This window comes from Panthera uncia, chromosome D1 (assembly GCF_023721935.1).
Source record: "Panthera uncia isolate 11264 chromosome D1, Puncia_PCG_1.0, whole genome shotgun sequence".
Lineage (NCBI taxonomy): Eukaryota > Metazoa > Chordata > Mammalia > Carnivora > Felidae > Panthera > Panthera uncia.
In genome coordinates this window covers 47,163,095-47,228,328 of record NC_064808.1, presented here as the reverse complement: position 1 = coordinate 47,228,328, position 65,234 = coordinate 47,163,095, and the positions used below count along the sequence as shown (strand labels likewise).

The following is a 65,234-nucleotide window of genomic DNA, read 5'->3' as shown; positions in this document are numbered from 1 at the left end:
GCACGCAAGCAGGGCAGAGGGAGAGGGAGAGAGCATGTGCGCACGCAAGCAGGGCAGAGGGAGAGGGAGAGAGAATCTTAAGTAGTCTCCACCACAGTGCAGAGTCCAACATGGGGCTCAGTCTCTTAATTGTAAGATCATGACCTGAGTCAAAATCAAGAATCAGACAATCAAGTGAGCCACTATCCAGGTGCTCTTTAAGAGTTTTTTGGGGCACCTGGGTGGCTCAATTGGTTAAGTATCCAACTTCTGCTCAGGTCATAATCTCATGTTTCATGGTTGTTCAAGCCCTGCATTGGGCTCTGAGTTTGAGTTGACAGTTCAGAGCCTGGAGCCTGCTTCAGATTCTGTGCCTCTCTCTCTGTCCTTCCCCTACTTATGCTTGCTCTCTCAAAAATAAATAAACATTAAAAAATAAAAGATTAAAAAAATCGTTTAATGAACTAAAGCTAGAAATACAAGGGAATTCCTCAACCTGAAAAAAGGGCATTACCAAAACTCTTTTTTTTCTTTATTTTATTTTTCTTTCTTTCTTTTTTTTTTTTTTAGAGAGAGGGTGCAAGCAGGGGAGGAGCAGAGAGAGGGAGACACAGAATCCAAAGCAGGCTTCAGTCTCTGAGCGGTCAGCACAGAGCCCAATGTGGGGCTTGAATTCATGAACCATGAGATGACTGAGCCGAAGTCAGATGCTTAAGCTACTGAGCCACCTAGGTGCCCCTCAAAAACCTTTTTTAAAAAGCTAATTAAAGGACCTAATGATGAAAGGATAAAAACTACAATCGAGAACCAGACAAGCAAGTAACCTGTTGCCAATTCTGTTCAACGTTTTACCTGAGATTGTGTAGCCAGGGCAATTCGGCAAGAAGAAGAAATAAAAGCCTTTCAGATTGGAATGGAAGAAGTGAAACTTTGCAGATGACATGATCTTATAGAAAGCTTATAGGAATCCACATACAGAAAAGAGCTAAGGGCTTAATCACAGTTGCAAGACACAAGATTAATATTCAAAAAAACCCCTTATATTCCTATACAATAGCAATGAAAATAAAATTGCATTTATAATAGCATCAAAAATTTAGCAAAGCTGAACATAAAGTCTATAAACGCTGTTGGAAAAAGACCTAAGTGGAAAGACATCCCATATTCATGAGTTGAAAGTATCATGATGGCAACACTCCCAAGATCTACAAATTCTGTGTAATCCCTAAAAAATCCCAGCTACTTTTTTTTTTTTTTTACAGGAATTGACAAAATAATTGTAAAATCGTATGGAAATGCAAGGGACTCAACCATGACAGTGGTACTGGTGTAAGAATAGACATTTTATGCTGACTGATGGAATAAAGTTGAGAATACAGAAATAAAACTAAGTTTATGGTCAACTGATTTTTGACAAGGGTGCCAAGACCATTCAATATGAAAATAATCTTTTCAAGTGATTCTGAGACAGCTGGGTATGTACCCTCACACCGTACATAAATGTGGTTAAAAGATTTACATATAAGACCTCACTCAAACTTTGAAACTCTTAGGAAAAAATGCATTAATCTTTGTGACTTTGAATTAGGCAACGGTTTCTTGGATCTAACACCAAAGCACAAGCAACAAAAGGTTAAAATAGGTGACTTGAACTTCATCAAAATTTTAAACTGCTTCAAAGTGAAAAGACAACCCAGAAGATCTTTACAACTCAACAACAAAAAAACCCCAATTGAAAAAATGGGAATCCTGGGTTGCCTGGCTGACTCAGTTGGTAGAAGATGCGATTCTTGATCTTGGGCTCAGGAGTTCAAGCCCCATGTTAGGCACAGAGCTTATTTAAAAAAAAAAAAAAAAAAAAAAAAAAAAATTCTTCAAAGAAATGACCTGTATCAGGAAAAGATGCTGAATGTCACTGGCCACTAGGGAAATCACAAGGAGATATTTCACACCGATTAGCATGTCTATCATCGAGAAGGTGAACAATTACAAGTTTGAAGAGGATGTAGAGAAACTGGCACACTCAAATTGCTGAGAATGCTTACCTGTTGTAGAAAAGTTTGGCAGTTCCTCAGAAGACTGAAAATAGTGGAACACAGAAATGCTCCTAGATGTACATACCCACAAGAAATGAAACACGTTTGCACAAAAACATGGACATGATTGTTCATAGCATTATAGCCAAAAGGTGAAAACCCAAATAACCATTAATTGATGGATAAACAAAATGTATAGTCACACCAGTCGGATATTAACAGTAAAAAGTAAGTACTGTTAACATGCTACAATGTGGATGAGCCTTGAAACAGTGAAAGAAGTCAAGTCAAAATGTTCCATTTATATGAAATGTCTAGAATTGTCAAATCCAGAGACAAATTAGTGGTTGTGGGAGTGGGAAAGGTAATGAAGACTGCTAATGGATGATGAAGGTTTTCTTCTGGTGAAGATGACAATGTTTTATTTTTTCTTTAGGTTTTATTTATTTAAGTAACTCTATACCCATGTGGGGCTCACACTCACGACCCTGAGATCAAGAGTCCAACCGAGCCAGCCAGGTACCCTGATGAAAATATTTTAGGTTGCATGTCTTGTGAATATGCTAAAAACTACTCAAGTATAGTTCAAAATGGTGAGTTTTATATGAATACCCCTATTTCCATTTTTTTTTCCCCAAAATATATTATTTTTTAAGTTTATTTACTTTTAGAGTGATCAGGGCAGAGGTGGGGGGGTGGCGGGAGCAGGGAGAGAGAATCCCAAGCTGGCTCCATGTTGTCAGTGCGGGACTGGATTCACCAACTGTGCGATCCTGACCTGAACTGAAATCGAATCTGATGCTTAACTGACTTAGCCACCCAGGCGCCCCTCAATTTTCAGTTTTCTTAAGTCAAATTTGGGTAAAGTTCTCTAAAAAGCATGAAATGTTCCTAAAGTAAAAACAGTTTTACTCACGGTTATTCAGTTGTAAATAGTCTAGAGATTGGAGTCAATCTTAGGGATTGTACTCTCATACTTTGTTACTAGTTCATTCTTTATTTTTTAATTTTTATTAAGTAACTGTAGGCCTAAGATAGAGCTCAAATCCAGGATTCCAAGATCAAGAGTCACACATTCCACCAACTGAGCCAGCCAAGTGCCCCGTTCATATTTTAAATCTCATCACCCTAACAGCAGCCCTACTACCTGTAGTTTTCCATAAATGGTGTAGCTCTGTTTTATCTTCTGATGTAATATATAGTATTAAGAATTTAAGACTGAGCCAAACTTTTTTTCTCAAAAAAGTTACAGCACTTAGTGTTTTTCTGTAAAATGGTGTATCAATCATACTGCTTATTTGGAGACATGAACTTCACTTAAAAAAAATCCCACCTTGTCTCAAGAGAATGTTTTCCCAGAAAAATAAAATCATGTTAAAACCACTGGTTGCATTCTTCGACTGCTCACTATCTACTATGTATATTAATTGGTTTTCTTTTTTTCTGTAATGTTGTACTTCAGATTTAGGTAAATATAATTAGAAGCCAAAATGATAGAATGTCATGGAGATAGTTTCAGAAGGACACTTGGAATCTTAAGGGGCTTCAGAAGATTTATATTTTGTAAACTGAGGGTGTTATTTTCCCTTTAGTTTGTCACTAAAGTAAACAACACACATTAACAATTGGTAAACCCTGAAGCTCATTAATTGGGTGATCTTTTCAAAAAAGGTTGACAAATTGATCCAACAATAGAGTTGGTAAAAAGAAAAAAAAAATGCATTCATATTGGCATTAGAGATGAGCTTAAAATAAGGGAAATTGTGCAATTAGCCACTAACAAAACATTACCAGTTGTATCATATCTATACTTCTACATATATCCTCCTAATTACACTGTGAAATAAGTGGTTTTACCTTACCAATGAGTTAACAAATTCTGAGACTAGGACACATCTACAGCCACAACTCCCAGAGGAGAGCAAGAAACTAGTTTGGTTTTAAATTTGTTAGTGTTGAAAATAAAATCTATAAATTCATGATAAAAAAATTCAAATTTATTACAGAATTTAGTAAAGTGAGCTATAACAATTTCTCCCAGAAATCATTTCTTTGTTCTTTTTAATTTTTAAAAAAAAATGTTTATTTTTGAGACAGACACAGAGCCAGAGGAGGGGAGGGGCATAGAGAGAGGGAGACAAAGAACCCGAAGCAGGCTCTAGGCTCCCAGCTGTCTGCATAGGGTCTGACCTGGGGCTCGATCCCAGGAACCGCAAGGCCATGACCTGGGCCGAAGTCGACTCTTGACTGACTTGAGCCCCCAGGCGCCCGTTTTCTTTCTTTTTTTAAGCATGCTTCACACCCAGGGTGCAGTCCAACATGGGGCTTGATATGAGAAAATCAACCAGTTCTCCAGAAAGTTTTGAGTACTGAAAGGAATGTTTTAAAAAACATGATGGGAAGTTTTTAAAGGAGGCTGGAAACGTCAAGCCTATTTAGGAAATTGGGGAAATGGTCCAGCTTTATCTAAGAGCTTGAAATAGCACTGAGTGGAAGTGAAATATTTTTAAGCCATTAATTTGAGATGTAGTAAGATGGAAGACAGGTGATTGGGGAAAATCTGAACATTATGAATGGCGTTGAATACCACGTGTACTTCAACTCCGTTCTACAGTCACTGGTAAATACTATTAACACAAAGTATCATTACCTGTGACAAAATCAGAATTAAGGTTTTTTCTCTCAATCAGGTTAGAATTATAGCACCCTATCCACCACCACCAATTTTTCAACCACTCAGAAGGTTCTGGGGATATAAAGATATCCTATAATTGCAATCTACAACTAACTACAGGGTGATTTTTAAATTATTTTTGAGATTCTGTATTATACTGTGTTTTAATGAGTAGACTGAAGGCAAGGGACTCAGTAGTATAACTGGCTAAACTGCATAAAAGTACAGATTCTTTTAATGACACTTCTGTTTATACAAGTATAACATCCGGAAGGTACTGAAAGATTAATTAAAACATCTTGTTTTTCATCCAAACTCTCCATCTCTGTGACAAAGGGAATGTATCCATTGGGCACAAATTTGTTTTGTAAGCCTATTCCTCCAGCTTCAAGTAACCTAATCTAGTTTTGTGTCACATTTTTCATCTTTACAAGGGCGTAAAAAATAGTAACTACTTTAAATTCCTAAGCAATACGTATTCAAAATAAATTCAAAGTCCTATTTACCTTCTAATGGAGTTTGGGCACCGATTATGCAACTGTGCCTTGGTTAGGTAACCCGGCGGGCCGGTGAGTCGGCCTCCACACCCCGCCAAAAAAAAATGTAACGTTAATGTCTCAAACTAGACTCCACAGGCTAGCTACCTCTAACACTCTAACATCCTTTTGCTTTAATCCTTTAGCCATAATCACCATTTGAAATCCAAGACACTAAATGAAACACCATACAGCTCTCTCCAGTTTTTCTAAGCAGGTCACAAAAGTGTTAAATCCATCAGCCACCTTATTCTCTTAGTAACCCCCTCATTCTACACCTATAATGCTCGGTTTAACACATCTTGAGTCTTCACACCATCTCATCTTTACACAGCTTTGTCAAAGCAAATAAACACTGAATACTCCTGAAAACACTAGTATTTCCAATAGTTTAGAAAAAGTCTGGGTTGAGAGCTACAAAAAACTATGACCTAAACTTCACAACTAATTTGTATTCATTCTTAACGGTTTGGGGGAGCCCAAGTCAATGTTTTTCCCACCCTTTCAACTTTCCTTTAATTAGCAACACATACAAAAGGGAAAGTAAAAAACGAGGGTAGCGACACCAATACAGACTTAAGATTTTTAACGTAAACAACATGAAAGCGCAAAAGCATCCGAAGGGTCTCCCAGCAGAGTCTAGGACTACCGCCCCGTTCGTTGCCGAGCTCCCTCGCAGTTTCGGCAAGGGCAGGAGGCCCACTCTCCCACCGAATGATGATGCCCCGGAGACTTGAGAAGCGCAGGCAGGCCTAGCAGCCAGGGACCGGCACACAGCAGCTCTTGGAAAACAAAGCCGTCGCCCGAAACCAAAGGCCTCAACTGGCACCGAGAGCCCCCAGGGAGCGGTCAGGCGTCTTATTCTGTACTAGCCCTCCCCACAACCTCCCTCCTAACGGGGCGACACTCGGCAGTCGCTAGGCAAAGCCCAACCAGTCTCCAGAACGCACTCCAGCAAGCCCACCGGGAGAGCCAAGGCCACCTCCTAGCCCCTGTGGGGAAAATGGCGCCTGTCACCCCTTCTCCCTCCCGGCTAGTCACAAGGACCATCCTCCCTCCCTCGCTACAAAATGGCGCCTCCCGCTGAGGCCCCAGAATCGGCATAAATCACTTGTCAACGAGGCGGTGTCGGTCTAGGATGAGCGGTTCTGCCAACCAGTCAGACACAGGAACTTTGATTCCGCACTTTGCACAAGCCACTCAGGCGCTAGCTGCAAGGCCAGACGAAACTGACGTCAAGAAAAGGAGGCGTGAATAAGGCGGTCTCCTTTCGCGTCGCCTTAATTTGAGCCAATGGCAAGCAGGAAGCGTCTTGTGAGCGACGTAATGCCAGCCCAATGGAGGCTGGGGGCGGGCCTCAGACTGGCTATGCGGGTTACGGGGCCTGGGGGCCGGGCGGCTGTTTCCTGTCCTGGTGCATGGTGGTCGGACGAAGGAATTGTTGGAAAATTTTCTCGGAGGTTCGTATATAAATGTGTTTTTACCCAGTGTGCATTATTCTCCGCCCGGCCGCCGCCCTCAGCGCGGCGGCGCGGGCCCGCTCGGGCCCGGGCTCTGACTCCGGCTGCTCAGCCTTCGCCGCAGGCCCTGCCGATCCTACGGCCGGCCTCGGTAGCGGCGCCTGGGCAGAAGCGGAGTTTATTAATAACCCGCGGCCGCCACTCTAGGGCGGCGGAGCTTTTCTCGCTGAGAACGCAACCTCCCCCCCCCCACCCCAACCTAGTGTCTGCGCGGTGCGCCCCGCCTGTTCCCCTCAGGGGACCGCCGAGGGGGAGGGAGTGAAGGAGGGGAGGGTGGAGCCCTCGGGAGCCTGGAGGCGCTTCTCGGCTTGACCTCCGCGCGGGGCGAGTCCCCAGACGCCGCCTAGGCGAAGCTCCTCCGGCTGGGACGCCGAGGCACGGTCAGCTCCAGGCCCCAGCCCAGCCTGGCGCCGGCGGCAGGACTGGCCAAGGGCCCTCTCGGGATCCTGCCTGCGGATCGCACCCAGAATTTCGTCCCGCCCAGATCGTGCACAGATTTCTTGTTTTCTCACTTTTTTTTTTCTTCCACTTTTAGATTACTGAGGCCTAACATGGAATATTGGAAATTGTCAGTTTTCCTTGCCCTTTTTTCTCGGTTTTGGCCAGAGTTAACGAATCTTTCAGTTGCTTTGTACTATGTTACCGTGGAACGGGAACCAATTTTTATTCCCTCCGCTTTTGCTATTTTGAACATTTTAAGTGTTTTAACCGCATTAACGAAGTTAAGCAAAAAATAGGAAAGAATACCATTGCTAACCCCATTATATTTGTTTAAAATCAACTTCAGCCGTTGCTTTTAGAAGTGTCTAATCAGCTGGTATAATAATGAAGTGGGGATGTGGTGAAAAATTGTAGGTTCAAAGTTGTCCTTTGGGTGATACGTGTTTGCTGAACTAAGAAAAATCTGCAGTTAACAGAAATCTGCAGTATTTAATACTTGCTCTTAGTGCCTAGTTTAAGTTCATTGTTAAAGTGTCTAGTAAGAATAGATGATCAGATCACTAAATACGATGCATAACTAATTTCTCCAGGCGTATTTTGACTACTTAGGAAATTAATTATTTGGCCATCTACAAATACTTGGCTGTTTTTTCTATAGCCCCCTTTTATTTTTTTAAAATAATATCTTTATTGATATAACTTACATATCTTACACTTCACCCATTTGAAGTATGTAATTAGGTAGGTTTAATAAATTCACAGTTGTGCTACCATCACCACAATCCATTTTAAAACACGTTCATCACTTCAAAATGAAACTGTACCGGTTAAGTTACTCCTCATTTACCCATAAACCTTCCCCAACCACTAATCTACAGATTTGCTTACTCTGAACATTTTATATAAATGGAATCACATAGTATGTGGGCTGTTGTGACTTTTTTTCACAGCATAATGTTTGCAAAGTTCATTAATGTTTTAACTTGTGTCAGTACTTCATTTCTCTTTATTGCCAAGTATTATTTCATTGCATGGACATAAGTTTTATTCATCCATTCATCTGTTGGTGGACATTTGGGTTTTCACTTTTTGTGATGCATAATGCTGCTGTGAACATTTGTGTACAAGTGTTTGCGTGAACATGTGTTTTCTATTCTCTGGTATAAGTACCAAGGAGTAGAATTTCTTGGTTGTATGGTAACTCTGCTCAACCTTTTGAGGAACTGTCAAACTCTTCCAAATTGTCTGCACCATTTTATATTCCTCTCAGCAGTGTTTGAGTGTTCCCATTATTCCATATCTTGCCAACCCTTGCTATTCTCAGTCTTTCTGATGGTAGCCTGGGTATGAAGTGGTATCTCTTATTGACTTGCATTTCCCAGTGGCTAATGGTGTTAAGCATTTTTTCATGTGTTGATTGGCCATTGTGTATTTTCTTTGGAAAAATGTCTATTTGGATCTTTTGTCCATTTTTAAATTGGATTGTTTATTATTGAGTTGTAAGACTTCTTTACATAAAAGTCTTTATCAAATAGATGGTTTGCAAATTGTCCATAGCCCTTTGCTATAAGTTGGGATATTGTTGTGAAGTGAACATTCATCACATTCTTCATGGAAAGATGACCTAGCTGGATTGCAGAATTATGCCTCCAGTATTACTTTAGCTTATATTTATAAAACGTATGCAGTTTATGATCATGTAAGGAGAACTTTCTGAGGCCTGAGGTCTTCATTACTTAATTTTGAAATTTTTATATAGGTTTTTTTATGTTTATTTTTGTTTTTTAAAGTTTTTATTTGTTTTGAGAGAGCAAACAAGAGTGGAGGAAGGGCAGAGAGAGAGGTTGAGAGAGAGAATTCCTAGCAGGCTCTGCACTGTCAGCATAGAGCCTGATGTGGTGCTCAAACTCACCATGAGATCACGACCTGAGCCGAAATCAAGAGTCAGATGCTTGACTGACTGAGCCACCCAGGTGCCCCAAGTTTTTGTTTTTGTTTTTTTTAAATCTGAGGTTTTACTTAGTTCTGAGTCTTTTTGCTCCTGCTTGGTTTCAGGACATAATGATTTCTTAAAGACTTGGGTTGTGTTCTGTCCTTGCTCCTTCCTATGCTTAATTTGCATTTATTTTATTTTATTATTTTTAAAAATTTATTTACTTTGAGAGAGAGAGAGTGCAAGCAGGGTAGGGGCAGAGAGACAGTGAGAGAGAGAATCCGAAGCAGGCTCTGCACTGCAAGCACAGAGCCCAACACGGAATTGGATCTCAGAAATGTGAGATCATGACCTGAGCTGAAATCAAGAGTCAGACGCTGAACCAACTGAGCCACCCAGGTGCCCCTAGGATAGTGTTTTAAACTTTATTGTACTACCAAAATGATTTTGCTTTTAAGATGGATTTAGACTGAGAAAGCTCCCTCTCCCTCATAAAAAAAAAAACAAACCAGAAAACAATAAAACACTTTTATCCACAGTTTTCCATAAATCTAATCCCAATTTAAAACTATGCTGCAGTGGGAACTCTGCAGTCTGTGGGAATAACTTGTCCATTAATGTGTAGACACAGGCATTTAACTCCAAACTACTTTTGTGTGGGTGTGTACCTAAAATTCCACTTTACTTAGCACTTAATTTCAGCTAGGCACTGAGTTAAATGGTTTGTTGAGTGGCTTACATATATACATAAAACTATTCATTATGAACCTAAGGCAAATACTAGAGTTCTCCCTGTTTTGCAGGTGAGTCAACTGAAGTTTGGAGTAACTCGTCCAATTATTACACAACAAAGTTAGGACTTGAATCAATGATTGGCTCAAGCCTAGTCTCTCAGCTGAGTTATTCAGTAACATACCAAGTACCTACCTCTTTAACTTCTTTACATTTTAAAATATAAGATGTCTGGGGGGAAAAATAAGGTGTCTGTAGCTCTAGAATGATAAAATATTTTGAGTGCTGTACATAACCTGGCATAGCAGGGATATTATTGTGTTATTTATGCACATCTTTATTTTTTAAAAATGGTTTAATGTTTATTTTATTTATTTATTTTTTTAAATTTTTTTTTTTTTCAACGTTTATTTATTTTTGGGACAGAGAGAGACAGAGCATGAACGGGGGAGGGGCAGAGAGAGAGGGAGACACAGAATCTGAAGCAGACTCTAGGCTCTGAGCTGTCAGCACAGAGCCTGATGGAGGACTCCCAACTCATGAACTGTGAGATCATGACCTGAGCCGAAGTCAGACACTCAACCGACTGAGCCACCCAGGTGTCCCGATTTTTGCACAACTTTAACGATGGATGCCTTTGGCCATGTATTGAAAAATAGAGATCTTATATATAGTGTGGATGTAATGGTCACAAGAAGTTGGAATTATTAAAATTAATTGCAGTTTACATATGCTATATACACACCCAATACAGTAGCATATGATAAAAAGTGTGGCACCATGAAAAGAGCATTGGAATAAAAGACGATGTAGTCTTTAGTCCTGTCTCAGTTAACTAGCCATGTCCTTATACAAATTGTATTCATTTGGTCAACAAATATTTAGTAAGTGTATACTATGCGCCAGGCATTCTTATAGGCACTGAGAGTTCAGAGGTGAACAACATAGATGGAGGCCCAGCCATGATGGAACTTAGAGTTCACTTAGAAATTCTGTTAAGTACTATTGAAGGAGCTAGAGTTCTGTGGTAAAGAATAAGGGGATGGTGGTAGAATGGATATTTTAGATAGGTGACACAGTATGTGCTAAAGCAGGAAGGTCAGCATGGCTGGATGTATACAATGGAGGACGTTTGTAAAGCACTGTGCAACATGAATTATGTTAAACTCATTAGATATGTATTGAATACATAACTTTTTTTTTAAGTAGGCTTCATGCTCAGCCCAGAACCCAGTGCAGATCCTGAACTCACCACCCTGAGATCAAGACCTGACCTAAGATTGAGTTCAATTCTTAACAGACTGAGCCACCCAGGTGCCCTGAACATATAATCTTAGGTGTCAAGATTTTAAAGACCCATAGGACACAGTACCTACCTTAGAAGGCTTGTAGTCTAATTGGGCAGACTGGATGTGGAGATTAAAGTTTTGGACTTTAAAAACTTTAAAGTTTTTAAACTTTAAAGGAGGGGTGACTCTGCGGCTCAGTCAGTTTAAGCATCCAATTCTTGGTTTCGGCTCTGGTCATGATCTCAGGGTTTGTGAGTTTGAGCCCCTCTGAGCTGACAGTGCAGAGCCTGCTTCGGATTCTCTTTCTCACTCTCTTTCTGCCCCTCCCTTGCTCACTGTCTCTGTCTCTCTCAAAAAAAAAAAAAGAAGAAGGAAAATAAAGACTGTAAGAGGAGAGAGGAGCAGTAGATAACGAAACAAGCCTTACAGTCACAAACAAGGTTCATAGACCTCACTTTCCTCACCTGTAGAAAGAAAACTGGCATGTTTTGGGGTGCCTGGGTGGCTCAGTTGGTTAAGCATCCAGCTTCAGCTCAGGTCATGACCTTGTGGCTTGTGAGTTGAAGTCCTGCATCAGGCTCTGTGTCGACAGTCAGAACCTGGAGCCTGCTTCGGATTCTGTGTCTCCTCTGCCCCGCCCCTGCTTGTGCTCTGTCTCTCTCAAAAATAAAATGTTAAAGGGGCGCCTGGGTGGCTCAGTCGGTTAAGCGGCCGACTTCGGCTCAGGTCATGATCTCGCGGTCCGTGAGTTCCAGCCCCGCGTCGGGCTCTTGCTGACAGCTCAGAGCCTGGAGCCTGTTTCAGATTCTGTGTCTCCCTCTCTCTGACCCTCCCCAGTTCATGCTCTGTCTCTCCCTGTCTCAAAAATAAATAAACGTTAAAAAAATAATAATAAAAAATAAATAAAAAATAAAACGTTAAACCCCCCCCCCACACACACACACACAAACTGGCATATTTTGAGTACATCTGAAGTGCTAAGGGCTTTATATACATTGTTTCACTTTTTTTTTTAACATTATTTTACTTCTGACAACAGTCCTATCAGACGGGTATTCTCCCATTTTTTCAAAAGAGAAAATGGGAATTCAGCAGCAGGTTAATTGCCTAGGAGCTGAGCAAGGAGTCAGATGTTAGAATACCAGCAAATTATTAAGCCATATACAGTTGGAATCTATGATAATAAAAATGTGACTAGTATCCATAGTGACCTGGGCTCCAAGCCAAATAACAGCAAATACTATAGGATTCAAATGATGACTGAGATCTGGCTAGTTGGGTACAGAGGCACCATGGAAGAGCTGGTGACAATTAAAAGCTCTTCCCTGTGCCTAGACTGCTCTTTCTACTCTTCCTATTCCTAGGAAATGTTTACTTATCTTTTTATGCCCAAATTTCCATGTCATCATCTTTGCATCCCTGAGGAAAAGTTAGGTGCTCCTTACTCTGTTAATGCCTCTGTTTATAATAACTTTTTTAAAAGTAGTTTTATTTTTTAAAGCCATGAGAGTCATACATGGTAAATATTTTTTTTTAACTTATAGACTGTGTACAGTAAAAATTAAAAGTCCCTTACCCACTCCACCATATCTCCTAATCCCATTTCTGGGAGGTAACCACTTGAATTTTCAAATGTATATACAAGCATATGCAGATGTTTATATACATTTAAAAAAATTTTTTTTAACATTTATTCATTTTTGAGAGAGAAGGAGAGCGTGAGCAGAGGAGGGGCAGAGAGAGAGGGAGACACAGAATCCGAAGCAGGCTCCAGGCTCCGAGCTGTCAGCACAGAGCCCGACACAGGGCTCGAACTCACAATCTGTGAGATCATGACCTGAGCTGAAGCCGGACGCTCAACTGACTGAGCCAGCCAGGCGCCCCTACATACATTCTTAAAAACCTGAACGCAGTCATACCATACATAAATACCTTCTGCAATTTGCTTCCCCCCCCACCCACTTACAATATATCTTGGACATATTTCTTATCATTTCATATCCCATTCTTTTTCATGTCTGCATGTTTCATTTGTGAATGTCCTATAGTTTATTTAATTTGTCCTTTGGGTGCACTTTTAGATTGTTGACTAATTTTTGCTATTATAAATAATACTACAATGAACTTTGCACACTTAAGAGAGTGTCTATCTAATAAGTCCCAAGAAGAATTACTTTGTTGAAAATTGCATTTAAAATATTGATAAGTAGGGATGCCTGGCTGGCTCAGTCAGGAGCTCGTGACTTTTGATCTCGAGGTCATGAGTTGAACACCACATTGGGTATAGAGATTACTTAAATAAACTTAAAAAATAAAAAATAAAATATTGGTAAGTGGTACCAAGTTGTTCTAATTATTGTGGTCCCTCCCCTAACATTGTGTTTAATTACCTGTTTTCACTTGTCTCCCACCATGGAATGAGTTTCTTAAAGACAAGAACTTCTTTTTTACTTCTCTGTGTCTCTAAAGGGTTGTGTGCACACACACACGTATACACATATACATGTGCATACACACACACACATGTACATGTATACATATACTACTCAAAATATCAGTCCTGGGTATTTATCCAACAAATGTATATATATTTTTAGTAGTTGATCATGGTAAAGGTAAAGACCTATAGGAGAATAATAGGAGATGAAATTTGAAAAATGGATAGAACCCAGACTGGAGAGTAGCCTGAATGTCAGACTAAGGAACTGGAGTTTAGTTCTATAAGTAGTACAACTATAAAAGATCATGGGGGAGGGGCGCCAGGGTGGTTTAGCCTCCACCTGGTGATTTCACAGTTCATGGGATGGAGCCCCACATCGGGCTCTGTGCTGACAGCATGGAGCCTGCTTGAGATTCTCTCTCTCCCTCTCTGCCCCTACCCCACTTGCACTTGCTCTTTCTCTCAAAATAAGAAATAAACATTAAAAAAAATGTATTTAATTAAAAAAATAAAGTAACCCAAATTGGAATTCATCATGCTAGTGATTTTTGTAAAAAAGTTGATGCTGAATAGAGAAATCCATACACGCAATTTTCAGAGAAAAAGGCCTTGCTTGGCCTTCTATCAAGACTTGGTGAATAAATATATGTTTATATATTTAAAAAGTACATATAAAGCCTTGGGCTTTTCTGAGAGTGTCAAATAATCCAGTAGCTCATGTAAGAGTTGCTGGGCCAAATGGTTAGAAGATTGACTTTGCTACTTATGTTGTGAAGTTAAGGATACTGTTTATTTTTATTTTTTTAAGTTTATTTATTTTTGAGAGAGAGTGAGCAGCGGAGGGGCAGAGAGAGCAGAGGAGAGAAGAGAGAATTGGAGCCGGATGCAGGGCTTGGATTCATGAACTATGAGATCATGACCTGAGCTTTGGCTCAGGGGTCAGATGCTTAACCAACTGAGCCACCCAGGCACCTCTAAGGATACCATTTAACTTTTCTTGAGTTTCATTTTCTTCATCTGCAAAACTGGGATAAAATGGTTCTTTATTCATAGGATTGCTAGAAGAATTAAATGAATTAGTAATGTCTGGCATATAGTAAGTTTTATGGAAGGGTTATTATCTTTATCATTTGATATTTAATATATTAGTATTATTAATACTTATTAATCTATTATTAAATAATATTAGTATCATTAAATACTAGAATTTTCGTCAATATTGGTGGGACATAAGGGTGCCTGGATCCCTCAGTCTGGTTAAGTGGCCAACTTCAGCTCAGATAATGATCTCAAGGTTTGTGGGTTCGAGCCCTGCATTGGGCTCTGTGCTGAAAACTCAGAGCCTGGAGCCTGCTTTGGATTCTGTCTCTCTCTCGTGCTCTGTCTTTCAAAAATAAGTAAACATTAAAAAATTAAAAAAAATATATTGGTGGGATGTAGAATGTGAGGAGGTTATGGCTAGAACAAGACCAGAGGATAGAAAGACCAACTTGTCTTGATTTGCTCAAGACTATTCCAGTTTTAAAACCAAGTCCCCCACTTAAAGCGGAAAGTCCCATATTCGGGGAAACTCCTCAGTCTTGGGCCAGTTGGAATGGCTGTCCAACCTGCTGGAGAAGTTACTAGAGTCTAGATTGTGATGTTTGCACTCTGTGGCAATGGGAGAGTACTAAAGGTTTTGAGACAGAGAACTGCTATGATTGGATTTAAAAGCACTTGGACTGCTATGGAGATTACACTGAAGGAAGGTAGGAGTGGACTTTAGGAGGCTGATGTAATAATCCAAGTGGGTAATGGTAGCCTCAATTAAGACAGCCTAATAGAAGTGAATGAATTTGACAGGTATTTAGGAAACAGAGTGATAGTTCTTAGTGATTGGCTGGAGAATAAGGGAGATTTCAGCTACTGGGTTGGTGACTGCATTTGTTAGAGGTAGAAATGCAACAGGAAAATTTCATGGGAAAACCTGTTGGAATGGAGGTGACTATGGACCACGGAGGTCATTGAGGCCAGTAAGCAATGAGACATATAGATAGATCAACAGCTCTTTAAGAGAAAGGACTAGATAGATTTTAGAGAGCTTGCAAGTTTCAGAGATCTTTGAAGCCATGCGAATGGATGCGATTGTTCAAGAGGAAAAGTGCATAAAATGAAAAAACAAACTAGGACAGAAACTTGAGGATCCTACATATTTAGGACCCCATAGGAGAATCTGGAAAGGGTTAGCTTAGGAAGTTGGAGAAAACCAGAAGCATGTGGATGCCACAGAAGCCAAAGCAAGAGAATGTTCCAAGGAGATAAAGGTCAGTGGTATTGAATCAAGTATGATACAACTGAAAAATAGCCATTACATTTTTTAAATGTTTAACTGTTGTCATATTAGGTCCTTTTTTAAACTTCTTAAAAATCTGAGGTATAATCTTCAGTATGCATTTGATGAGTTTTAGCAGTTGTATTTGCCCAGATGGTCATCACTCAAAAGAAAATCCCCCAATCTTCCAACCACAGTTTGGTTTCTATCACTGTAGATTAATTTTGTCTGTTCTTGGATATTATATTAATAGAATAATACAATATGTATTGTATCTGGCTTTTTTCCCTCAACACAATACTTTTGAGATTTATCACTGTTATTGTATGTATAGTAATTTGTTCCTCTTTATTGCTAAGTAATATTCCACTGTATAAATTTATCACAACTTCTTTATCCATTCTTTAGTTGATGGACACTTAGGTTCTTTTCAGTTTGGAACTGTTATGAATAAAACTGCCACAGACAATTCTTGTACAAGTTTTTCTGCAAGATACACATACATTTTCATTGGGTGAAAGCCTAGGAAATGGCCAGTGAACTTTATGTTAAATTGGAGATTCATGACAGCCAGGGCAATTTCCTTAGAGTTAGGGACAGAAACCAGATAGATGATAATGAGAAATCAGGAGGTATTCTTAGTAACGACTGTTAAGGAAATCTAGCTAAAGTAATCTAGTCTAGATAAAAAGGAAAGAGACTGGTAGCTAAGTCAGATGTGAGATTGTTTATTTGATTTTATTTTTGTGCTTTTTAAGTTCTTGATGGGAAGGAATTAGAAGAGAGAGGGATTGTTTTCAGAAGAGGTCCCTGTGATCCCTAAGGAGGAAAGACAAATGAAATGTAGGTTGGAGGGATTAGTTTTACCTTGTAGGAAGGTAATCTGGCAGGAGAGAAGGAGGAAGCATGTGGAAATGCAGTCAAGTGATAGATTTGTTGGCAAAGAATTCCTCTATGATGATGTCTATATTTTCTGTGAAGTTGGGGACTGATTAATTTGTTGAAAATGAGGTGTCAGGGATAAGGAATGGGGGATAACAGGAAAGGGAGTGAGGGATAGAGAGGTTTGAGGCAAATGGAAAATATTTTAGAGGGACCTGGTTGGCTCAGTCAGTAGAACATGTGACTCTTGATCTCAGGGTTGTGAGTTCGAGCCCCATCTTGAGTATAGAGATGACTTAAAAAATCTTTGGGGCACATGGGTGGCCTAGTCTGCTAAGTATTCGACTTCAGCTCAGGTCATGATCTTGTGGTTTGTGAGTGTGAGCCCCATGTCGGGGATGACAGCTCAGAGCCTGGAGCCTGCTTCGGATTCTGTGTCTCCCTCACTCTCTGCACCTCTGCCCTCCCTCTCTTTCTCTCTCAAAAATATATAAAAACTTAAAACATTTTTTTAAACCTTAAAACGTATTTTAAATAGTTACCATGAAGAAACAAACAGTTTGCTGGACAACTTTGGAAGTTCAGAGAAGGTTGGAAGAGCTCAAGAACTCTTATGGCGCTGAAGGACTGTTTCATTTATTTTTATTTTTATTTTTTTTAAGATTTTATTAATCTCTACACCCAGTGTGGAGCTCAAACCTACAACCCTGAGATCAAGAGTCGTATGCTCCCCCGACTGAACCAGCCAGGCGCCCCAGGACTGTTCCATTTAACTATCAATAAGTTATTAGATCTGAAAAGTGCTTTGTAAATGTGATGCCTACAGAAATAGTTATTTCTAGTTATTTCTGTCTAGAGGTGTGTGTTTAAACTATCCACATTTAGTGTCCTATTCAACGCCTTTTTGGACAGAGGATCTATTTTGTTTAGGAGTTGTGTGTCAGGAATGCCCTTTGTAATTTTCATAATTGTCTAACAGTTATGCTTTGCTTCCCTTACCCATGTAAAAATAGCAATTTGAATAATAAAATATTAACATATACAATGTTTATCTTAGAGAAGTAAAGTGCAATTTAGCATAGTAGTTTTCAAATGACTTTCTTATGCCTTTTTTTAATGGAGCAGTGCCAGAAGTGGCTTCTGAATACGCCAGAATCTTTCTCCTGCTGCTTCTATTCCTCAAACTCCCTAGTCTCAGTAAAAGCAAACCGGGGCATGCTTAGCAACCTGCTGCCTGCAGGTGTGCCCTTACCAACCCATGTTGTTGGTGCTACTCTATTGAGGTTTAAGAGACATATTTTTTAAAGCTCTTTTTTATATCAATGGTTCAGTTAAGATCAAACCATCACCAAAATTGGCATTCCTGATGATTAGACCTAGCTGTTCATTTCTAAATTCTTATCTCTGCTCTCACCTCTTTTTCTCATAAGTATTTTTAGCTTTAGGCCTGGTAGACCTTATCTCAGCTACCTGCCAGTCAGTATCAAACACTCAGTTTCTGAATGGTCCTGGACTTTGGCAAAGCCTTCAAGTTTCAGCATTTCACCCATCCACTAGAATATTCTTCCCAGTTAAAATTGGTAGTATAAGGAGGGAGGGGAGGGTGGGTGATGGGTATTGAGGAGGGCACCTTTTGGGATGAGCATTGGGTGTTGTATGGAAACCAGTTTGACAATAAACTTCATATATTGAAAAAAATTAAAAAAATAAAATTGGTAGTATAAATTCTATCACTATATTTTACCCTCCTATGGAGCCTGTGAAAACTCGACCTCATTTGCCAGCACATTCTAACTGCCCTGTATTTAACTGAATTACATTTCATCAGTGGAACGTACTTAGTCCCTGTGTATATTTAAATAAAACTGAAGAGACTTGAAAGACAGTTTTCTACAAATGCTAACCAAAGCAGTATAACTAATTCTGTAAACATCAAATGTACAGGATAGCCCACTATTTTCATGTTGCTGTATACTAAGGAACTTCCTCATTCCAGGTTAGGAGATGTCCTACAATGTAGCACAAATGACCAGCGTTAAATGAAATAGCACTTCCTTTTTTTAAAGTTTATTTATTTTGAGAGAAAGAGAGATAGTGTGAATAGAGGAGGGACAGAGAGAGAGAGAGAGAGAGAGAGGGAATCCCAAGCAGGCTCCTAGCTGTCAGCTCAGAGCCCCATGAGAGGCTCTGTCCCATGAACCATGAGATCACCATCTGAGGTGAAATTAAGAGTCAGATGTTTAACCAACTGGGCCACCCAAGTGGCCCGCAGAGCACTTTTTATAGTAGGAAATTTTGGAATTGAGAGCAGGTAATAGAAAGACCTAGCTTCTCTGTTATGGTTAGGTGAAATTGACCTGAAGTTAGGGCCTGAGTTTGACAATTTCTGAAGGCCTGGTTTGTGTGGCTCCATGCAAAGAAACATCTAAGATTTGTTAATCTAGATTTCTTTTTGTATCATTTTTTATTGTGATAAGATTACTTTCAGTTAGAGTTCTTGCTTTTATACCTGGACCATTAGATTTATGTCTTCATAATAATTTGTGGTAATAATGGTCTCTAACAAATTAAGCTAACCTTGAAATATATAAGGGCTTCACATTTTATTTTATTTTTTAAGATTTTATTTTATTTTAACTTTATTTTGAGAGAGAGAGAGCAGGGGAGGGGCAGAGAGAGAGAATCCCAAGCAGGTTCTGCGGTGTCAGCACAGAACCTGATGTGGGGCTCAAACCCACGAACCTTGGGATCATGACCTGAGCTGAAGTCAGACCGTTAACTGCTTGAGCCACCCAGCTGCCCCTAAAATTTCTTTATATATTCTGTATATAACATTTGCTACATTTCTATAGTATGTTTGTTTTTCTTAGGCTGACATGCATCATCATCATCTTCCAGAAAGGCAGAAAGTTTATATATTACACACTGTCTTCATGGAGATTCCTGTAGTGCTTCAGGACAGCCTCCTCTGTGTCTGATTTTGGCCCATGATTCATGACTAAAGCACATGAAATTGACTACCTTTCATAAGGTGGCCCTTTCTAAAGGTATCGTGTCTGTCTTACATGTTCATTTCCACACAACCTGAAAATGTCAATGACAGAAATGATCAAGACATGATGATGGATATGTGAGCAACTATGGGGTGTTTGATCTCTGGCTTGTTTACTTCTTTTCTTCACTATCATTTTTCCCCCATGTGATCTTTTTCTAACAAAGGGCTTTGTATCCCAGAGTCTTTCTGAGAACTTTAAAAATAAGAGGGACCTGCCATCACTTATTATCTCTGGTAATTGTAGTGCCATTTGAACTCCCCTGAATGTTTTTTCCCATCACTACTTCATGTATTTGCCAGCAGTTCATGTCCAGGGAATAGTTGTCTATTCATCTTTCTATTAATGTCGTTTTTTTCTTTTTTTTCCATTAGGAATGAAACTGTAGGTGTTGAAATCTTCCTAAAGAAATTTAACAGTTGAGGCGCCTGGGTGGCTCAGTCGGTTAAGCGTCCGACTTCGGCTCCGGTCATGATCTCACAGTTCTTGAGTTCGAGCCCCGCATCGGGCTCTGTGCTGACAGCTCAGAGCCTGGAGCCTGCTTCACATTCTGTGTCTCCCTCTCTCTCTGCCCCTTCCCTGCTCATGCTCTGTCTCTCTCTGTCTCAAAAATAAGTAAACATTAAAAAAAAAAAAGAAATTTAACAGTTGACCAGCTTTCAGACAAGAAATAACTTTTTTTTATTACAGATATTGTCAGTTACCTTTTGATGTTATATATGGTAGTTATTTGGAGATTATATATAATTGAGTGAAAATGACAACTTTAGACATTTCTTAACATCACGACCCAAAGTACCTTGTAATCTGCCCTTTAAAAATTCATTTCCTAGGTGAATACTATAAAAATCACAATGCTTACTACATCTTTATAGGTGTTTTTCTTTCCATTTCCTTATCTAAATTTGTTTCTGTTATATAGTGACAGAAGTTTTTTTAAAAATTTATCTGTCCCAGTCCTATTCTCATCAGGGGTCTTTTTTTTTTTTTTTTTTTAATGTCTATTTATTTTTGAGACAGAAAGCACGCACAAGCAGAGGAGGGGCAGAGAACAAGGGAGAGAAAGAATTCCAAGCAGGCTTCTCGCTGTCAGCACATAACCTGACACGGGGCTCAATCCCACGACCCTGGGGTTGTGACCTGAGCCGAAATCAGGAGTTGGAAGCTTAACCGACTCATCACCCAGGTGCCCCCTCATCAGGGGTCTTAACAGCAGTATACCAACATACACTTTGAGGCTTCTCTGATAGTTCTTAGAGGTAGCAAGGAAGTGTTGAAGTTTCAGCCTGCTCTATGAACAGTTTTAGATAGGACTCTTTCAGGACTCCCTAAAAAGTCAGCCTTTGATTGACTTTCACCATAGCTGTGATGCTTTTCTATGAGCCTAAACCACAGTTCCCGGCTCTAATTCAAAGAAGATACAGTTGGGGCATCTGGGTGGCTCAGTCAGTTTAGCGTCTGACTTTGGCTCAGGTCACAATCTCGTGGTTTGTGAGTTCGAGCTCCATATCAGGCTGTGTGCTGACAACTCAGAGCCTGGAGCCTGCTTCAGATTCTGTGTCTCCCTCTCTCTCTGTCCCTCCCCCACTCATGCTCTGTCTCTCTCTCAAAAATAAATAAACATTAAAAAAAATTATTTTTAATAAAAGGATACAGTTTATAGGGTTTTTTTTTTTGTTTTGGTTTATTTTGAGAGAGAGAGATTTAGAGTGCAAGCTGGGGGAGGGGCAAAGAGAGAAGGAGAGAGAATTTTAAGCAGGTTCTGTACTGTCAGCACAGAGCCAAATGCAGGGCTCAACCTCATGAACTGTGAGATCATGACCTGAGCCAAAAGAATTGGACACTTAACTGACTGAGCCACCCAGCTGCCCCAGTTCATAGTGTTTCTAAAACAAAAATGCTTTAAGTAGTCATAAACATAAATATAATTGCAAATTATTACAATCTGCACATTTTTCTTTTAAATATTGACACTGAAATAAAATCTTTAGACTTGGAAAGTCCTCGAGAGATCCTCTGGTCCAGTTCCTTGGCTCAATGCAGCTAAGTTATCCCAGCTCCTATTTGAGACAACCCAAGGCACACAGAGATGATGGGACCAGGAAGTGAGAGAAGGGAGGAAGGGGGTTGTGGTGGTAATTGGTAAAAGAGCTATCATTCATCCATTTATTCAGCACCAATTGTGTGTCTGCTGTGTGTCAAGTACTTTTTAGACCTGTGAGTCAGCAGTGAGCAAGCAGATAAAAATCCTGGTGTATTGTAGGTGGGTGGGTGGGGTGGGGAGGATAGATAAGAAACAAACAAAATAAGTAAATACATGTAATATGTTATAGTGCTATGCAGAAATATGAAAGAGGGAAGAGGGTTAGGGTGTATCATGGTTTGGAGGTGGGAGGTGCAGTTTGAGATGAGGTGAACAAGGAAGCTCCCATTGGGGTGACTTAAGCAAAGACTTGAAGAAGATCAGGGAATACCAATGAAGATACGGAGAAGTATGTTTCAGGCAGAAGGACCATCAAATGTAAAGGCCCTGAGGCAACACAACACCCACTATGGGGCAAAGCAAGGACACCAATGTGGCTGAAATGCAATGAATGAGGTAGAGAGTAGTAGGAAATGAGGGACAAGATTATTGGCCTCATAGGGCAGCGTAAGGACTTTTGGTTTTACTCTAAGTTACCGGAAGGTTTTGACCAGAAAAGGGCACTCTGACTGTTGTGTTGAGAGGAGACTGGAGAGGTCACAATGGAGGCAGGAAGACCAGTTAGGATGCTGTTGCAGTAACATGGGCAAGAGGCGGTAGTGGCTGGAATCAGGGAAGTAATGGCAAACTGAGAAGTGGCCAGATTCAGGATAGATTTCTGAAGACTGACTCAACAGGACTGTGGGAATAAGTGGGGATCTTCAACTATGTTAAACCCAAAGAACTCTGATTATGGAAACTTTAGATATGTTACAAAACTGATAGGCAAGACTTGTCAGTGTGGTCAGTAGTTTACTGATGAATATGAAAGACGTGCTCTGGACTTTGGGTTAATACTCTTAACCCTGCATATTAAGTGAAATTTCAGCCAATTTTGAATTCTGTTTACTTCTGTAGCAAATTTTTGTGGTTGATAAATATTCTTTGTAGCTTTTATTTCATATGCATTGTTCTTTGTTCTCAAGTGCCTATATTTTTCTTCAAGGTAGAAAATGTTGTTAGCCCAAATAAATCGAGATTCTCAGGGAATGACAGAGTTTCCTGGAGGAGGAATGGAGGCTCAACATGTTACCCTGTGCTTGACAGAGGCAGTAACGGTGGCAGGTGAGCAGTTTTGTGTGAAGGGATCACGTGGGTTTGGAAATATCATTTATCTTAAGGGAGAATGAAAACTCACAACACTGTGTTTACTTCCCTCTTCCTTGTTTAGCAAACGTAAGCCTTTCTTTTCTTGCTGTGGATACTGGGTGCAATAGGGCAGGGAAATCTTTTTTATAAATGCTAGAATAAATCCCATTTGAGTCTTAAGCAATCTGCCTTATGCCTAATTTTCATTAAAAATTTTTTAACTTAAACAGCACATACATGTGATAGTTATCTAAAGAAAATAACTATTTTTTTATAATAGATGGTGACAATTTAGAAAATATGGAAGGTGTAAGCTTGCAAGCAGTAACACTTGCAGATGGTTCTACCGCTTATATACAACACAATTCTAAAGGTATGTGCCTCATATACAGCCCATGGGTTAATACCAGCAATTCATAACCTCAGAGTTCGAACACCTGGCAGCTTACCCCCCTTCCCAGTCCATCCTAAAGATGCCTCGTTGCATATTACCATTGCATATGGTAATTTTTAAATAGTTTCAGGTTAACTTAAATTTGTTTTGATAATTTGGGGACTCCCTTTGAGATTTTTGGAATACACTCTGGGGTGTGAAAATTAAAGGGAGAGTGGGGGAGTGTCCCCAACCTATTTCTAGTAAGACCTTTCTTGCTTTTTTACTTGAGGTTATTATTTATTTAATGTTTTTACAAAACATGCATAGAAGTATAGACGTTTGGTTTTGTTTATTTAACATCAACTGTAAATCAGTGTCTCCTTCGCTCCAAGAAATAGCCCAATTCTCAAACTCCTTGTTTTTATGGACACCTACTGAGCACATGCATACATAGTCAAGGGACTTACAGCACCCAGGAATGAGAATGACAACTGGCCTCACATACACTGACATATCTGCCAGTATTCCCAGGTTCAGCTTCTCTGTAGTCAGGGTCACTGTTCCTAAGTGGCTCCAAAAGGTAAATAGAGATTCAGCTCACGTAGCTTGCTGTGATGAGCCACTCTTCCTCTTGAACTTATTTAACTGAAAGTTGGAGGGGAGGAAGAATGGCTGAGGGAGGATTTTCTGCTTTCTATAGGATCACTGGATGTGTTTTTGAATTGCTTCAGAACATTGAGGGAAGAATCAAGATGAACATGATCTTAAGTAGTGTATGTTTTTATAGTTGATATCATTTTGAAATTGTATAAAGTTTAAAGTTTTTGCTTGTGCTAATTTATTGGCTTAAATCTTTTGTTCCAGATGGAAAACTCATAGATGGCCAGGTCATTCAGTTGGAGGATGGTTCTGCTGCCTATGTTCAACATGTACCCATACCTAAAAGTAGTAAGTATTTGATACTTACTTACCGTCTTGATTCTCATGCTTCACGATTTGTTACCTCTAGCTGCCTCTTACTGCCTAAACTTGGTTCAGGTCTCTAGTCTTCCTTTTGAAAGGGGAGATCCGCATGTGTCAAAGAGAGGATCTAAAGACCATTTTGACTTCATTGAGACATTCTCTCAAAAATGATACGAAAGACTGGGACCCCTGGGTGGCTCAGTCGGTTGAGCGGCCAACTTCAGCTCAGGTCATGATCTCACAGCTTGTGGGTTCAAGCCCCGCGTCGGGCTCTGTGCTGACAGCTCAGAGCCTGGAGCCTGGTTTGGATTCTGTGTCTCCTTCTCTGTCTGCCCCTAACCCACTCATATTCTGTCTCTGTCTCTCTCAGAAATAAATAAACGTTAAAAAAAAAAAAATGATACGAAAGAAGTTACTGGACTACGCTCCAGAGATAAATGGACAACAGTCCTAAGTGAATCTTTCTGTCACTTGAACTAATTCCTACATGTCTCTCATTTTCTTCTTTTTTTCCCTTCTTTCAACTCTCCTAATTCTCTAGTATATTTTCCAAAACAAGTGTTCTAATATCTTTTTACTAAGCACTTACTTAGAGCAGCTTTACTGAAAATACTAAACGTTCAAGGACTCATAAAGCACGTATAGGTCTTTATAATGTGTTTAATGGTTTATTGACTCTTGCTGCTGAGTTATCAGAATGTACTTAGAAGACATGAGATCTAAATGTAAGCATTGTTCTTGAGCAGGGGACAGTTTGCGTTTAGAGGATGGTCAAGCAGTGCAGCTAGAAGATGGAACTACAGCATTTATTCACCACACCTCCAAAGGTAAAATAACTTTGGAAATAGGAGAGAGAAATGGGAGTGTGGGAAAAATAAGACCTGCCTTTACATGCTGAAGTGCTTTCATGTAAAAGAAGATTTGTGTTTGTTCTCCGAAATATGGCAGATTTTGGCACAGTCCAAGGAAAAACTTTCTAGCAATTTGAACTGTCAAGTAACAGGTTGGAATAGAAAACTTTAAATAGAGGCTGCTTTTCGAATATGAAATTAAGCATTTGAAAGTTATTGATTTTTTTCCTCTTAAATGTTTTTTTTTTTTTTTTAAAGCAAAGTCCTTTGCCTGTCGTGTTGGTCTTTAAAACTAAAGAGCACCATTTGTGTGCACCTGGGTGGCTCAGTCGGTTGAGCATTCCAACTCTTGATTTTGGTGCAGGAGGTCATGATCCCAGCGTCATGGGATTGAGCCCTCGTTGGGCTCTGTGCTGAGCATGGAGCCTCCTTAAGGTTCTCTTTCTCCCTCTCTGCCCCTCTCCCATGCTTGCATGCTCTTTCTCTAAAAATAAATAAATAAATAAATAAATAAATAAATAAATAAATAAATAAATCTAAATAAAATCTTAAACTTTATTTGAAGCAAATAGGACAGAAGTGTTCATGCTTTATATTAATTTCGTGTAGGGAGGACCAGGGTTTTGAGGTGGAATGCATAGGAGTAATGAACACCGCTCTGCAACCAGACTATCCGGGTTCAAATCTGGGTCAGCCGTCTTTTAGCTATGTGACCTTGTTCAGATTATTTAACCTCCCTGTGCTTTAATTTCATCATCTGTAGAATGAGTATTATTATAAGTATCCACATCATAGGGTAGTTGTGAGGACAAAATGTGTGCAAGCATTTGTAAAGCACATAGAACAATATTTGTCACATAGTAAATGCTCAATAAATGTTAGCTGTTATTACCTTATAAAATATTTTATAGAATGATATAACATGTTTTAGAAAGACTGTAGTTGTGAAACCAAAGGGAGAAATTTTTTAAAATTTAGGATACTTAAACTTATAAGTAAATTTGTTTAATTAAAGTTGAGAACAAGTAAACCCTGAATTTTTTTCTTTAGCAGTGGGACTTAATCACAGGTTCATTGTAATTGTCTAGATTCATTATTTCACAATACTGTATATATCTTGGTGTGACTATTTAGAAGGAAAAAAAGCTCATGGATCTTGGAGTCATACTGACATGAGTTTAAATCCTGGTTCCTCTACATACTGATTTTGACTGTTAATTGTTAGTTTTTGAAATTTTCTGGTTCCTAAGAAAAGTGGCTTTACTTCCCCAAACCTCCAGTTTCCCTTTTATGGAATGAGAGTGGTGAATATACCCACCTCTCACAGAACTGTTGTGAGGATTAAACAAAGTCACACATGTTAGGCACGTGGACCGGTGCTCATAGAACTACTCAGTGAAAGTTCATTCCCTTCTTCCTTTAAACATATAACTCTGTCAGACTTCCTTTAATTTAATGCCATTCTCTTCCACTCCCCCAGATAGTTATGACCAGAGCGCATTACAGGCAGTTCAGCTGGAAGACGGCACCACAGCATACATCCACCACGCAGTGCAAGTCCCGCAGTCTGATACCATCTTGGCAATTCAGGCTGACGGCACAGTAGCAGGTCTGCACACCGGGGATGCCACCATTGACCCCGACACCATCAGTGCTTTGGAACAGTATGCAGCAAAGGTACAGCATTTTACAATGTCAAGAACATCCCAGATATGGCTTCTTTATTTTTCATTAAAATAAAATTAAAAAGCATACTTGATCAAATAAGAAACTAGCAATTCAAAGTCAAAATCAGATAAGCCTCTAGGAGAAGATCAGCATTTATCTTAAAAGAAGTGAAGTGTAGAAAAAACTATTTGAATAAAGATAAAAGGAATGAAATAAGAATTTCTACAAAAGAAATGGTGAGAGATAACTCACAAAAAGATGTATATTCAAGGATGAGTGCCGCGAAAGAAAAAATAAGGTATAGATGGAACAGCTTATGAATTAAGAAACAGAAATTAGAGATTGGAAAACATGAAGGAAAGTCTCAATTACATTTTACATCAGAAGGGCTGGGTTTTTTTCCCTATATTGAACATATATCTTTCATATGACTAAAAGGGTTTCCCCCCCACTTTTTATAGTAGAAAATTTCAAGCATACACAAAAATAAATGATAATGAATCCCTGTGTACTTGTCACCCAACCTAAAGAAATACCAAAATGTAAAACTTTGTTAAGCTTTATTTTATTCCTACAGGTGTCCATTGATGGAAGTGAAAGTGTAGCAGGTACTGGAATAATTGGAGAGAATGAGCAAGAGAAGAAAATGCAGGTGTGGAAAGCTACTTTTTTATATAAGAATCTCTTTCCCTTAGCATTTCCAGGCCCTTCTGTGGATGAAAGCAATAGCTAAATCATTGCCTCTCTAGGAAAATCTTTCCGGAGAAAGAGTGTATGTATTAGGCAGTAGCTTTCTTGAACTACCCCAGGTTTCAGGATTCATTATGTGTGGTTGCAGAGTGGCACTAAAGCAATAGAAATATCACAGAAATCCAAATGAAGTTTATGCTCTGGAATCCAAGGCAGTTTTGGAGACCAGATGGTCTTCTGACTGCCCCCACCCATGGTTGTTTGTGGATTCTTTTTCTAGGGCTCCACCTTTTTGGGGACTCACTCACCCTCACTACTTTCTTCTTTGTGTCTTTTTGTTTCTTCCACTCCCATCTGATTCCCTGCATACCCTATTTTTCAACTTCTGAAGAGAAGGTCCAGCCTAGCTAGTCATCATTGTTCCTACTGAGTAAAACTGTTTATGGTTTTTGTACCAGACTGCTTCCTGGGCCACGGGTTGGCTGACTTTGCTTTAGATGCTCACCCTGGGTCCAGTCATTGGTCATCTCTTATCCAGACAACAGCCCAGAGCAGCAGTGTCTCTAAAAGTTTTGTGGAAAGCTTTTTGTAGGAAGTGCAAAGCAGTCACAGATGCTTCCTGGGACATCTACAAGTCAAAAATCCAAAACTTAGATTAATTAAAGCTTCTGTTTTGAATTTTGTGTTTGTGGGGGACATGTTTGGGTGGGTGTCTTGGAGCTTGTATATAATTAGTGTAGCACATTCTTGCTTTAATTCTGCTCCTTGAGAAAATATCAGCAGTTATCTCTAATATTTTGCTGATTCCTCCCCTATGGTAGTTGTTTGCATTCTTTGAGAGTTTTATCATACTTAACTCCTATTCTAAAATTATTGCTTCAGGGCCACGATTTTAACTTGAGCATTAGCATCACACTTAATAACATGGAGTGATACTTTTAGGGGTTATCAAGAAGATTTTACATTTATAATAATAATAAATGGTAAAATAACTGAAATCACTGGTAGAAATTTCATGCTTCTAAACATTGCTGAATAGCTAGTATTTCTGTTTATTCTCTGAGATGGTATCATGAAGCGGCAGTAGTATAAATACAGTTTGCAATTCACCAAGCCCATCAGCTTTGCAACTGTGTGATTCTTGGCAAATTTTTCAAGTGTTTGAATTCATAAAATGAGAACTATTTTTTGAACTGCAGGATGTCAAATCCACCTAAGACATACTCTACTAAAATGCAAGCGTAGTGTAAATACATTCAAGAGATGTAGGTCAGTGCCTTAGAGTCTATCTCCTATTAGTGACTAACAATTAAGTTTTTAAATAATGGAACATTTTTTTTTTCAACGTTTTTTATTTATTTTTGGGACAGAGAGAGACAGAGCATGAACGGGGGAGGGGCAGAGAGAGAGGGAGACACAGAATCGGAAACAGGCTCCAGGCTCCGAGCCATCAGCCCAGAGCCTGACGCGGGGCTCGAACTCACGGACCGCGAGATCGTGACCTGGCTGAAGTCGGACACTTAACCGACTGCGCCACCCAGGCGCCCCAAATAATGGAACATTTTTAAGGAGAGACAGAGTTACACTTGTAGTAAACTAATACAGAATGGGTCTTGTAAAAAATGAGTGAATTTACCACTGGGTTGTGTAACATTATAATATACTATTATCATTAAAGTCTATCTGTTGCCAGCAGTAATTAATTTCTGGATCCAAAAACATAACTAGGAATTCAGTATTGCTAAAGCAAAATGTCATAAAAAGCCCTGTTACCGCAGACATATAACCGTTTGGTGTTGGTGGTAATAGACAAAGAAACAGAAGGAAGTTGACTAGGATTTTTTGCAACTGTAGCCTTTTCTCCTTTGCTCTTTGTACCCCTCCTTTACAGACTAGATGTAGGCTGTCCAATATGGTAACCACATGTGGCTGTTGAGCACTTGAAATATGGCCACTCAGAATTAAGATGTGCTGTGAGTGTAAAATACATATACAGCACTTGAAAACTTATTATGAAAAAAAGAATATAAAATATCTCAATAATTTGTCATATTGATTACACGTTGAAATGATAATATTTTAGACATACTGGGTTAAATAAAAGAATTGCTAAAATTAATTTCCCCTGTTTCTTGTTACTTTTTAAAAAATGTTTGTTTATTTATTTTGAGAGAGCAAGAGAGAGTGAGTAAGGGAGGTGCAGAGAGGGAGAGAAAGAAAGTATCCCATGCAGGCTCTGCACTGCCAGCACAGAGCCTGATGCGGGGCTCAAACTCATGTATTGTGAGGTCGTGACCTGAGCCAAAATCAGGGATCAGACACTTAGCCGGCTGAGCCACCCAGGTGCCCCTCTTTTTGTTTTTTAAATGTGGCTGCTAGAAAAAAAAATTAAAAAAAAAAAAGTGTTTAATTTTGAGAAAGAGAGACAGAGCGTAGTGGGGAAGGGGCAGAGAGAGTGGGAGACACAGAATCCAAAGCAGGCTCTAGGTCCCGAGCTGGCAGTACAGAGCCTGACGTGGGGCTTGAACCCACAAACTATGAGATCATGACCCGAGCCAAAGCCAGAAGCTCAACTGGCTGGGCCACCCAGATGCCCCAAGAACATTTTTAATTATATATGTGGTTTGCACTTGTGATTCATAATTTCTTTTCATCATTTTAGTGCTGGACCAGAAATTCACGAATCCTTCATCCTTTATTTTTTTTAACGTTTATTTATTTTTGAGAGAGTGTGCACAAGCAAGAGGAGAGGCAGAGAAAGGGGGGTAGAGGATCTGAAGTGGGCTCCATGCTGACAGCAGTGAGTCCAGTGTGGGGCTTGAACTCATGAACCTTGAGATCATGACTTGAGCTGAAGTCAGACACTCAACGGACTGAGCCACCCAAGTGCCCCAAACCTCCCTCCTTTGATATAGTTTAGTATCATATTTGAGGTTGAGAGCCCAGTACATAGTATTAAAGGGTCAAAATATCCCAAAAGAACCCCTGCAAATAAACAGCACCTGTAACTTCTTGGCTTATCTCTTGGTACTCCTACTTGTGCTAGAATGCTTAAGAACTGTAACTCTGTGCCTGGCTGAACTTTAAAATAAATAATGAACAATAAAAAGTCTGTAGCTAAAGCAGATTTTTTGTAAATAGTCTTGTTTCAAAGCTCTAGACTTTTTTCATTTTGATGCTTATAGTTGAGAACTTTTTCTTCCATCTGTAATATAAACATACTAGTTGTGCTGCTGAGCTGATCTCTTACATGAAACCAAATTTCTTGTCATAAGACAAGAAAGACCTAGAGTTTGAGGTGCTGGGTGGCTCAGTCAGTTATACTTCTGACTCTTGATTTCAGCTCAGGTCATGATCTCATGGTTCACGGGATTGAGCCCCAGGTTGGGGCTGTCAGCAGAGAGCTCACTCGAGATTCTCTGTCTCTGCCCCTTTCCTGATCAGGCTCTCTCTCTCAACATAAATAAACTTTAAAAAAAAAAAAAAAAAAAAAGACCTAGAGTATGTAAAGCAGCTGTGCTCATATGGAGGTAGTTTTGCCGCCCCCACCAGGAGACATTTGGCAATGTCTGGAGACAATTTGGGTTGTCACAATTGGGGGAGTATTTTTTTTTTTTTTTTTTTAACGTTTATTTATTTTTGAGACAGAGAGAGACAGAGCATGAACAGGGGAGGAGCAGAGAGAGAGGGAGACACAGAATCTGAAACAGGCTCCAGGCTCTGAGCTGTCAGCACAGAGCCCGATGCGGGGCTCGAACTCATGGACCATGAGATCATGACCTGAGCCGAAGTTGGACGCTTAACCAACCAAGCCACCCAGGCGCCCCCACAATTGGGGGAGTATTACTGGCATCTAGTGGGTATATGTCCTGCAAGACATAAAGACAGCCCCCCCAGAAAGAATTACCCTGTTCAAAATATCAGTGGTGCCCAATTTGAAAACGTTGATCCAAAGTACTCTACTTAAGAATGCCAATGTGTTCATTTGTGAGAACTGTAAGGCTGATGGGGTTCAAGTAGCACACATGTATAATAAAAAATCCAAGTAGAGTTTCTATTTTGCCATGTAGTAGGTGTGTGACTGAGCAAATTACATGACTTCTCTAGATCTGAGGTTTTTGGGGTTTTTTTGGATCTGAGATTTCTTATCCACTAAATGAAAATAACAATAATCTTGCCTTACCCATCTTATGAGATTATGAAAACCAAATAAGATTTTCATTTGATTAAGATTCTAGCTAATATATGAGAACATAATTTGTCAGCGTTATATAGCATTGTTGATGCTTTATGTATTAGAATACTAAGACTTTTTTCATGAGTGCCATTAGTTTTGACTTCATTTGAAACTAATTTTATTTATATTGGAGATCAAAGTTCTTTGGCTTGGTACTTTTAATCAGAGCTCTAATAGTTGGAAAACACAGAAAGCCAGTCAAGCCAGTTTAGGAAAAAAGAGATATATTATGAGGATACAGCAGAGCTTGTAAGAAGCAGAGAACAGGAACTGCTGAACAACTGTGGGGCTTCACAGGAACCAGAATTGCAAAGAAGTCAGGACCGGAGGTTAATCCCACTCCTTTCTCTTCCTCCTTGCCTCCTCCGTGGTATCTCTGCTCCCTTCTTTTCTCTGCAGACAGGCTTCCTTTTTGTGTCATTGAGTTTACATGTAGCTCATCACAGCCTTGTTGTCTCAGGCTTCCCACCCAAAGCCAACTCAAGATTTTCCTTTATTTCCTAGGTCATGTTCCAGGGAGGGAAAATTTGTGGGTTTGACTTATCAAAATTAGCTTGACTTTATAAGCTAGGCCACATAGGGCATAGACCACTGGCCAGCCTTACATACACCATCTTTTCTGGTTATCAGGGTCTATGGGTGGGGTGGCAGATTCTCCCAGAAAGTAGGCTGGAGAATTACCCCCAAACCTGCCTGTGGATATAGGCAGTTTGAATGTGGATCATATTTCATATGTATTTTCTATGCTTTTATCTAACTATGTGATCTTGAGGAAATGAACCTTGCTTTTCTGAGCCTCTTCATCTCTAAAAGAAAGGTATTTAATCAGTAGTTATTAATCAGGGACAAAAATGAGATTGAGCTACAGAACTTTTAAAAAATAACTCATTACTGGGGCGCCTGGGTGGCTCAGTCCGTTGAGCATCCAGCTTCAGCTCAGGTCATGGTCTCGTGGTCCGTGGGTTCAAGCCCCACATTAGGCTCTGTGCTAATGGCTCAGAGCCTGGAGCCTGCTTCGGATTCTGTGTCTCCCTCTCTCTCTGCCCCTCCTGAACTCACGCTCTGTCTCTGTCTCTCTCTCAAAAATAAATAAACATTAAAAAAAAATTTTTTTTCTTAATTTTTTTTTACGTTTATTTATTTTTGAGACAGAGAGAGACAGAGCATGAATGGGGGTAGGATCAGAGAGAGGGAGACACAGAATCTGACACAGGCTCCAGGCTCTGAGCTGTCAGCACAGAGCCCGACGTGGGGCTCGAACTCACAGACCGCGAGATCATGACCTGAGCCGAAGTCGGCCGCTTAACCGACTGAGCCACCCAGGTGCCCCCCAAAAAATTTTTTTAATAATAAAATAATAACTCATGGCTGAGATCAGTTTCCAGAGATTTGATCAGTAGGTCTGAGATAGAACCTAGGAATTTTTTTTTTTAATAATATTTTTAGAGGTTGTTTTTTTTTTTTTTAATTCAGAAAAATACAAAGAAAAACCCCAAAATGACCAATGAACTTACTATATAGATAGCTGCTGTATACTTGGTTTTTTAAAAAAAGGTAATCATGTTTGCTTTTAGAAAATCCATTTGTGTATTGTCTTCAGTTTATTTCATCAGCGTTCTATAGTTTTCAGAGTATCGGTCTTTTACCTCCTTGGTTAGGTTTATTCCAGTATTTTATTCTTTTTGGTGCAATTCTAAATGTACCTGTTTTCTTAATTTCTCTTTGTGCTTCTTTGTTATTAATGTATATAGAAACACAACCAATCTGCATATTCATTTTGTATCCTGCTACTTTACTGAATTCACTTATTCTAATAGTTTATTGTGGAATCTTTAGGGTTTTCTGTGTATGGTATCATGTCATCTGCAAAAAGTGAAAGTTTAACTTCTTTCTAATATGGATGCCTTTTATTTCTTTGCTTGTCTGTTACCATACACAAAAGTAAACTCAAAGTGGATTAAAGACTTAAATGTGAGGCCTAAAACCATAAAATTCCTAGAAGAGAACATAGGCAGTGATTTCCTTGACTTTGGCCACAGCAACATTTTTTGTAGACGTGTCTCCTAAGGCCAGGGAAACAAAATAAAAAATAAACTGTTGGGACTACATTAAAATGAAAAGCTTGTGCACAGCAAAGGAAGCCATCAATAAAACAAAAAAGCAACTTACTGAATGGGAGAAGAATATGCAAATGATATATCCAATCAAGGGTTAATATCCAAAATATATAAAAAACTTACACAACTCAACACCAGAAAAACAAATAATCTGATTAAAAATGGTCAGAGGGAGGCGCCTGGGTGGCTCAGTCGGTTAAGCGTCCGGCTTCGGCTCAGGTCATGATCTCGCGGTCTGTGGGTTCGAGCCCCGCGTCAGGCTCTGTGCTGACAGCTCAGAGCCTGGAGCCTGTTTCAGATTCTATGTGTCCCTCTTCCTCTGACCCTCCCCTGTTCATGCTCTCTCTCTCTCTTCTCAAAAATAAATAAATGTTAAAAAAAAAATTAAAAAAAAAATGGTCAGAGGACTTGAAAACACTAATTTGAAAACATATATGCACCCCTGCATTTATTACAGCATTATTTACAGTAGCCAAGATATGGAAGCAGCCCAAGTGTCCATTGATAGATGAATAAGGAAATTGTGAGATACATAAAATGGAATATTTTGCAGCCATAAAATAATGATTTCTTGCCACTTGTGACCACATGGATGGACCTAGAGGGGATTATGCCAAGTGGAATAAGTCAGAGAAAGACAAATACCATATGGTTTCACTTATATGTGGAATCTAAAAAACAAAACAAATAAATTAACAAACCAAAAGGAGAATCAGACTTATAAATGCAGAGAACAAACAGATGGTTGCCAGAGGAGAAAGGTGTGTGGAGGGATGGGCAAAATGGGTGGAAGAGAGGGGAGATACAGGCTTCTAGTTATGGAAATGAATACATTGAGGGAATAAAAGGCATAGCACGGGGAATATAGTCAGTGGTATTATCATAGTGTTACATGGTGACAGATGGTAGCTACGCTGTGGTAAGCATGGCATAACATATAGAGATGTTCAGTCACTGTGATGTACACCTAAAACTAATGTAACATTGTGTGTCAACTATACTCAAGTAAAAAAAATATTACATTAAAAAAACGAGTCAAATTGTATGTATACTTGAAAAAGAAATCCAAATGGTGTAGAGGTAAAAATAAAAAGTGAAGGGACCACTACCCAATAGTAATCATTGGTAGAAATCTCTGGAGGTTTTTTGTTTGTGTTTTAAATCTTCCTGGCAATTCTGAGGTGTCTCATGGTTCCCTAAAGATCCCTCTGTTGCCATACTTTTTTGATTAATTCCTTTCTTGAAAGAGAACATACTTTAAAAAATTCTTCAAGTTGCTTTCATTTTATCCTTCCTCAAGAGTATAAATTATTTACATCCTAAGAGAGAAATTTACCCACATCAAATAACAAAAGTTCTGTCTGCTGTGTGCATCAGGACTTTATAATAAATGGAATTTTAAGTCCTGAACTAGGCAGTAAAATGACCAGTTATTCTCAAACCTGCCAGGTCTCTCCCTCTCTGACTACAGAGCTCTGCCAGTTCGTTACTGCTGGGTTACTGCATCCTGAACACTGGGGGATTAGTAGAGTGAACTCTAGAGCTAATCTGCTTCAAGTCCTATTTCCCAGCCTTGGACCTTGGGCAAGTTACATTACTTAACTACCCTGAGCCTCATTTTTCTTATTTGTAAATCACAGGAAATATTTAATTCATTGGATAGTCTTGGAGGACCAGTAAGACAGCTCATGCAAAACACCCACCACAGCGCATCACATAAAGCACCTCCTCAATAAATGGTAGTTAACCTCTTGTATTATCGAAGTCACTTTGGAATTCAGTCTCAGATCCAGCCCTTTATTTACCAGTGGGATTTGCACCTTCTCAGAACTCTAAGATGCTAAAGCTAGAAGGGACTTAGCACTTTCTTCTTGTACAGCAGTTTTCAAGCTCTGATTTTTGCGGGGGTGGGATCCTAGGGTTTCTTTGAGGTCCCTCAGGGACTAGCAGAGCTACCCATGCCTGCCTGGGCCAGCAGAAGCAGGAATGTCTTTATCTTTTTGCACAGTAGACTGCTGTGTAAGATTTCATCTGGTAAAGGAATTTTTAAAATGTTTAAAAAAAAAAAAATCACTGATTTAGTACAATGTGTTCTCTATACAGACAGGCAAACAAGCCATACATGACTTGCTCCAGGTCACGCAGTGAATTTATGGCAGAGCTAAGGTTATCTCTTAATTCTCAGAACGTACATTAAGCAAGATAGTAATAAAGTCATTTTCTGTAGATGGTTTTAGAAGATGGTTAGTATTTCACTGGTGTTAGCTTCTCTGTTGCCTTTGAGACATTTCCCTCATGGTAATATATCAGGTTTTTTTTTTTTTCACAAAGACTATATACATCCTTTACTGAAATAACCAATAGAGCCCTGAAATACCTGTTATAGCATTAGCCTATTAATTTAGCTTTTGAAATTTGGATTCTGTCCATCTTCACCGTTAAAATAGCTGCAGAATCATCTATTGCTTTGAATTCCATGGTCATTGTCCTAGGCTGGTTTTCATCACTTTTTCCTTCCATATTCATGATCATACAAGCTTCTTTTACTCTCCTTGCCTCTTTTGTCTTTCACTGTTTCACACCATTACCAGAGTTCTCTTTCTAAAACACAGAGCTGATCTTGGTCAATCCTTTACTTTAAAAATGTTAATGCCTGGGGCAACTGGCTGGCTCAGTCAGAGAAATGCGTTGCTCCTGATCTCTGGGTCATGGGTTTTGGGTTCAGGCCCTGCACTGGGTGTGAGAGTACTTAAATAAGTAAACTTAAAGAAAACTTTTTGTTTTTCTTTTTTTTTTAACTTGTTTTATTTTTTATTTTTTTAAATTTATATCCAAATTAGTTAGCATATAGTGCAACAATGATTTCAGGAGTAGATTCCTTAATGCTCCTTACCCATTTAACCCATCCCCCCTCCCACAACCCCTCCTGTAACCCTCAGTTTGTTCTCCATATTTATGAGTCTCTTCTGTTTTTCCCCTCCCTGTTTTTATATTATTTTTGTTTCCCTTCCCTTATGTTCATCTGTTTTGTCTCTTAAAGTCCTCATATGAGTGAAGTCATATGATTTTGTCTTTCTCTGACTGCCTAATTTCACTTAGCATAATACCCTCCAGTTCCATGCACGTAGTTGCAAATGGCAAGGTTTCATTCTTTTTGATTGCCAAGGAGTACTCCATTGTATATATATACCACATCTTCTTTATCCATTCATCCATCGATGGACATTTGGGCTCTTTCCATACTTTGGCTATTGTTGATAGTTCTGCTATAAACATGGGGGTGCATGTGTCCCTTCGAAACAGCACACCTGTATCCCTTGGATAAATGCCTAGTAGTGCAATTGCTGGGTTGTATGGTAGTTCTATTTTTAGTTTTTTGAGGAACCTCCATACTGTTTTCCAGAATGGCTGCACCAGCTTGCATTCCCATTAAAGAAAACTCTTAATGCCTGCCTTTGCTTTCATTATCGAGGTTTACTCTTCAGAATGGCATCTAAAGCTCTTCCCAAATGTGGTCCTAATCTTCCCTTTTTCCTGTTATTCATTCTGTCATATAGACATGACAGTCTCATAGTAAGTTTCCGCTTCCTCCAGGCACCCTTCCATACTTTTGGTCATACTCTCCCTTCTGTCTGGACTGCTCACCTCCACCCCTTGTTTTCACTTCGAGACAGCTCGCCCTAACCTACAGCTCTGTCACCCCAGGGCCTGCAGAGTAGAAAGTCAGTCTTCCATTTTTATGGTATCTTAATTTCTAAAATAGGTGGCTGTCTTTAAAAAGCTTCTAAAATCAGTACAATTGTTTGAAGTCTCGTGGTGTTGAGTCCCAGAAAAATGATCTTCTACTGAATAAAGGTTATGGAGTAGGATCATATGGATTGTAATGTCTCCCGCAGGGGACCCCAATGTCATAAGCCTCTCTTTTCCATTGCTTTGAAATGCTTTTGAAATTGAAAGTGCTCTTTACATTGTTTTTAGGGCACATGTCCTAAATAATATATAATATATCTATCTAGATAGATAGATAGATCCCTTGAGCACATCATGGAATACCTGCATACAATGGAGATGCTACTTGGGTTGATTTTTCTAGAATGGGAATAGATCTGTGAGCTCTAGCTATGCCCCCTTGTGGATCTCCTTTTGATTTCTTCCACAGCCGCTGACTTCAGTCACAGAACAGAATTAACCTAGCTGGCTCAACATGATAGAATCTTTGTAAAATGATGATCTGAATCTGGAAACGCACATTGCAGTTTTATCTTTTTTATTCTGAAAATAATAATTTCATCTATTTTATTTCCGTGTAAATAATTTCAGTCGTACTTTTTGTTTCATCTAGATTGTCTTACAAGGACATGCAACAAGAGTAACTGCTAAGTCTCAGCAGAGTGGAGAGAAGGCATTTCGATGTGAATATGATGGATGTGGGAAATTGTATACAACGGCTCATCATCTTAAGGTATATATAAAGGAAATGCTGTATTTAGTTATGACAGTACCTAGGACATTAAATGCCAACATGATATAGTTGTAGTATTCAAATGCCATTGTTTTCCCTCACTTACCAAGATATAGACACACGCTCATGCTCTTACACAGATCACGTGAAGCCATACGCAGATTTCAGAAACTCTCAACTCTGAGCGCTTGGATTATGTGTTCTTCATCTCTGTCTCCCTAATGTCCAAAATACCACCAGGCACATGGTAGATACTCTATATATTTGAATATATTTTTGTCAAATGGGAAATTTATATAATTTTATGAGAGATGTATGTGTAATCATTCTGTTAACAGTGATTTGCTGAAATCTAGCAGAAGTTGGTGTTAATGTGTTTCATGTTTCAAATATATAGGCCAGGTATTTTGCTTGCAGCTAAACACAACATACCACAACTCCATAGCTAACATTTATTGAATAACTTAGTGTGTCAGGAAGCAGAAGTCTTGCTTTTAGCAAGGCTAAAAACATTTAGCATATTTGGAGTCGCAGCCCTAGAGCCCATCTCCATTACTTATTGCTGTGTCACCATGACATGTTACTTAGCATCTGAGTACCTTTTTCCTTATGGTAAAAGTACCTTCCTCACACAGTGCTTGTGAGAAATAAATAAGTAGATACTGTATACGTACCAGTACTGAAAAGAATGACCTGGTGCATGGTAAAGATTCAGTAGATGTTGGCCATTGTCATGATCATTCGTCACAGCAGCCCTCTACACTAGATATAGTTATGTCTTGGCTTTACAGAAAGGACTTTGAGGCTTAGAGAAGGCAAACACCTCATGGTGAAGCCTTGCCTCCTGGCAAGGCCCCTGTAGCAGCAGCCGCCACACTCTTAACCTTACATTGCGTGGCCTCTGTCTATGCTCTGATCCTAGCTCTCGCTATGTATATGTTCCATACAGACACCTTTGACCACTGTAGGAAAACTCAGACCTCTAATGCTCCTGTTCCTTATTTAAAATGAGTACTTCTTGGGGTGCCTGAGTGGCTCAGTCGGTTACGTGTCCGACTTCAGCTCAGGTCATGATCTCATGGTTCGTGGGTTCGGGTCCCACGTTGGACTTTGTGCTGACAGCTCAGAGCCTGGAGCCTGCTTTGGATTCTGTGTCTCCCTCTGTCTCTGCTCCTCCCCGGCTCATGCTCGCTTGCTCGCTCTCTCTCTCTCTCTCTCTCTCTCAAAAATAAACATTAAAAAAAAATTACAATGCATCCTTCATAACATATAGCATTTAGCATATTGAGAACTGTTGGGCTACAGTTTTTGAGAAAGGTTGTCTTTTGTTTTTCCAAAAAAACCCATACAAACAACAAAATACAGTTCACCCTTGAACAACACAGTTTTGAACTGTGCATATCCACTTATATGTGAATTTTTTTAATAAATACAGTACAGCACTGTAAATGTATTTTCTTTTATTATCTTAACGTTTTCTGTAGTTTACTATATTGTAAGAATATAACATACGAAATAATGTGTTAATCGACTTTCTGTTATCAGCTTCTGCTCAGTAGTAGGCTGTTGGTAGTTAAGTTTTTTTGGGGGGGGTCAGGAGTTCTATGCTGGTTTTTCACTGCACAGGAGGTCAGCGGTGGGGGGTGGTCAGCATCCCTAACCCCTGCATGTTCAAAGGTCAGCTGTAATTCAACAGAGGGAAAAAAAAACCAGGTCTATGTTGAGACCATCTACCTGAGGAATTGCCTAAAGGAAGTAGAATCATGCCTGTATTTTCATGACAGGTCCATGAGAGGTCACACACAGGAGACCGGCCTTATCAGTGTGAGCACCTAGGCTGTGGGAAAGCATTTGCAACAGGTAAAAACATGAATTTTCTTTGTTTCCTGGTCTTTCTTAGGGGGCAAACAGAGACAGGCCAGCTGTAGGAACTGATCCCTTGCCTTTGTCTGAATCTGTGGATGCACAGTGACCAGTTTTTCAGTCTCTCCCTTAACTTCCTCTTCTCCTGCTTGTTCTATTCTCTCTCTCTGTTCTCACTTTTCTCCTCAGGCCTATTTCTGCCTACTGCATCTGGTGTTTCACTCCACACTCAGCTTTCTTTTAGCAAAAAAGTAAAAGCTGAGCATTAGAAGCTGACACAGACTTTAACGTTAGGATAGACCTGAGGGAACCATGGGCAACTAGGACTTAGCAGGGGTTGGGGCCTGGCCTCCTGACTTCTACCTTAGTCCTCATTTAATGTCTTGATTCCATTTCAAGCTTTTGGGGTATGAGTTGTGAACGTCTAATAAGATTGGAGCCGTTTAAAAAAAGAAACATATAGAACCTCTTCTAGACAGAGATGAAAGTACTGCATTTCCAGCAGGACAGTCCTTAGCTGTTACACTCTTACACATTGTTAATGGTTGTTCTGTTGTGTTTGCCTAGTATTATATCCTTGGTGTTTACTATATTTTTCAATAGTTTAATCTCAGTGGGCATGCTTAGAGGGGTCTCATATAATTAAATTTCTTTACGTTTTTCTTAAAGGTTATGGATTAAAAAGTCATGTCAGAACTCATACAGGAGAAAAGCCATATCGGTGTTCAGAAGATAATTGTACTAAGTCTTTCAAAACTTCAGGAGATCTGCAGAAACATATAAGAACTCATACAGGTACTGGTATAAACAAATAACTGTATGTAGGCCAGGACTTTTTTTTTTTTTTTCAGGTCAGGAATTAATCTGCAGGGAGGGGACTTGGGGAAGGAGTCTCTGGACATTTCAGAGTTAGCTTCAAGGACTTCTCTTAAACTCCAGAAATTCTTTCCAGGAAGAGGGCTCATATTTTTTTTTAGAATCTCAAAGGGGTCCATATCCCTAAAAAAGGTGAACAATGGTCATAGACAACCAGCCCATTCAGTTTGCAGGTATTATCTGAGCAGCAGGCTTATTTACCTAGGATTGCATGTCTGTGTACTAGCCCAACTGAGACCAGAACCTAAGGCACCCAGTTCCTTCTCAATTCAGTGTTGTTTCTCCTATATTAAGCTATTGCTTAAGAAAATGAACTCCTAACAGCCCCACAGAAAGAAAGGCTTGTTACTTCCTTGTGATCATATCTCGTTCCCTTTAAACTTCCTTCTCTCCTTTTCCTAAAGGGTACTTTGTTTATATTTCCCCTTCCCTCCCTTTCTTGTACTTGATTATTTGTAGAATTGGAAAACCAATTATAAAGGTAATTATTTGCTTTGGATGAGAGCTGGAAAGATTCCAGAAACTGTTGATAAGAGGTACTGTTACAAGCTATTGATTAAGCATATTATATATAGCTTAATAATTTAGTTTGAAATTTTACTACAGATGGTTTAAACATAGTGTGATAACTTTGTCCCCAGGTGCTACTAAGTATTCTGAAATAGTTTAGCAAATTTCCATGGAGGATTTGTCCATTCATTAAAGTTTAACTTTTAGCTCAGATTTGATCCCAGATACGCTTTGCTTTTTAATGTTCAGGGGGCACCCGGATGGCTCAGTCACTTAAGCATCCAACTCTTGATTTCAGCTCAAGTCATGATCTCACAGTTTGTGAGTTCGAACCCCACATCAGGCTCTGTGCTGACAGTGTGGAGCCTGCTTGGGATTCATATTCTCTCTCTCTCTCTCTCTCTCTGCTCTTTCCCTGCTCACAGGCTTGCTTGTGCTCTCTCTCTCTCAAAATAAATAAATAAACTTAAAAAAAAATACATGACTATACAGTGTTTACAAACAAAGCTGTAGGTCTCTGCTTCTATTTCATTCATGTACTTATTTTTATCCATTGTATCAGAAGCATGTTTTTCCAAATTCCTGCAAATTCTATTTGGATTTACCATATAATGCCAACTTGTTATGTAATAGTTATATAAAACCATAATCTAGTTCTATTAATATTTGGTCAAAACATTGAAATTGTGATTCCTTTGATAGTATGCATTTAGCAAACTACATATTTGTGTATCAGTTTTTATTTTTTTTTTATTTTTTTTTTATTTATTTATTTTTTTTAATTTTTTTAATGTTTATTTATTTTGAGAGAGAGACAGAGCATGAGCGGGGGAGGAGCAGAGAGAGAGGGAGACACAGAATCCAAAGCAGCCTCCAGGCTCTGAGCTGTCAGCACGGAGCCTGATGCGGGGCTTGAACTCACAAACCGTGAGATCATGACCTGAGCCAAAGCCGGATGCTTAACCGACTGAGCCACTCAGGTGCCCCTGTGTATCAGTTTTTAAATCGTAAGTATTTTCATTGGTAAAAAGTTGGGTTGTGTAAGGGGGCTTTAGGGATGACTTTTACAAACAAGTGATTTCAGTGCAAAAATAAAGCAAGGTCCTATAGAGTCAGAGGAGTAGTGTAGTAGTGTATATATCACCATGGGAATTGTTAGAACTCTTGATTCCTTATCATCCCAACACGGCAGAGCCGGGAAAAGGTTAAGGTTGTCTAGATCCAGACAGGAGAAGGGACTTACCCAAGACAAAGTACTTACTTTAAGTTAACATATTGAAAGAAAACTTTCTCTAAAGAAAGGATCAGAGATTCCTGCTCCTTTTTAAATGATTTCATATTTGAGGGCAGAAATCTTTTGGAGTGTTTTTTTTACCAGCAGGAAAATCTTAATTTTACTTGACCAAAAGAAAAATAACACACTTTTATATGTGCGGGTAAATATCTATATCTATTTATCTATCTATACACAGAGATTTTTATATATCACAAGAGTTGTTGCTTAATTCGAACTCATTCTAAAAAAGCATCAAAAGCAAAGGCTATTATTTCATGCTTGACAGTTTAGAGGCCCTTTGGGTTCTGAGGTTGTATAAAGCAGGTATGAAGAAAAGAAATATAATTGGCAGGATAGACTTTTTCATAAGCTTAGTTTATGAGAATAGTAATAGTAATATATTCAGCAAGTATATGTGATGCATATTATGTGCTAGACACTGCATTTTTAAAAAACATACATTTTTCTTTGAAGTATTACATAATAAATAAAATAGGAGATAAGCTTTTGGGGATTCTGGTGTTTTTCTAACATAATTCTTATTCCTAACTTTTTTTTTTCTTTAAATTTTTTTTATGTTTATTTGTTTTTGACACGGAGAGAAACAGAGCATGAATGGGGGGAGGGGAAAAGAGAGAGGGAGACACAGAATCTGAAGGAGGATCCAGGCTCTGAGCTGTCAGCACAGAGCCCGAGACAGGGCTCGAACCCACAAACCGTGAGATCATGACCTGAGCCGAGTCGGACACTTAACCAACTGAGCCACCCAGGCACCCCTAACTCTGTTTTTCTTTTGTATTTCTTTATGATATTTCTTTCTCTGCTTTTCTCAGCTCATTTTTAATATGCCCATCTGGATGATTCCTTCTTGGAAAGTTGTGCAATGATAAGTTTTGAATAATATTCAGATTCTCCTATATAAATTTAAGCTGGGAGTAGAAGACGCTATTCATAGGGGAAAAAAACCTGAAAGGGAAGTGCAGAAGGACTCTATGAGTATGATCCTAGGCAGAATTGAAGGATAAGACATTTCAATTTTCTATGTATTTTTGCACTATTTAATTTATTCCTTTTTGTATTTTCAGGAGAAAGGCCCTTTAAATGTCCCTTTGAAGGCTGCGGTCGGTCTTTTACAACATCAAATATCAGAAAAGTGCATATTAGGACACACACAGGAGAAAGACCTTATTATTGCACAGAACCAGGATGTGGGAGGGCATTTGCCAGTGCAACCAATTATAAAAATCATGTGAGGATACACACAGGTAACAGGTTTTGATTTCTTTGCCTTCCATCTTTCTTCCATAAACCCATTTCCAAGTAATTCCTTCCTTCTCTCCTTCCTACCACTTGGCATGGTGGGGAGGGATTAAGCAACTTAAAAAAACTTCACATTAGCATGTATACTTTCATTTAGTCAGCAGACTGAGCATCTGTTGTGTGTTCCCCTGCCAGGCATCAGAGGTACAGAGACAGATAAGACATAGTCCAGAGTAGTAGAACTGGGGAGAGATGGCAGATAGTTAATTGCTACAGAGTGCAGTTTCTCCCATTGCGTGGACAAGATGTTACGGGAGTAGAGAGGGGGAGCAGCCGTCTCTGTGGGAATGGAGAAGTATTCAAGGAAGGCTTTCCCAGGGGAAATGGACTTTTAGACTGAGTCCATCACCATGTTTCCTACATTATTAAAGTGTTCTCTAAGAAAACGGAAAAGACTGTGAAAACCCAGAGGCCTGGAAAAGAAAACCATAGATTAGAAGAAAAATGATATTTTGCTACTATAATTTGTATTCCTTTTATGTCTTTAAGAGATTTGATTTTTACATGTTTGTGGTGTAGAAGGAAAACAGAATTCCTGTCTGATACTTACTGTATCATTGTGTGTTACACACAGACATATACCCACTACTGAGTTCATTGACTGTTAAATAATTAGATAATTGGGGTTTTTTTAAGTTTATTTTTTTATTTGAGAGAGAGAGAGAGAGAGAGAGAAAGCACGAGTGAGGGAGAGCCAGAGAGAGACAGAGAGAATCCCAAACAAGCTACGCACTGTCAGCAAAGAGCCTGACAAAGGGCCCAAACCCACAAACCGTGAGATCATGACCTGAGCCAAAATCAAATCACTTAACCAACTGAGCCACCCAGGCACCCCTAGATAATTGGTATTTTATCTATATTATCTTAATATTATGTAAACATTCCTAGTGGATTATAACACAGGTGCTTAAGGGCCTTTTTATGATATTTGGGGAAATTGGCTGGGATTTTTAGATGGGCTGAGAAAACATTATTTTACCCATTTAAAGCAAATGGAATATAGACTCATTACCTGAAAGTTTGCTGTTCACCTGTTTAATGGGCAAATTAGATTCCAATAAGAGGGATGCTCACATTAAGTTTAGCTATACTGATCTTTGGGACATTTAAGAAGAGCAGTGCTTTTATTTTTAATTAATTTTTTTTTAATGTTTATTTTTGAGAGAGAGAGAGAGAGAGCATGCATACAAGAGCAGAGGAAGGGCAGAGCGTGAGGGGGACAGAGAATCTGAAACAGGCTCCATACTGACAGCAGAGAGCCCAGTGTGGGGCTTGAACTCATGAACTGTGCCAAAGTCTAATGCTTAACTGACTGGCTCCCCGAGCAGTGTTCTTAAATGTGGCTGCCTGTTGAATTCGCTTTCTAAAAATAGAATTCTCCATATTCTATCTGCACAGTTCTGACATAATTTTACTGGGATGAGGCCCAGGCATCAGTTTATATTTTTAAAAACCCAGGTCTTTCATATGTGTACATGATTGAGAATTGTTGAAGTAGAGAGGTGCAGTAGGCAGTTAGAAATGTTGGTCTGACCCAAGAGGTAGAAAAGATTGACTAGTGATCATCAGGTAGATGATAATAGTAAATGCCCGCATTATGCAGTAAGTGGAGTACAAAGATTCAGCCATGTAAAATTCAATCCACTCTTGCAAGGTTGGTTAGATGACCCAGTTGAGGCTATGCAGATAACCAGTAGGGAGCTCCAAAGTGCAATTCAAATCATTTACATCTTGACTGTGGTTTGGTGCCACCTAGTGGCGGTTTCTGCTCCAGCCTAAATATCAATGGGACTGGTTTTCTGTTGGAATTGCCTGCCCTTTCCGTGCCTGGGCTTGCCCTCAACACATGTCTCCCATGATCATCTACCAAGATAAGAACTTAACCTTGCCCTAGTTTGAGACTATAGACTGGGCAGAGGACAGGAAGCAATTTCCCATTACTTTATATTCAAGATTTATGTTACAGATTATATTAGTGTGAGATTTTTTTACTATTTATGGGTGGTTTTACTGTGTTTAGAACCATACAAGAAAATGCAGTTATCCAAGGAAGGTATAAAATGAGAATAAAGTAAGACATGCACTTGTATGCACACATGTGTATGCACATTTTAGAAATTATATGAATATGTCCTTTTAGATTTACTGAAGTGTTCAGACTATGTCTAGTAGACTTTCTAGACCTTTTTTATTATCCTTATAAAACCCTTAGGGAAAGCTGCATTTGTTATAGTAATCATTGCATTTATTATTGTCATTTTTAATACAGCATTAATGTTACTGACTTGTCTAGTTATAGGTAACAATAAATTAGTTTTATCAAAGCTTAGAGTTACCCTGGGCAACATCTCTATCCTTACTTTTCTCATCCCTTGAAATGAAGGGAAGAGTGGTATTCGGGCATGAGATAAGACTTAGAATGTAGACAGCCTTTTGAACAAAGACAAAATCATAGGGAGTCTTTTTTTGTGTTCTGCCTCGTAGCAGTATAGAAAGAGATTGGACAGTTCATTGGGGCACCTGGGTGCTCATTTGGTTAAGTGTCTGACTCTTGGTTTAGACTCCAGTCATGATCTCACAGTTCGTGGATTCGATCCCCAGGTATGGCTCCATGCTGCTGGTGCAGAGCCTGCTTGGGTTCCCTCTCTCTCTCTCTCTCTCTCTCTCTCTCTCCTCCACTTGGACTCTCCCAAAATAAATAGATAATAAAACTTAAAAGGGGGGGCGCCTGGGTGGCTCAGTCAGTTGAGCGTCCGACTTTGGCTCAGGTTCATGATCTCGTGGTTTGTGAGTTTGAGCCCCGCGTCAGGCTCTGTGCTGGCAGCTCAGAGCCTGGAGCCTGCTTCGGATTCTGTGTCTCCCTCTCTCTCTGCCCCTACCCCACTTGTGCTCTGTCTCTCTCTATCAAAAATAAATTGTAAAAAAAAAAAAAAGAGAGATTTGATAGACATCTATTTTTGCCATTAGAGGCTTTTTTTCCCCATGGGAGGAATGGATTGATTATGCCTTCATATATGTAAAAGTTGATTTTTGTGTGTATGTGTGTATGTTCTTAGGTGAAAAGCCATATGTTTGTACAGTCCCTGGATGTGACAAAAGGTTTACAGAATATTCCAGTTTGTACAAACATCATGTTGTTCACACTCATTCCAAACCATACAACTGTAATCACTGTGGGAAGACCTACAAGCAGATCTCCACACTGGCCATGCACAAACGGACGGCCCACAATGACACTGAACCCATCGAGGAGGAGCAGGAAGCCTTCTTTGAGCCTCCCCCAGGTAAGTGTTCTTTCCAATAAATCTCTCTCTCTGGGAATCAACAGCTACCATAATTTATGATGCATAGCATTTTCTCAGATCATAAAGTTTCATTCAAATAATCACACAAATATATAATTTACAACTGTAATAAGTGGTAGCAAAAAATGGTACTTGGTGCTGTGGGATGTATAAGAAGGGAAGTTAATCTAGCCTGGGAGGTTCTTTTTCTTTTTACCCCTGTTTAGTTCTCCTCTTGTTAAAGAAACAGAAAGATGGGAATAAAATGGATTTAGGATACCCAGCTTGAATTGCTATTTTTCTTCTGAGAAATGGCCAGGCTGTGGTGCCAGACCTCGGTCATGCTTACATACGTGATGAAGGGTTTTTTGCCTCTTGAATGTGGCTTCCGTTTGGCAAGAAAAGCTGTAATTATCCCTAAAGAAGCCCTGGAACCTTCCAACTTTGAGATCACATGTGTTTCAAGTGACAGTGGCCTGAGCTGCAGGAGCAGAGGACCCTGGCACACCTGGAGGCAGAGCAGGGCACGTGTTACCCACTGCCCCCCTGTTGTCTAGAGCAGTCTAGGCTTTGGTTTGAGTTGAAGTTGAGTGATGTGAGTTATTTTGCTGCTTAATAAAGTGACCCCTACATATAATTGGATGTGAATGCAAATAGTTGCAATACATCCCCTGCAAAAGCAGTGTGAGCCTTCTGGTATTTTTAAATTCAGTACAGGTTAGCTAGACACACTTCTTACATAGGTTAAAGTAACAGCTACTACGAGAGATCTAGAGAGTGGATAGGGGTTAATTAGGTGGAGACGCAGGGATTTCGCAGGGAGGGGAAATAAGGAGCAAAGGTAAGAGAACATTCTGAATAGAGGGAATGGCAAATACAAAAAGCCCTGAGGTTGGGGAGAGCAAAGTAAATTGGAGAGACTAAAAGAAGCCTGGCCAGTGTGGCACTTCTGCCTGGGAAGGCAGTATGAAATGAGGCTGGAGAGCAAGGTAGGGGCAGCTAGGCTATTCGGGTGCCCTAAGGATGTTGATCTTAAGCATGAGAATGGCAGAGCACTCCCAAATAACTTTTAGTTGATTCATGTGCTATTCAGTATTGTTGTAAGGAGACAAAAACATTCATTTCATAAGAATAAACTCTTGGGGAAAAAATATTTTAGAGGATCACATTCTATGATATCATGTAAGTAACTTAGCATAGGTAAATAGGTAAACTAAGTGAGTAGGTTTTCTTAAAACAACACACACACCCAATAAAACAAAGCCTGGGCCATCCTCCTATTTCACTGAGTACCTCCTAAACAAAGTAGACTTAAAAATTAAAATAAATCATATTTTCTCCTTCTTATATTGAAGTGTTGGAGAGTAAGGGAAAGAACAGATCATTCACTCCCTGCTGAAATGATTCCCTGTAGTTCTAATTTGTTTTTTCAGATATCTGTCATGTGATGGTGAGAAAATAACAATTCCTTCAGTCCTGAATGCTATAGTACTTTCTAGCCAAAACACTGTAAGTGGGCATGGTTAGAAAACCCAACAACTGCTGAATCCTTGCAGTTAGAAAGTAGGCTTTTTTTTTTTTTTTTAAATAGGCTGGACAAGCTTAGGTTTTGAAATTCTTCCTTTCTAAAGCTTCTTCAGTCTTTTCCTTTAGTGCTGATTTTTCAGATTGTCTGAATTTCTTGTATTTTAGAAAGTAGTCTGTAATATAATGATACAGATTTTATTTCAAAAATAATAAACAAAGATTATTTTTCCAAGAATAGGGATGGATTTGTACTCCTTTTCTCTCATACAATTCTCTAGGTATGGTAGCCCATTGGAATAATGGTATATAAATAGCTGTGAAACAGAACAAAAAGACATGAAATAATGACTGGAGATTTTACCATGATGACCATAGCCATAGGAGTGCATGCATCAGCCACTAACTTTTGAGAAGTAGTGTTAAATTAGCATAAGTCCTTCTTTGAAGGAAGAAAAAAACATATTTACCCTCCTTCTGGCTTCCTGGGAGGTGAAAAGTGATGAAAAAATAGATCAGCAGACTTCCTGGTTGCCAAGTATAGCACTAATGGACTGTTGAAATTGCTGTCTACTTGCTGGTTCTTCATGACCTAAGGAAGTGGATGGGTGCTCCTGTTCTGTCCCTTATTAAATGATTAACCTCTCCCCAGATAATGTGCCATTACATTGTCTTTACACAATGTGGTCATGGTGTACTGATGACTTGTGGTCAATCACTTGTGTTAAAGAGTAAGTAATTTAGTATTAGTAGGTTCTGTTTACACACCGTTCTGGTTTTGCGGCTAATGTTTATGAAGATTGTGTTATCATATTTAAAAGCTTCTTAAGTGACTGCAAGAACTTAGCATACTTGCCATGTTGGAAGGGTATTTGCCAGGCAGTCTTCCTGTTCAGTACTCCCCCTGCCCCCCAGCACACATGCACAGTATCACATAATTACTCCAATTAAGAATAAGAGTGGTCTCCCAAAATTAGAATATTTAAATTTGATGTGGAAAGGTTTGGTTTGGTCTGCTTTGATTTGGCTTGGCTTTACAAAAGTAAAGGTAGAGGAATTAAAAGGAGGTGCTAGAAGCCATATGATTTGGACTATAACATGTATACACTTTAATTTGTATAAATGTCTGTCATATTTACAGTATTCTCTGTTTTTGAAATGCAAATCAAAACTATGATGTGATATCACCTCACACCTGTCAGAATGGCTAAAATCAACAACACAAGAAACAACAGGTGTTGGTGAAGATATGGAGGAAAAGGAATCCTTGTGCACTGTTGGTGGGAATGCAAACTGGTGCAGCCACTCTGAAAACAATATGGAGGTTCCTCAAAAAGTTAAAAATAGAGCTATTTTTAATCCAGCAATGACACTACTGGCTATTTACCTAAAGGATACAAAAACACTAATTCAGAGTGTTATACCAGCACACTGAAATATTATTCAGCCATAAAAAAGAATGAAATCTTGCCATGTGCAATGACATGGATGGAGCTAGAGAGTATTATGCTAAGTGAAATAAGTCAGAGAAAGAGAAATACCATACGATTTACTCATATGTGAAATTTAAGAAACAAAACAAGCAAAGAGAAAGAGAGACAAATCAAGAAACAGGATCTTAACTCTGGAGACCAAACTGATGGTTACCAGAGGACAGGTGGATGGGGGATTACATAGGTGATAGAGATTAAGGAGAGCATTTGTCATGATGAGCACCAGATGATGTATGGAATTGTTGAGTCACTGTATTGTACACCTGAAACAAATACAACACTGTGTGTTAACTGGAATTAAAGTAAAAACTTGGGGAAAAAGTAAATATTCAAAGTGATAAAAAAAAAAGAAAGAAAGAAAATATCCTCTGTTTTCTAAACAGCTTGCTTGGTTGGTCAAATAAATGATTCATTTGTTTTAAATAGGTCAAAATGAAGATGTTCTTAAAGGGTCCCAGATCACATATGTTACAGGTGTAGAAGGGGATGATGTTGTGTCTACACAAGTAGCCACAGTAACCCAGTCTGGGTTGAGTCAACAAGTTACACTCATATCCCAGGATGGGACTCAGCATGTAAGTATCCACCAAAAGCCAAACAAGTTAAATATTGTTTCTCTGAACATGGGTATGAAAGGCAGGTTGGGCCTTAATCGAGGAAAGCCTTGAATATCAGCTTGCAAGCAATGCTAGATCTCCCGAAGGCTTTCTAGTAGTCTGCTGAAAGAGGCTACATACAGGAACATTAGGAGAGACAGCATGGTTGTGAGTCCAGCATTCCCATGGTGTTATTGGCATAGCTCAAAGGTGAGGTGGTAGAGGTCAGAACCACAGTGAAATGGAGGGCTTGAAAAGTAAAGGATCTGTGTGAAAATATAATTCAGAGAAAGGATAGGATTTAGTAGCTGATTAGATCCAGGAGGTGAGATTGAGAAACCAACAGAGCCTTGGCTGAGGGGTTGATCATTAAAAGATCCTGGGAAGTCAGTGATGGGCAAAACTTACAAAATTTCCAAAGTGTGTCTGTCTCCCTCCCTGGAGTCATGGAAGTTCACTTAACTTATCTCCCAGAATTCATAGAAAGGTATCTTGATTTCCCCAGGAAAAGCAGTATAATGGTTATTCTCTGAACGTTTCTAGATGCCACTAGCCTAAAATAATCCAGACTTGATTTTATTTTTATTTTTATTTATTTATTTTTTTTTAAATTTTTTTTTCAACGTTTTTTTATTTATTTTTGGGACAGAGAGAGACAGAGCATGAACGGGGGAGGGGCAGAGAGAGAGGGAGACACAGAATCGGAAACAGGCTCCAGGCTCCGAGCCATCAGCCCAGAGCCTGACGCGGGGCTCGAACTCACGGACCGCGAGATCGTGACCTGGCTGAAGTCGGACGCTTAACCGACTGCGCCACCCAGGCGCCCCTTGATTTTATTTTTAGGCTCCAACTAAGGTTGTCTTAGTACCTGGTAGAAATGAGCATATGGGGTTCTTTATCCTCCTATAACTGTCTTTTCCATGGAGAAGTCTCTCCTTACTTGTCTCTCTCAGAGCTTACCTCCCATGATGAATCTGCCCTTTGTGTTGATAACTGTTACCATGCTGATGCTAACTAGGAAGCAGCACATATTCAGGATTGGAAAATTAAAAGTGCTTGTACCATCCCATTCATTCCCTTCCCCCTCACTTTTGATGGCACTAATTCCTCACCCTCACAGTATTCTTTGTCCACTGATTGCTGTGCAAGATTAAACATATTTACTAACCCGGTTTTAATTTAGCATCAATCCTAAGACTTTTTCTTGAATTAGATCATCACAGACAGAGGCCCTCTGGAAGTAATGTGATGTAACCTCCTTCCCTCCCTCCCTCCCAAGAGAATTCCCCTCTCCAGGAGCCCCCAAACAGATAAGGCAGTTTCAAAAGAAGCAGCCTGTTCCATTGTTGGGTAATTCTAATGTTTATCAGACTGGAACCTCCTGCTATGTCAGCCACTCCTGGTTTCTCTCTGACCACATAAAGTGAGCCTCATCCCCCTTCATGTGTTCCAGAGCAGCTATTTTCCTTATCCCGATGTATTTTCTCCAGATGTAACCTTCCCATTTCCTTCAGGGATTAGATTTCTCTTCCATTCCTTTAGTCAGTTAAATAGCAAACATTTATGGAATGTCTACCCAATGCCAGATACTTTGGTAGGCTGAATGTGGGGAATATAGGAAGGGGGGGTATCATAGTCGAGGAGAGAGATATTTCTAAATGAACAATAACCTCTTATGATGGGTATGTAATTGAGGAATGTGTAAAGTGCAGTGGCAGCCTGGAGGAAGGAGTAAATGATTATTCCTGAAGGAACCTTGGAGACCCTTTTAGAGAATGGCCATTTAGTTGGATCTTTTTTTTTTTTTTTAACATTTATTCATTTTTTCGAGACAGAGAGAGACCGAGCACGAGTGGGGGAGGGGCAGAGAGAGAGGGAGTCACAGAATCTGAAGCAGGCTCCAGGCTTCAAGCTGTGAGCACAGAGCCCAATGCAGGGCTTGAACTCACGGACAGCGAGATCATGACCTGAGCTGTAGTTGGATGCTTAACTGACTGAGCCACCCGGGTGCCCCCCATTTAGTTGGATCTTGAGGAGTTTTCATGTGTTTGGCAGGCAGAGTGAAGGGAAGGGAAAAGCCAGGAAAATAGAAGAGAATATGACACTCTGGGACTGCAAATGATTAGTTGTGGCTGGAATGCCAGATGCTGGTTTAGAAGTAGTGGAAGATGAGTCTACAGATGCTGTTAAAGGCCAGATTGCAAAAGGTCATGAATACCATGTAAAAAGTCTAAACTCTAGTGATGGGGGGCCCTGGGGATTTGAACAGGGAGCATAATGAAATTTGTTCTTTTAAAAAGGTGTCAAGGTAGAGGATGGCTTAAGAAAGGGTTAGACTGGATACCTAAAAAGAAGTTGTATTATTGTGGAAAGTCAGACAAGGAAAAAGTAAGGGTGTAAATTGGCAGTAGAGATGGAGAGGAGGAAGTGCATTTAAGAAATAGCTTGGGGCGCCTGGGTGACTCAATCGGTTAAGCGTCCAACTCTTTTTTTTTTTTTTAAGTTTATTTATTTATTTTGAGAGAGATAGCATGAGCAGGGGAAGAGCAGAGAGAGAAGGAGACAGAGAATCCCAAGCAGGCTCCATGCAAGTAGCACAAAGAGCCCCACACGGGGTTCGAATCCACGAAACCATGAGATCACGACCTGAGCCAAAATCAAGAGTCAGATGCTTAACCAACTGAGCCATCCAGGTGCCCCAGGCATCCAACTCTTGATCTCAGCTAGGTCTTGATCTCAGGGCCATGAGTTCAAGCCCTGTGTTAGGCTCTGAACTGGGCGTGAAGTCTACTTTAAATAAAGAAAGAAAGAATCAGTTTGGGGATACCTAACTGGCTCAGTCAGTAGGACATGCAACCCCTGATCTCTTGATCTTGGGGTTATTAGTTGGAACCCCATGTTGGACATAAAGATGACTTAAAAATAAAATCTTTAAAAAATAAAAAGTTTTTCTGACGATCTCTTTCTAAAGAGTTTATTCCATTATAGAATTCTTATTTGCTCCACAGAGTAGACTTATTTAAGGACTAGGCCTAGTCCTTACTAAAAATTGCCAAATAGAACAAGAAACAGACTGATATGTAAAATGCATTGTGTTGCAGGTCAACATATCTCAAGCTGACATGCAAGCCATTGGCAATACCATCACGATGGTAACGCAGGATGGCACACCTATCACGGTCCCAGCTCACGACGCAGTCATCTCCTCGGCAGGAACGCACTCTGTTGCTATGGTTACTGCTGAGGGCACAGAAGGGCAGCAGGTGATTGCTATTTTTTTATATTAATCAATACATGTATCATTATCAAAACTATTTCATAGATATACAGGGTGGTGTGGTGGTTAATCTCACACACTTTGGATTGAATTCCAGTTTTACGGCTTATTAGCCACATGACCTTCTGAGTCTGAGGTTTTCCTGCTCTGTAAAACAGGAGTGATTGTAGCATCTACACCATGAGGTTGATATAAGGATTGAATGAGATAATACGTACATAGTACTTAATATAAAGCCTAGGTATATATTAAGGGTTCATTAATGGTTCATAAAGTGTTCACCAGATACTTAGGAAAAATTCATCAGCAAAGTTTATTTAATATTTTGAATAATATAGTCACATAGTTCAAAAATCAAAAAGTATATACAGGTATGCAGTGAAAAGTCTCCCTCCTACCCCTGCCTCCATCAACCTCGTTCTTGCCTCCATAGAGATAATCCACTGTTATTAGTTTCTTGTGTAGTCTTCCAGCCATTCATTAGGCATATACAAATAAATAGAAATAGTCCTCTTCTCCACTTTTGTTTTTCTTATGGTAGTAAACTATACTGTTCTTCACCTTGGGTTTTTTTTTTTTTAACTTAATGATACATCTAGAAAATGTTTCTATTTCATTATGTAGAGAGCTTCCTCATTCTTTTTTAAAGCTGTCTCATATTTTACTCTATGAACACCCTAATCGAAGTCTTGTGCTGTTTCAAACATGTAACTTTGTGTGCTCGTGTGATTTTGCATATGGGTGAGTATGTCTGCCAGGTAAATCCTAGAGAGGAGTTGCTGGGTGAAAAGATACATGCATTTGTAATTGGGGTAAGTAGTGCCAAGCTTCCCCTCTAGTGTTGTACAGTCCACAGTACCACCAGCAGCATTCGAGAGCGCCTCTTCCCTTCTGTATAGTCAATACAGAGGTACCAAACTTTTGGATTTTTGCCAATCTCATGTATCTCTCTGTAGTTTTAGTTTTTCATTTCCCTTAAAATCCATGATATTAATACATTTTACATCTTCTTGTACTATGCTGACAGCAATGTTGAGATTCACTGCAGGTACCTTACCATGTTCAATGAAAGAGTCTGTCAAAATTAGTAGCTCTCATTCATTTATAAATTCAATACCATCACAATCAAAATTCCAGAGGCTTTTTTGAAGATATTAAATAATCTCACTTTAAAATATACATGAAAATGGAAAGGACCTATGATAAACAAAACAAGAAAAAAGAACAAGGTTGAAAGAAAGTCTTCTATACCTTGAAATACAAAACTCAGAATCATAAAGATTCTAGAAGAGAAGTGAATACTTTTGCAAACTTGGCTAAAGATTTCCTAAAAATGCACTACCAAGGAAAGAAAAAAACATAAATTGAACTTCGTCAAAATTAACTCTGCTCACCAAAAGACACCATTAAGAAAAGCCTCAAACTGGGAAAAAGGTAAGATAAGCCTCTTAAGAAGAAGATAAGCCTCAAACTGAGAAAAACATTCACGCTATATATATCTAACAGTGGAATTGAGAATAGGTAACACACTTCTACAAATCAACAATAAAAAGATGAATAATAGGCCATAAAAAATGAGCAAAATTAATTAAAAATGTATGTTTTGAGGCGGGTGGGTGCACAAGTGAGCAAGGGGCAGAGAGAGAATCCCAGGAGGTGCAGAGAGGGAGAGAGAGAGTGAAGTGGGGCTCACCCGAAGCGGGGCATGGGCTCCTGAGCTGTGAGATCATGACCTAAGCTAAAGTCAGATGCTTAATGACTGAGCCACCCAGGCACCCTAAATAAAAAATTTTTTAATGAGCAGATCATTTGACCACTCACTTGAACAGACCTCTCATAAAAGAAGACTCAAGAACGGCCAATGACACAAAAAAGTGCTCAAAATGACTAAAATAAAAAAGACTTGACTAACATTTGGTAAAGATACGAAGCAGCTAAAATATTTGTACATGCTAGTGGGAGTGTAAAATGATACAACCACTTTGGAGAACTGTTTGGTGGTTTCTTATACTCCACAACCCAGCAATTCCACTGGAATACATATTATACGATTTCACTTACATGAAATCCAAGAACAGACCAAACAAATCCATGGTGATAGAAATCAGAAAATGCTGCTTGACTGGGGGAAGGAAATTGATGGAATGGAATATGAAGGAACTGTTCTCTATTTTGTTTTAGGTGGTGGTTCCACAGATGTATCTAACTGTCAAAACTCAACAGAACACCTAAAGATTCATGCATTTTTATTGTTTGCTAATTATACCCGATGCAAAAACAGAAACTAACTCGAAACCCAGCCACTAGCTTTCAGGCTGTCTTACGGAATGGTCCCAGTCATTTCCATGGCTCTAGGATTCCTGGATTGGGTGTATGACACAGCCTGGGTAAATACACCTTGTACCAGTTATAGTTGCAGGTCTGTAAGAATAGTGGCCCTAAACCAAGCATTCTTTTGTAGCTTATCTGTAGCCTGGGGACTAGGAAAATTTTAGGAGAGGCGGTTTTGAGGGCTGGAATGAAGGCAGGCAGCTTTCAGCAAGCAGGGATATCACAACAGGAGCGGGGGTTTCCCTTGAGGACCAGCTGCTGCCACATCTCCTTCTGCTGCAACTGTAGGCCATTGGGCAGCTGATGACTATCCACTTGGGGTGTCCAGACACCACCTTTGAATTATCTGTAACCCTTAAATTACCTATTTCTTTACATGCACAGGAAGAAAGCAGGTGGTCTTTCCCTGCCTTTTTTTTTTTTTTTTTTTTTAATTAAGGTCATTGGATTTCTTAGCCTCAGTTTTCCAGGTGCCTTGAAAACCTAGTTCGCAGGTACAGACAGTATCTATTTTTTGTTAATTTTTTTTGTTAATTTCAGATTATAAAAGTAATATATATTCTTAATGTAATAGAATAAAGAGTCTAGAAGTAAACCATCAAATATATAGTCCATTAAATCTCAACAATTAAAATTTGACTAGTGGGAAAGGATGGTCTTTTAAACAAATGGTGCTGGTAAAAAAAATATCCACGTGAGAAGGAATGATGTTGGACCCTTACCTTATATCATATATAAAGATTAACTTTTTGGAAGAAAACATAGATGAAAATCTTCATGATATTGGATTGGGAAATTATTTCTTATGTATGACAGTTATTTCTTATGTATCACAGCAGAGGCAATGAAAGAAGAATAGATAAATTAAACTTGTTAAAAATGAAAAACTTTGTGCATTAAAGGCTACTACCAGGAGAGTGAAAAGACATTCTACATAATGAAAGAAAATATTTGCAAATTATGTATCTGATAAGGATTAATATTTAGAATAAAGACTTCCTATAACTCAGCAACAAAAAAACAAGCAATCCAATTTAAACATGAGCAAAGGACTTGAATAGACATTTCTCCAAGGAGTTTTACAGATGGCCAATTAGCATATGAAAAGATGCTCAACATCATTAGTTATTAGGGAAACACAAATCAAAACCACAGTGAGATACCACTTCACCCCCATTAGTTTAGGCTGTTATCCAGAAAACAGTACCAAGTGTTGACGAAGATGCAGAGACATCTTGTGGATTGCTCACAGGAATGTAAAACGGTGCCAGTACTATGGAAAACAGTATAGCAGTTCCTCAAAGAGTTGAACATAGTGAGCATCTGGCTGGCTCAGTTGGTACAGTATGCAACTCTTGATCTTGGGGTCATGAGTTCAAGCCCCACATCGGTCTTAGAGCCAACATAAAAAAAAAAAAAAAAAAAAAAAGTTGACATAGAACTACATATGATCCACTAATACCACTTGCAGATATATTTCCAGAAGAATTAAAAATAGAGATGCAAACTAAAAATCAGCTATAATCTTTTGTTGTAAAATAACTAGTCTCAACATTTAGGACTACTTACTTCGTGTGTGTGTGTGTGTGTGTGTGTGTGTGTGTATGTATACAGAATTAGGATTATAATTTTGTATGCCTGTCATCCATCTAACACTACATTCTGAGCACTTTCTCATACCAATTAAATGTTCTTGTAAAAGGATTCTTATCATTTGTAAAATAATCTATCAAATGGAACTCATTAACTCATTCCACAAACATAAATTGTTGTATAAGCCTTTGATTATCTTCATAGGAACAAACTCTAGCATGGAATTACTGGATTAATGATATAAAGTATTTTAAGCTGTTTGCTACATACTGCCAATTTTTCTTCCAAAAAGTTTTAACAATTGCACCATGGATCTAAAAGCTTTCTTGGTTCACTGTACTCTTCTTGCTAGCATTGAAGATTTTTAACATACTTGTGTAATTTACAAGCAGAAGTTGAATTCTGTTTTTATTTTCATTTGTCTGATCATTAACGAGGTTGAACATGTTTTTCAGATCGACTCACGATCTATTTTTTCTTAATTGAGGTAAAATTTACAGTGAAATATACAAATTTTAAATTTACAATTCAGTGAGTTGTTACACATACACACGCATATAACACCATCCCCAACATTTTCATCACCCCCAGAAAGTTCCCTTGTCATCCCTTCCAGTCAATCCCTAGTCTTTTCAGTTTTCCTAGTTAAATGGAAATCTAATTTTAAGTCCCAACAGGTAGGGGTGCCTGGGTGGCTGAGTTGGTTAAGCGTCTGACTCCTGATTTCATCTCAGGTCACGATCCCAGGGTTGTGGGATTGACGCCCACCTTAGGCTCTGTGCTGAGCATGGAGCCTGTTTTAAGATTCTCTCTCTCCCTCTACCCCTCTCTCCTGCTCATTCTCTCTATATATAAAATTTTTAAAAAGTTTTTTTTAATAAAAAAAAATGCATCAGGTAAACAAGAGAAAATAGTATATATTATGTTTCACTGATCCCAACTCAGGAATAAATAGACATTTGAGATATGAATTACTCTACATGTGTAACATACCAAGCAGCCACTTAGGGTAGGAGATCCTAAGCATGGTCACGTCTGTCCTGGTTAATGAAGCCTGGTGTAGCAGACCTACCTGCCAAGTGTCCTCTACCCTGTTATGTCATTGGTTCACATAAGCTTAGATAAATGCCTTCTTTTTGAGCCTCAACTTCTTCAAACAAAAAAGAGTCTAAGATAGACAATATAGAAGTTCTCTTCCAACTTTAGGCTTCTACAAGTCTGTGGTCAGAAGGGAGTTTTTCCTTTCAAATTTCAAGACAGTCCCTTGCATTAAATGGAGTTTAATGTATTTAATCATAGCTTTATTTTGTGTATTTTTTGTTTAAGGTTGCAATTGTGGCTCAGGACTTGGCAGCATTCCATACTGCCTCATCAGAAATGGGGCATCAACAGCACAGCCATCATTTAGTAACCACAGAAACCAGACCTCTGACCTTAGTGGCAACATCCAATGGCACCCAGATTGCAGTTCAGGTGAGTTCTGTAGCAGCTGTCCTCAGTCAACAGGAAGGAGAGCTACTTCCTAGCTCTCAACCTTGCACATTGTGCTTTATTCAGAACCTTTAGGGGAGGCTGGGGACAGACTAATCTGTGTCACTTAGCCACTAGAAGGAAATTGCTGTGTTTGAGGTGGTTTCAAAGAGACTGGCACTTTGTTCGCTATTATCTTTACATTTTTTAGGGGGATTTATAGTAAGAAAAACAAAGCTTCTGGTATACATCCCAGTATGTACCCAGCCAGCTATCTTTACTTTCAAAATAAGTCTAATTAGGCAGGATTCTGTAAAGCACTTGGAAATGAACCTAGTATAAATGTAGACCCAAATTAGTCCTCTGAGAATCACTGCACAGCCCTATTTTATGTTGGGGGAACATCAGAAGACAGAAGAAACTATTCTTGGGGAAGTCACTGGATTCAGGCAGACAGTCTAGAATACAGATTACCTTTCCTTGGGAAGAGTTGTTTTTCATGTATTTACTTGGAAAAGAGTTAGAACACACTCAGGAAAATGCCAACCATTGTTTTTAATTTAGTTTATGGTATAGAAGCTAAAGACTCAGGAAGCTCTCTGAATACCTCCATTGGAAAAGATGAGCATCTTTTGTCCATTGCATGAGTGAAGGTTTATCAGAGTCCTAAAGGAAGAGGTGCCTGGTGGCTCAGTTGGTTAAGCATCTGACTCTTGATTTCGGCTCAGGTCATGGTCTCACAGTTTGTGAGTTCGAGCCCACGTCGGGACTCTGGGCTGATGGTACGGAGCTTGTTTGGGATTCTCTCTCTCCCCTCTTCTCTGCCCCTCCCTTGCTGTCTCTCTCTCTCTCTCTCTCTCTCAAAATAAATATATAAGCTTAAAAGATATAAGCTTAAATAACATAAGCTTAAAAGAAAATCCTAAAGAAAGATGGAGCGCCTGGCTGACTCAGTAGGTAAAGCATGCAATTCTCAGTCTCAGGGTCATGAGGTTCAAGCTGCAGGTTGGGCACGGAGCCTACTTAAACAAAACAAAACTGCAAAATCCTAAAGTAAGAAACTACATTATTCTCCTGCAAGAATTTTTTGTGTGCTCTTAATGATTGGATCAGCAGTCGTATCTTAACGAGTCCAGGTGTCAGAATTACAGAGATTTTACTTCGGGCATATACTGTTTCTTCGGTATTATCTTGCCTGTGGCTTTGTGTCTGTTCCTGTTTCAGCTTGGAGAACAGCCATCTCTGGAAGAAGCCATCAGAATAGCATCTAGGATCCAACAAGGAGAAACACCAGGGTTGGATGATTAATCCTCAGAACAGTGGAGCATCGCAGCAGGAGGAGCCTTTCGTCTTCGGGCAGCAGACACCCAGGAACCCGGGCCCAGGAAAATTAGAATTTTTCCATTCCTGAAATACTGTACACGTTTTTATGCAAGAGTGGAGAACATTTTATTCTTGACACTTTTGTGTATATAACCCTTGGAATAGATTCCCAAACTGATTCATTGTGTACAAGGATGTATGAAATTAGGGCAATACAGTAAATTTTCATGTTACTCTTTTATCAGTTCACAAACTCCTAGAGTCCACATGCAAGATCAGCAAAGTCTTATGGAGTCTTATGATGGATTTTTAACTTACTGTGACAAATAAAATAAAGGCTGTATCTAAAATGTTAAAGGTTCTATACTTCAAACAATCAATTCCAGAAGCCATCATGGATAATAAAGGATGTAAAGCCTTCAAATATTTCCCCAAGTTAATAGAGTGTCTGCAGTTTTTGTTCTACTGTATACGTGTCTGGTTTTTTTTTTGTACCTCACGGTTTGAAAACTATTCGTTATAGTTTTCCATCCCTGTTAAAATACCAACTCTTCAAGCTGAAATGCTAATTATATTGAATTGGATCCATTACATTGGATTATGTATAAAATGAGAAAGTTTGGTTATTTAAAATTAAAAAGTTAAATCCAGTGCTTTGGTTTTGTTAAAGATTTTACTTAGCGTTCAGTTTTTTTTGTTACTGTTTTTTAAAAATAATGAACTATCAAAGTTTGACCATAGGCTGGAGCCCGGGATAGTAGTGCTGTAATTGGACATGGCTTTCCTCTGAAAATTAGGTTAGTGGGTCCGTGTAAATTATTTATTTTTGCTTATGTACTTTTGTTTTAAAGCTTATTTACCCTAAAGTTTATTATTAATTTTGAATACAGCAATTTTTAAAATGTTACCTTTATATTTGTTTTATTAACGTGGTATGGGTGTGGGAGAGAGTGTGGTAGAAAAGAGCACAAATGCCATCAGTTATAACCCAACACACATATATTGAGAGTATATTGAGAGTATATTGTTTATCAAGCACAGAATAAGTATTTTTTCATACATTGTTATGCTCTTCTAACAATTTTGTGAGATATACGGGATTTATTATCCCCATTATCCCCATTTATACAAGGAGAAACAGAGGGTCCAAAGAAGTTGTGTCTCCACCCAGGCCCTCTGACTGTGAAGAGGCAAGGCAAAGACTTGAGAACCCAGCCTTTTTTTTTTTTTTTTTTTTTTTTGCTTATTTTGAGAGAGAAAGAGTGCCCACAGGCATGAGTGGGGGAGGAGCAGAGAGGGACAAAGAATCCCAAGCAGGCTCCCCACTGTCAGCATGGAGCCCAATGCAGGGCTCCAACTCATGACACTGGGAGATCACGACCTGAGCCGAAAGCAAGAGTCAAGAGTCGGATGTTCAACCAACTGAGCCACCCAGTTACCCCAGAGAACCCAGACAGTCTGACCCCCATGTTCAGTGTGCTTTCACCACACCACAACTGCCTTCTCAGATGATGCTTGCGGCAAAGATTATCAAGATGAGCTCTGGTATTTTCTGATTGCCCAATGACCAGAGCACTCGAAAAACCATGTCTAATGTCAGAAATTTAGCTTAGGGTCCACCAAGTTCCAAAAAAGAAAGGAGGGGGAGGCTTACCCTGCAGTAATCCCTCCTTCACCGTGTTCACTGTGCTTTGTTTGCCAGAGAGCTGAAATGCCGCTCTCATGTTTCATTTCAAGCTTTATGGTAAAAAGGGAAAAAATGTACTGTTGTATTTAATACAAATGTTATCTTTGATGAGGTTCTTTGAAGTCTTGCTAAAAAAGGGTCATGACTTACTTATCTGAAATGGGAAACCCTTCAGGGTTGGGCAGGCGACTGGTTGCTTTCCCTTCAAAGCTCTTCACAGATATTTAACATTAGAAAGGGTCTTAGTCACACACAGATCCGGTCTTCTCTCTTGCCTGAGACCTTAAAGCACACAAAGAACTCACAGCTAAGGCCTGCTAAGGCTCAGAAAGGGGCTGATATGGGGAGGCAGAGGAAGAAGAGGATCTGCAAAGTCAAAGGGTGGTGCTCTGGCCTCCCAGCCCCAGTCCTGGCTGCTGACGGGGCTCCTCTGCCGGGCCCAGCTAGGCCTGCTGTGCTTCCCAGGACCAAGCCCACGCTATCAGCCTCCCTGGGCCCCTTACTGCCTGTGCTCAGATTCCAGGCTTTCTCCCTCACCCCAGCTCCTTTGCCAGCTAGACTGGACAGGGCTGAGCTGGACTCTGCTGGCAGGCCTGTTTATCCCTCAGCTCCAAAGAAAATGCCTTCCTACCGGCACCAGAGAAAAGGGCAGAGGGACGCTGCTGGTTTGTCCCCTACCTGCCTTCCTGGGGATGGGTGGTGGCACATTTCCCCCAAAGGAAGACTCCAGCTGATGTGCAGACAGTTGCTAGTTAAGCTGGTGCAGGGTTTCTTCAGAGTGTAGGATGCATAAAGGAGCCCTCCAAAGTTGGAAAGTCCCCAAAGACCCTTGATGAAACACAAGTACTTTACAAATGGAGCCTGTTGGAGCGTAACTGCAATGGGATCCAGGCAGTTGCTCAAGGCAAAACTGAGTCCAAGAAAACCCCTCACTCTCCCAGATACAACTTGAGGCCACTACAGAGAAAAAGAACATTGCCTACAGTCTGCAGTCATTAAGAATTTAGGAAATAGAGTAAGAGAAGAACTTGGCTTCCTCAACTCTCCAAAGGTGGCAGCTGCCCCAAAGGCCGGACAGCTCTCTGTGCCCCTCCACCTCGGGGTGGTCATTTGGGTGATATCCCATGCTGCCTTTCCTGCACGGCAGCTCCAGGACTAGGTAAGTAATGTCGGGAAACCATGCATTCAGCACTAAAATGGACTGGACTCCGAGGAATTTGTGTTCCAGTGTTTCCTAGCTCACATAAGACTGTAGACCAGTTGGGGTACGTGCGTGGCTCAGTCGGTTAAGCATCCAACTTCGGCTCAGGTCATGATCTCACAGTTCATGAGTTCGGGCCCCACATCAGGCTCTGTGCTGACAGCTCGGAACCTGGAGCCTGCTTCGGATTCTGTGTCTCCTTCTCTCTCTGCTCTTCCCCCAGTCACGCTCTCTCTCTCAAAAATAAATAAAAAAAGATATATATATATGTATATATAAAAGACTATAGACCAGTCAACTATCAGTAGATCCCAACAGTAAGAAAGCAGAGGGCAAAAAGGAAAGGGGCACAGCTGGAGTCTGTTGCCAAGGAGGGAAAGGGAGCATGTGGGAAGTGCAAAAAGGCTGCCTCAGCCCCTTCCACTTAAGCACTCTCTATACTTAGGTTTCCTCAGAGATCTTACGAAGAATACTCCAGCCAAATACCCTCTTCTCTTTTGACTGAGGAACAAGGCTGCTTCATGGACTTGTGACCAGTACAGTTGACCAGACTCTGCACTTGGGATTTAATGCACTGTGGTTGCAGTCTTGGAATTCTTTTTTTTTTTTTATTTTGTTTTTACCGTTTACTTATTTTTGAGACAGAGGGAGCGTGAATGGGGGAGGGGCAGAGAGAGAGAGGGAGACACAGGATCTGAAGCAGGCTCCAGGCTCTGAGCTGTTAGCACAAAGCCTGACATGGGGCTTGAACCCACACACCATGAGATCATGACCCGAGCCAAAGTCAGACGCTTAATCGACTGAGCCATCCAGGCGCCCCTGCAATCTTGGAATTCTTAATAGTTTTATCTTTGTGCGTTCTTTCTTTTTTAGGTTTATTTATTTTTGAGAGAGAGAGAGAGAGAGAGAGAGAGAGAATGCAAGCAGGGGAGGGGCAGAGAGGGAGACAGAGGAACGGAACGAAAGAGGGCTCTGGGCTGACAGCAGTGAGCCCATTATGGGGCTTGAACTCACAAACCTCAAGACCATAACCCGAGCTGAAGTCAGTTGCCTAACCTAACCGACTGAGCCACACAGGTGCCCCTGAAT

At 39.6% G+C, this 65,234-nt stretch overlaps 1 protein-coding gene across 3 annotated transcripts; it reads left to right on the top strand.

Annotated features, from left to right (window-relative positions):
- Positions 1 to 6,579: 6,579 nt before the first annotated feature.
- On the top strand, positions 6,580 to 61,727 carry ZNF143 (zinc finger protein 143). 3 transcript variants are annotated; one of them, XM_049650334.1, is made up of 17 exons: positions 6,580 to 6,685; positions 19,644 to 19,820; positions 23,015 to 23,133; positions 23,438 to 23,530; positions 24,398 to 24,481; positions 25,240 to 25,323; positions 26,828 to 27,024; positions 27,593 to 27,667; positions 38,402 to 38,521; positions 40,306 to 40,381; positions 41,054 to 41,179; positions 44,132 to 44,311; positions 47,423 to 47,650; positions 51,094 to 51,242; positions 54,365 to 54,526; positions 59,791 to 59,937; positions 61,159 to 61,727. In XM_049650334.1, exons 3-17 carry the CDS (start codon positions 23,022 to 23,024, stop codon positions 61,240 to 61,242), a joined length of 1,917 nt encoding a protein of 638 aa, XP_049506291.1. In that variant the 5' UTR covers positions 6,580 to 6,685; positions 19,644 to 19,820; positions 23,015 to 23,021; the 3' UTR covers positions 61,243 to 61,727. The 3 variants fall into 3 exon arrangements, with proteins under 3 accessions (XP_049506291.1, XP_049506288.1, XP_049506300.1); XM_049650331.1 differs by lacking the exon at positions 19,644 to 19,820; XM_049650343.1 differs by lacking the exon at positions 6,580 to 6,685 and having other exon boundaries at positions 17,841 to 19,820; positions 25,243 to 25,323.
- Positions 61,728 to 65,234: the final 3,507 nt, after the last annotated feature.

What these genes read in the sequence shown, in the direction of transcription:
- ZNF143 (XM_049650331.1), top strand. Translation starts at nt 23,022, where the DNA reads ATGTTGTTAGCCCAAATAAATCGAGATTCTCAGGGAATGACAGAGTTT. An exon ending in TATTCACCACACCTCCAAAG is followed by an intron (nt 25,324 to 26,827) that starts GTAAAATAACTT and finishes CCACTCCCCCAG; the next exon opens with ATAGTTATGACCAGAGCGCA. An exon ending in CTTCTTTGAGCCTCCCCCAG is followed by an intron (nt 47,651 to 51,093) that starts GTAAGTGTTCTT and finishes TGTTTTAAATAG; the next exon opens with GTCAAAATGAAGATGTTCTT.